Below are 70,440 nucleotides of genomic sequence, written 5' to 3'. Positions count from 1 at the left end.
CAGGGAAGTAGATAGTAATTAGTTAGTACCAGAAATTAGGATTGGCATGTGCATCTCCCCAGTGGCTGCTGTGCACTTTGGATTCCAGAGAATTCTTCAGTAAAGCATCACTTCCCTGCTGCTGATACTGCATAGTTGAATTAGGGAATCAAGCAGAGCAGGAAGGCATAAATAAGCAGCACAAAGCAGATAGATTAGATTGGTTACAATTGATAGGAAACTTGAAGACCAAATGTAATAAGATGATGAGGAGATGGAGAAATTACATCTATTTATCCTTATTCTTGCAGTGAAAAAACAAAGGTGGCGATAGAACTACCTTGTCCAAAGTCCTGAGGATGAGCCTTCGTAGTGGCACTTTGAATGATTTAAAACTCATATTCATATCCTTTTCTAGTTCCTTCACAACCATCCCAAATTCTTGAGAAAATGTCTTAGTGAAACCCTTTTGTTTTGGAACATCACCGAGCGACCTCACAAGCGAATTGATAAGGCGCCTTACTCTAGCTTCATTGTGCTTGGCATACACCTCATTCCAGATCAATTCTTCAAGCAGTGCTTCCTGACATCGCTGAATGGAATGAAGAAGAAAAGTTAGTTACTCCATCACTGCAGAAATGAATGATTTCTTATTAGCAGAACTAGAGAAGCGCTATTATTGGCATAAATCATTATAGGTTAAGCTTGAAGTGAGCACCTTGACCATCCAATGTTCGAATATATTCTCTAAACGCTTCTTGCTACTGTCTCAAAACCAGTTATGATATTTCTACTCAATTCCTTTAACAAATAACAGCAATCCAGTAGAAACCCGTAATCAATAGAATTGTCACTTAATCGGTGTTAGCTTGTACACATAAATTAGTACTTTAACCATAAAGTTAGGAACACAAGAAAAATGAAGAAACTGATTGGTTGTACGCTGGTGCTCTGCTAATCTATCGTCAGACCATCTTAGCCGCGTGCCCGCTATCCGGAGATCCCCAAACTAGCAACTGCTCTGCGCCAGCTACGTCAAATGACAATTTTACAGCAGAGCTCGATCGATCGCTTGCTCCTTGCCTCTGTCATCACTCGCCACCATGACAACCTACGAAACATTCAGCATCGTTGTTTAGCAGGGGCTGTTCACACCAGAAGCTAGGTATGGCAGCTGCCACACCTTGCCACAAGGGAGGGTCCGCCCATGGCTGTCATGCCGTCAGCCTCGAGCTTTATTCGCTTTTTCTCCTGAGTTTTTTTTTTTTCATCACACATGCAGTTCCCTAATTCTAGATGTGAGCATGTAAGGTTAGGAGTTCTATTTCTAAGCAGCATGCACATGTGAACAGGTACTTCGGTTGAACTAATGGCCTGATGCCCAACAAAATAACTAGGCTATCTATTTAATTAAATGTCCTATGCAGTTCCAAATACCAAAATGAAAAGCAACATCTGAACTCAAGCAAAATAGTTTGCTGAATTAGCAGAGGGAGAAGCAACAGAGGTCGAAGAAAATTCAAGGCTGATAGCAAGATGGCAGTCAGCAAGTTGACCTATTTTACTCACTCTCGTAATGGTTCATCAATCATCCTTGATCACTAGGTAGTTTGACTAACAGTGGCAGTTGGGCTATACATCGATTTACCGGTGCATATTAGTTTGTTGGATTAAGAGTTCGATGGAACAATCAGTGCACCCGTGAGCATCATGCCTACAGATTTAACTGCTGGATTTGTGTGCTCACATCTAGAATTAGAGTGTTGCATGCGTTTAGATGAAAAAAAATCGGCCTTTTCTCTGTCCTAATCCACCAAAAAGTATTGTTTGACTTAGAGAAATGGGAAGTGCGGCGACCAGTTGAAATGTATACCATCTGCTTGGATCGTCAAGATCATAATATGGAGTAGCAATCTTGATTTGTTTCACATAAAAGCGGCATCAGCAAGGAGAGGAAAAAAAAATAACAGGGTCAGGGTGATGTAATTGTAATACTAGCGATATCTGTTAATGGATCATTTGCTTTGTACTATTGTATACCTACTAGTTTGACTAGAAACAGAATTCAGGACACTGAGTAGGTGCTCATATTTGGAGTTATGGGGGTTGGATGTGCTTGGATGAAAAAAAAATAATGGGTAGAAGAAGTGAAATGGGAAGTCCATCAATCATTACTCTTGCTACAAAATGCAAGCTGTTCTTGTTGCCATCTTCTCAAACAAATGAAACAATCAAAGACCTGACAAGTAAATGCTGTTGATGCTTTGACAAAAGAAAAAAAAAAGAACTACTCCAGATGGAAGAGGTGCACAAGTGTTGTCTCACCTGAATGAAGTGGCCGGCGTTGGAGGAAGAGAAGTGGCCGGCGTTGGGGGCGGAGAAGGAGCGCGCGGCGGCGCCTTGGGGCAGGCGGGGGAGGGCGCGGGCGCGGCGGAGGAGAGCTCCGAGAGCCATCTTGCCCTAGCCTTCCTTCTTCCTCGCCTCTCTCTTTCTCTGGTGATGGTGATGGATTTGGGAGGAGAAGCCGAGGAGGGGGAGTATCTCGCTTCTCGCCATCCATCTCCGTTCCGTTGTGTTGCTCCCGTTCTCCGTTCCGTTCTACTACCCCTCTCTCTCTCTCTACAATGAAGCCTGGAGGCGCACGAGAAATCTCACATCTGCCCTCCCACCTCAACTCTCAACCATTCTTCCTCTACCGTTGGATGCACACGTGAGAGAGACGGTGCCGATCACCAGAGAATGGGATTGAGATCCTCTGACTTTGAGTTACTGACATATGGATCTTCTTTGCTATGGACCCACATGTCAGTAACTCTAAAGTCACCTGACTTAAGGTAGAGAATCTCAATCACCGGAGGATGATGCGGCGTCGGACATGTGTCGCGAGCCCTCGTCGAGTGGGATCTTGCGCTATTTGCTGCCACCTACATCTCCTCCGCATGCCTTTGCCGCCACCTCCCGCTCCTCTCCTATCGACCGAAGCGGGGCGGAGCGGCGGGTGAGGAGGATGTCGCACCCTGCTTCCGGCTCTCCTTCTTGCGGTCCCTCCTCCCTTGTGCTCGCTGCCGCGAGGGATGGTGGGAAGTCCCGTTGGCACCGCAGCACACCGCCGAGTGTAGAGTGTTTGGGGAAAAAGACAGAGAGGGGAGAAAGGGGCTGACAAGTGGGCCCCTTTTTTAAACAAAAAATCTAATCACTTGCATGTCAAAGTAGGGCCCACTTTTCATCCTCCTTACTACCATCTCTCACCCTCTCTCAACCTTTCTTCTTATCGATGGGGAGCGGCGGTGACAGGGCTCTCTTCTCTCTCTTACCCCGGCCCCTTTCGGCCCGACGATGGTGACGGAGTGGCCAATCGAACCAGGATGTGGGGCGACGGTGGAGAAGACGGCTTAGAGGAAGAAGTGGAGAAGCAAACAAGCCTGCCGTTCGGGAGCACGTCATTGGCGAGGGCCTCCTTGGAGTTGGCTTACATGTGGGCCTCACTTGTATTTTATGGCTGGGTTGCCACATCAGTAAAAAAAAGTTTGACCAAGTCAAAGAGCCACGTTAGCGAAACTGTCCTCCAAAACCGTGGAGGAATCAAATTACATTGATTTTAATAGTTAGGGGGTCAAGATATTCATTATTATGGTTCAGGATTCGAATTAGATTTGACCACTAGTTAAGAGAGTCAAAATGGACTTACTACAATTTTTAATAAGAATGAAGGAGAGATGGACTGGCTGGCCCAAATACAAAACTAGTCTGGTTGTGTCGCCGGCATGATAAAAAAAATTCGGTCCGGAGATTCCAATTCCAACACATATGAAAAAGGAAAAAAAAGTTCAAATATCCAGTAGCGCTAATCCACGCGCTACGCGCGGAATAATAGTTCGAGCACCGCACAACGCTCCCTCATTCCGGTTTTCCCAAAGCTTCTGCTGCTCCTAGAAGTCCTTCGCCTCCACTTCCATGTCCCTCCCGAACCTGCACACTAGCATGTCGGAGCTGCTCTAGGAATATGTCTCTGTATGGCTCCACCTCTACTTGATTTCCTTGTAGATGAAAAAGATCGGCTAAACTCGATTCGACTGTTGAAAATAGCTAGTGGCTTGGTTATTTGGTTGGCTTTGTTTGGACCTACTATAATAGGCATACAGCTCCATCATCTGGCGATGGCGGCATTGGAGCTCATGCCCTGCTAGTGGCGACACGAAAAGGTGCGAGCGAAGGCAGTGAAGTTACGAGTGGCCTGAACTAGTATAACGCTTGTCTTCTTGTGTGTTTGATGTCGTATCGTATATATACTCATATCGATGTACCCCAATACCCTCAGAATATGTTTATCATAGCTAAATATTTTATTAAGACAATTACTATATAATTTAAGTAGGCAAATTTGTTCCTTCCATGTTGAAAAACAAATACAAATTTATAGTTACTGGACTAAATAGTTCATTATTATTATTATTATTATTATTATTTATAATTTAAGTTCTCAGTTTGATCAAACTAAAATAAATTTAAACAGACCGTGTGATATTTTGGAAAAAGAATAATAGAACGAGTAGAGGTCAAGGGAGGATAAATAGAAAACACCTAAAAATAAAAAAAATAGAAAAATTATTGAACCATCGTGCTAGGCTGCTAGCATCACTTTGTTTACTTTAGGAGCCTGCATAAAATATTTTGGACGAGCTCTCGTGATGTGACAATTTCATTGGGGACGTTGTATCTCAATGCCCACTTTGATGTCATTTTATTTTAAGAAAAACAGTTTTTGATATTTATTTTTGAAATAAGTTGTATAAAATGATTAGATTGTCAAAAATTCAAGAAGGGGACAATCGATCAACGCCTGAATTGTATCATGTTTCCTTTTATCGTCGTTTTGTTTATTTGAAACTACGAGCACTATACATGTAGGGATCCCATACATATACCACCGGCGGTTATTTGTGCAGAGGTGCAGCCATATCATGAGAATGAGAGTTTGCAGAGCTTCTTTATTTAAACCGCATGTGTTTCTATAAAAATATGTAGTACATCTTGGAAAACGTACTTTAACTTTAAAATTAACTTTTGAAATTTAAATTATAACCGCCGTTTGTAAGCTGGAGGAGGGCAAATGACGGGGAGTCCCCTAAAAAGATCAACAACCCTACTTGTACAGTCACCGTCAGGTGGGCCACTTCACTCGCTCGGATCCAGGGCCCCACCTGTCATTAGCACTGGCCAATATCCCCAACTTTTCTTCTTCTTTTTTTCTTTTCCCTTTCCCTCTCAAAAAAAATTTCTTTTCCCTTTCCCTCTCAGAAAAAAGAAAGAAAAAGGAAAAAAGATTCATCCCTTCCTCCTCGTCTTGTCCCCTTCCCTCGTCGAAACCCTAGCTAGGCTCGCCGCCGGCGACGCCCGCCTCGCCGATGCGCTCCCCCGCCTGACCGCTCCGCCTCGCTCTCCCGGGTCGTCGTTGCCTCACCGCTGTGCCCGCCCACCCCCACCTGGGCAGCGGGCGGGATCCAGTCCCAGATCGGCGCCATGTCCAAGGCCAGGGTCTACACCGACGTCAACGTGCTGCGCCCCAAGGAGTACTGGGACTACGAGGCCCTCACCGTCCAATGGGGGTGAGTGCCTCCCACTCCTACCTCGCTACCTCGCTCTTGCTTCCACCCTGTGTTGTCGCCTCTGCATCTGCGTGGGTCAGTTTAGATTCAGTGTCGGATGTTGCGTGCTGATACGTATGATAAAGCTTTTTAGTTACACGTTTCATGACTTTGCAATCGCCGGTGTTATCATCAAGTTATTAGGATTGTAAATAGAATTGTTTGTGAATCAACTGCTGCTCTTGTTGTTATTGGAGTTTCATTGTTTCAGGTTACATGTTAGATTAGTGATCTTGTGCGGAGAGCTGTCAAATTGTTTAGTTTAGATAGAACTCGGTCTTATTTATTGTTACAGTCGATTTCAATTAATTATTTGTTATACTCCAACAATACAAGCCAAGGATTATGCAATATACAGAGCTAAATTGAAGAATACGACTTAGTGTACACTGGTAAACCATGTCAATGAAATGACCGTGTAGATTATAATAAACTTCTCCTACATCAAATAATCATAAATTGGATCTATGCTAATATGTATTCTATCACTGGATCAAGGAAACCGCCTGATTAGCTTGGAATGGTTTTATTGGTACTGTATTCTTGTATTGGTGAAAGATGATATAATTAAGTGTAACAACCTGATATGAGCTGGGCTCCATGGCCTTTGTCTAGTATATGACTAACAGCTATCCTGATTGATTGTGATGCAATATGCTGTATGTCTAGAGTGCAACAGTATATTACCCTCTCAAGTGTTTGTTATGGTACTAGTGTTTACTTCTTGTTCTTCATCTTCCTAAGAAACGACAGGAAGATCATGTTCTGTAAAAGCGGCCAAACAAGGTCCTGGGACTACGAGGCCCTCACCATCCGATGGGGGTGAGTGTGTCCTACGTCGCAATTGCTTCGCGCCCACCCACCCACCCATGTGGGCAGCAGGCCCTCCCGCATTTGTTGCTGCCTGTGTATCTGCATGCGGTGAATTCATCCATTCAGTTAGATTCAGGGTTGGATGCTGCATCTGGAGTGTGTGCTGTTGGAATTCTAGACGTCGGTGATCCAGGGAAGGTATTGTTGGGTGCGAGCTTGATTGAGTCGTGCGATTTTTTTTATTCGCATATATTATATTGGGAAAATGGATATACTCCCTGAGATCATTGGGACAATTGATTACTTACTAATAATTTCTGTTCACTAGTGGCTACTTAAATTACCCATTTTTTGACTTGCGATTACAGTGTCATCTACAAGTTTGCATCGTAAATACATTTCTCTAAACCACGTACATGGAGGCAACAATAACACATAAACTGCTGTCGTTCTCATTGAACTCCCATTGTTTCAGATTGCATGTTAGATTAGCGATGTTGCGCAGAGGGCATGTTTTTTAGTTAGTTTCAATCTGTCGAATGATTTAGTTTAGATAGAATTGGGCTCATCATTTGGTGTTACAATTTAATTTACTTTGTAATAGGAATCCAGGGCATGCGTCAATTGCTCTATAAGTTTAGAGTCCACGGGTCATACTGATCCTGTGGTCTTAAAACAGCTATTTTGGGCAGCAACCATGTGCAGCATTAAGGCTTGTGCTGAAGGATTGTTCTTCAACAGTTCAACCTAAGGATTAGAGTAACCATGTTATTTTTTTAGTAAATATTCTTAATCAAGTCCATTGAAATGACTATATATATTATAATAAACTTATTTTATTTAATTAACCATGACAATGGACCTTTGTCAATATGTATTTTATCACTGAATGAAGGCAATCATGTGATTAGCTTGAAGTGTTTTTATTGCTACTGTATTCTTGTATGGATTAAAGATGGTATGAATTAAGTGTAATAACCTGATAGTACTTTGGTTCTTTGGCCTTTGTATAGCTTGAAAAATAGATATCAGGATTGATTGTAGTGCATTATGCCTAGAGGTTATAGCTCAACAGCACATTACCCTCAAGTGCCCAGTCTGGCACTGGTGTTTTCTGCTTGTTCTTCATTTTCTAAAGACAGAACAGGAAGATCATGTACTCTAAAAGCAACCCAAAATAACTTTAGTTGTATATGATTACTTTAGCGTGACGCATGTCTGCTCCCCACAAATATACCAGTGTTCATCACTTACTGTTTTGAATAGTGTACTTGTATCTCCAGTCAATTAGGAATTCATGCTGTGAGTGAGCTCACAAAAAATGTCCAACTGGGCACTTATATTTTCCCAGCCTATCCTGTTAACAGTATCTGAATTTATGATATCTTTGAGCAGTGAGCAGGATGATTATGAAGTTGTAAGGAAAGTTGGGAGAGGAAAATACAGCGAGGTCTTTGAGGGTATTAATGTCAACAACAATGAAAAATGCATTATCAAAATTCTCAAGCCTGTGAAGAAAAAGAAGGTAGTTCATGATTCATGAATCCTGTTGTCCATCCTTTTTTTCCTTTTCCCCTGAACATGCTCTTTTACTGGTAACATGGTACTGTTTCCATCTTACACCTAGCTTTGTGTCAATGGCATTAGTGTTTATTATTTTAACCATAGTTTTCTTTTGTATGCAGATCAAAAGAGAGATAAAAATACTTCAGAATCTTTGTGGAGGTCCAAATATCGTGAAACTGCTTGATATTGTTAGAGATCAGCACTCAAAAACACCAAGCTTGATATTTGAATATGTCAACAACACAGATTTCAAAGTGCTATACCCAACCCTGACAGATTATGACATCCGTTATTATATCTACGAGCTACTGAAGGTTTTATTCTTTCTCAATTTTTTGTTACTGTAACATTGCCAACAAGAAACTACTAATTCAGCACTTTTCCAGAGTATCGTTCTTGTTGAAATGAAATCTTTGAAATTTGCAACTATATGCATAATATCTAACTTCTAGTTCCAACTTATGCTTAATACTATTTTTCTTCCCTGAGGGCTTCTCTGTGTGCATGAAGGCTTTTTCTATGCTAGTAACGAGATGAAGAAATCTTTGCCCGTAATAAAAGCAATGATATCATGTTCTTTTTCTTCTATAGGAAAATCCAAGTCATACATCGTTTGGTTTGAGCAATTTTTGGCTGATCCAATTATGATATAACACCCTTTTCTGTTGATGGGTGCAGGCTTTAGATTACTGCCATTCACAAGGCATCATGCACCGCGATGTGAAGCCTCACAATGTTATGATAGATCACGAACTTCGAAAACTCCGATTAATAGACTGGGGCCTTGCTGAATTCTACCACCCTGGCAAGGAATATAATGTCCGTGTTGCTTCAAGGTAGAGGCACATACTGCTCTGTTAATGGGTTTATCATTTGATTTTCTTATAGAGTAATTAACAACATGTATTAATCTTAGTATGTTTGGTGAACTATTTAAGTTAGAATAAACTGGCGTGCAGTTTATTTGATGATTGTTTTGATGATTTACTGAGGCAATAGGCAAATCTAATTCTTGCGGATATTGGATTGTTTGCGTTAATGATGTTTAAAGTACTATGAAGAACAGGAAAATGCCAGCAGCATGAGCATATAATCACGTTTAAAGAATGTTTTCTGTAGCTACTATGTTTGCTGTGCCTGTACTACTCTCATTCCATATTTTCCCTGTTGCATCCCTTTTTTTTTTTTTGGTTGACATGTTCTGTTTCACTGGAATTCAGGTACTTCAAGGGACCTGAGCTTCTTGTTGACTTGCAAGATTATGACTACTCTTTGGACATGTGGAGTCTTGGTTGCATGTTTGCTGGAATGGTATTACCATGACATTTATACATTACTTTTTCTCATTTCATCAATTTTGTAATGCAACTGCCTTTTTCTATAAAAGAATTAACTGGTGCTGATTGCTAATAATGTGTTGTTGAGTGCAGATCTTCCGCAAGGAGCCATTTTTCTATGGTCATGACAACCATGATCAACTTGTTAAGATTGCAAAGGTGATTTCTCAGCTTGTTTATGTTAAAAGATGATGTTCATACAAGAATGAAATGCATTTCATGTTTAGCTTATCATTCATACTGTACACTATGGTTTATCTTATTTCATTTGCAGCTCAAGTTATCCATGTTTGATGTTAGGAATTGTTTCATTTGTTGTTATGATGCGATTAGTTCTGATAGTAATCAGGAGCAACAGTTGTAACGCTCTCCTGCGTGTTCGAGAAAAAAAAGTAACAGTTACAACTATTTTTCTCCGCTGAACTTTATTCTGGTCAAACTTAGTCACTAACATTTTATTCATACTTACACGTTAACTATGGACACCCTTCCTTTCTGTTGAGTACCGCTTCAGTAAAAGTCTTATTGAACTTGAGCTAGATATGTGATAAATCATCTTTAGTTATTTGTGTTGTTTCCTTGACTCCCTGCATTCACAGGTACTTGGGACAGACAGCCTGAATTCATACTTGAACAAGTACCGTATTGAGCTTGACCCACAGCTTGAAGCCCTCGTTGGAAGGTATATGAATTACAATTATATGTGATGCAATGCAAGACCTCTAGTTTTAATATGAATTAAAATTTTGACATTTTTTTTTCATATGCAGGCACAGCAGGAAACCTTGGTCAAAGTTTATTAATGCTGACAACCAACATCTAGTATCCCCAGAGGTATTTCCAGTGCCCCTTCTTCAGAGGTTATCACAAATGTACCGTCATTAAAGTATTAATGGTTTTCAACATGATTTCTTTTCTATGTTAGGCCATCGATTTCCTTGACAAGCTTCTTCGCTATGATCACCAGGATAGACTTACTGCACGTGAAGCTATGGTAAGTAACTTGTTCTGCACTTCCTTTGATTTCCTTTTTTCTATGCAAAATATGCGTTTTACTAGTGTACAACATCATGATATTTTTTTTGCGATTGTTCCTGGGCATTATTGGTCTCTGACCTTTGATTTGGTGTACCATTGCCATGCACTTATATAACATTGGATGATTGCAGGCACACCCATACTTTCTCCAAGTGAGGGCTGCGGAGAACAGTAGGCCTCGTGCACAATAGACAAAACAACGGGACTAGTGCTGACCGTCGATTAGCAGCAGTCATGGAGCTGCACAGTATTAGTGACTTGGTCCAGTCACTTGTATTGGGAGTTTGAGATTCGGTAATGGTTGAATCACCCTGGCAAGAGGATTCTGGGAGAGCATGTAACAGCTCATGTGTGCTTAACCGCAAACGTGGATTGTGATTTACTCGTGTGTTGTTTGTATCTTTGTTTCTGACGATTGATTGAAACACATTGTTCGTGTAACTCGTTGAGTATAAATGTTTTTTTTTTAATTTGCGAGTTGGTCCGTTTTAAGACTGATTGTAATGATCAATTAGCTGTACCTTAATGGATTTATGCACCTTGACCTCGGACATCATCGCTGAACCAGTTCAATTCCCTATATTAAAGTTATCAGCTATCCATGCTAACTGAAACGCCATTTATGCTAACTTAACTGGTGTACCAAACATGATTTAGCCTAGTAAATCTGAAGAAAATTACACTTGCTCTCACCTATATATCAGAGGTTACAGGTCGATCCTGGCTTATAGTAAATGATAAATGGGATCTATACTGTAAAAGTTACTGGGCCAATCCTGTATTTCAGATGCATACAAATATACTTTGAGTATGTTAGATGCATACAGATATACAGTAGGAGCTCGTAGAAGATCAAGCACAGAACTATATATCTACTACTACCTCCATGCATGTATGTATGACGTTGGCTAGTATAAATTTGAACTAGCCAACGTCATATAAAAAAAACTGAAGGGAGTACTAAGTATAAACAAGGTGCTCCATGGAAAAAAACACGATGGCATAACTGTTAAAGAAACTCTGGGTTGAACCAATGACTTGTACCACAGGAGACACCGGAAATTAGTGAAGAGTGATGTTGCAACATAACATATTGACTGAACACAGGCAGCAAATCCACACAAGATTAATATCGTTGCACAAGAGGTTGATAGAGTATTACATATTTAGATGAGGCACACAACCAAAGAAGCAGCAGCAGCTGACCAAAGTTTAGACCCATACATAGGGCAACCAGTCATTGCATACAAGATGATACTAGTGGATTATGGCAGCTTCTCTTTTTCTCTTCTGATTGAGCAGAGAGATGCCACCGCCATTATTTCTTGAGGTGAGGGAAGCACGCGGTGAGGTCGCTCTTCGGATGCTTCGCCTCAGCATGCTCTTTGCACTTGGTCTCAGAGGTGGTGCAGATGAAAGTCTGCATGCATATCTTGCACTGCATTGAGATGGAACCGTTGTTGAGTACACCAGATTAAGAAAAAAGATTACCACAAAATCGTATAACGTGATGGCTACATCGGAAAAAATTACCAAGAGAATGCACTAGATATCAATACGACTACAGATTTTAGAAACAACAACACTAGGAGCACAAGTTCATGCTTTACAGGGTGGTGCATCTTAACCAGTTAAGCCATCGGCAAACTTCAGCTTAATACATAGTGGACTGATGATAGATACTTAACAATCAGTTCATTAATTTGTTGAGGACATAACTTCCATCATACATATTCTAACGATTACACAACAGGATAATACCTCACAAGGATTGTCGATGCTATTACTACCTGAAGGTTCAGATAAATCATCACACTGGCGTATACAGAACTATAAGAGTACATGGATCTCAACTAACAAAACCTGGAATTAGATCCAGGCAAGCATAAAGCTAACCTGGAACCATTAACAGCAGCCCATCTTGTGAAAAATAAACGATTGTTTTACATCAGCAGTTCTTTTTTTTTTCTTTACAAAAGCTAAAATTTAACAGAACTTTGAGAATATAGGCTGTCGATATATGTCTGAACAGAGCCGAAGGAATTGAACCCGATTGATTTTCCTGCGTGTCTACACGCGCGTAATCAAGAAATCCTCCCTAAATCCCAACATATATCGTGGTCCCAAAACACAAGAAATTGGGGAAAAAAGAAGAAGAGGAAAAATAGAATAGGGTTAGGTGGGGGAGCGAATCGGGAGGGGGGAGGAGATGGATCGGATGCTCACCTGGATGTTCATGGCCTTCTTGTTGGCCTCAAGCTGGCTCCCTGCGAAAAATCAACAACAACAACAACACACGAGGATGACGAGATCAAGAAGCAAGAAACACATGAACAAGGACCAAATCAAGGGCCAAATCGAGGAGGAGAAGGGGTTAGGTTAGTATACCCTTGGCGCCCTTGTTCTTCTCCATGTTCCTCTCCCTCGCCATCTTCGACTTCTGCCCATTGCCGCCGCCCATCTCGTCGACCTCGACCTTCCTCTCCCCCTTCGCCGCAACAAGAGAAGAGAAGAGAAGAAAAGAAAACGAGTTTTTTTTTTCTTTTTTGGAAGTGATGAAGGGAAGCGAAGGCAAAGGCACGGAATCATCGGGTTTTAATAGGAGGAGGTCGGCGAGCGTGTGGGGCCCACACGGGCTGATCTGGGCCGTTCGTTTTGGGCGTCCCGTGGGCCTCACGGGAGAGCCGGTCCGATCCAGCCAACCGTCTACTGTAACGAGGAGTAATGGGCGTGCCTAACCTACTACTCTTTGCTTTGTTGACTGCCAAATTGGTCAAAAAAAAAAAACCAAGTAATGATACCAAAAATAAAAATACAATATACCCAATCCCATGATTATTACCAGGTAAAAACTACCATCATATTTAACAAAAGATAATAATACTTATGTGTGGACTAGTATTTTTTTATGAGCTTAATAGAGAGCCAGAATAGCAAACCCCTCGACTACAGGAGTAATGGGCATGGCTAAGCTAACGTTTTGTTTGTTGTTGATGGATTTGCCATATTGGTCATAAACCATCAAACCCAATAATAATAATAATAATAATAATAATAATAATAATGCCGCCACAATGATGTATCTTTCGGTGCTGTAAAAAAAGTGAACTTTCGATGCTATATAACCAAATTTACCTGATGATTATTAGTCCTACCAAAGTAAAAAAAATCATCCTACAATGTCGTGTAAAACTTAAGCCATGTTTAATTCCAAAAAAAAAAAATTTCACGTTGTCACATCGAATATTTGGACACATGCATGGAGTACTAAATGTAGGAAAAAAAACCAATTACACGGATTACGTGTAAATTGCAAGATGGATCTTTTAAACCTAATTACGCTATGATTTAACAATGTGGTGCTACAGTAAACATTTGCTAATGGTGGATTAATTAGGCTTAATAAATTCATCTCGCAGTTTTCTGGCGAAATCTGTAATTTATTTTGTTATTAGACTACGTTTAATACTTTAAATGTATCCGTATATCCGATGTGATAACCAAACCTAAAAATTTTCCCTAACTAAATAAGGCCTTATTGAGCTGAAATCTACTGTTAGAAGTAATTATATGGTCCAACACCGCATATGATGGTTATATATAGGGTTTTATAGGTATGACTCCTTTAACATTTATGGCACTTATAATCTTACCATCGGGCATAGTATAAAAATGAAGTTGACTAGGCTATGTTCTTTTCCACAGCTCCAAATTACAACTTGCTCATTTTTAATTAGCATGCTTTTCAAACAGTTCAATTGTGTGATTCGTGCAAAAAAAAAAGAAACTATGAAGAAATTTCTTAAAAACTCAAATAAATATGTTTTTTTAATTTTTATAGCTATCCCGTTCTACGTTGCCGCTAATTTGCTCATTTATATTGTTCAAATGGTCACTACCACCAGCTTCCACTCCCTAAGGATAATACAGAGGGTATATTTAACCTAGGATTAACAGTGTAAAGTAGCACTACCCTTCCCTCTTTATTTTCTCACTGGGACGTGGGACCCACATCAGGTAAACCGTTGGAACAATCCACGTTCTGTTACCGTGGCAGTGAACCAGTGAGAGTGGCCAGCAGCGGAGAAAAATGTCAACGCCAAGATTGTGATCGAGTCGAGTGCCCCCCATCTTTGACTAGCCACTAGCTTAGCTGGAGGAGCGAAGAGTAATTAAGGGTATGTTTAGATTGTAGCTAAAGTAAATCTTACCAAATTTTAACAATTTGACAATATTACTAAAATTTAGCAGGATTTCTTATGTGTTTTACTAGAGTTTGGTAAAAAACTAAATGGATGTACATATTTGACAACTTTACCTAAAAAAATTTGGTACAGTTTAATATGACATCAATCTAAACGAACCATAAATTAACAGGTGTCTTGGGATTGCTAACTAAATTTTAGCCTTAGCTATAGCCAGTGTTCTAAAAATCGGCCCTAGGCGCCGCCTAGGCGCCTATTAGGCGCTAGGCGCCGGGTAGCCGCCGCGATTAGGCATTCAATGGTGCATTAGACGGTTAAATTACTTGGGTAGTGTTTTATTGCTATTTTAGTGTTATATAGTCTAATTTCTGTGCAATATGCCTACTAATTTCTTGAATTTAACTATTTGACCCGACCTAGGCGCCCGCTAGGCGCCGCCTAGGCGGGGCCTAGGCGCCAATTAGGCGCTAGGCGCCCCCTATCCGCCCAACTAGCGCCTAGCGCCTTCTTGAACCATGGCTATAGCTACAGAAGAATTGAGGCGTCTTTATTTTCATTGCCGAAAGAAAAAAAAAAGATTCTAGTTGTAGTACAAAAATAATTCATTTCTTTTCAACTGAACAAGAATATGGTGCTTGGGACCAATGAAATGAAATAGCTAAACTTAGAGCACCCGTAATGGTAAAGTAAGGTGCTCTCTATAAAACATGTACATCTCAGTAATAGACTAGATTAATAGTAAACCACATTAATAGTATGTCTAATGCATTGCCTCGTTTTTCTCTATAAACTATCTCCACGTTAGTAGATAGCTTTGCTCACTCTCTTCATTTAATCTCTTTCAAGTAGGAAAATATGCTGACATAGATATCTTGTAGAGAGCCTATAGATAACCATTACGGGTGCCCTTAGCCATTGTGAGAAATGAAATAGTTTAAGGACCCATGCTCATCGTCCCACCTATAATAATTAGTTGAGTAATATATATTGCTTATGCCCTTAAGATTATACATGTATTTTTTTATTGAAAATATAATAATCTAGTATTATAGGAGTCACATTTAATAGTTAACGTACTTTTTGGACAAAAAATAATCTTATGTAGTAGTAGGACGGTTCGTTGGCAGACGAGGTGAGGTGAGATGAGAGGCGGCTTTGACACAAGTGGAGTGAAGAGAGGCAATCTCAGCTTGTGGCTGGAGATTGACGACGATGCGCTGGCATGGCCCACGCAGCCACCCGGTGGGCCCCACCACCCATATGTGATCATCATTATCTAAAGAGTATTTTATTTTATTAATTTATAATTTTTTTTTTACTTTTTTACGGAACACACTACTACGTTTAAATATGAAGTAAATAAGAATTTGGGCATTAGAGGGAGTGTAGCACCGTACTTCCTCCGATTCTTATAATTATTATGTTTTGACTAATGCTATGGTCAAATTTTTTAATTTAGAACTCTGTATCAATAATTCTAAAAATATTAAGTTTAAATGTGCTAATAAATAAATAAATAAATAAATAAATAAATATCATTATAGAAAATATAGTATATCGTCATTTAAAACATCACAAAAATTCATGGAATCATTTAAAGGCAGATCGAGCGCGTGCACCGACGCGGAACGGCGTTGACGTTGACAGAATCATCAGCGCACTTATTACTACCAGATGGACCCCACCAATGGTAAATTAGGCTTGAGAGAAGAAGCTTCTGGATCTTGTCCGAACCTAGCTGTACACACCTGTACTCCATCAACCAGGAGAAACTATACCTCGTCAAACCTAGGTGTGGGCATTCGGTTTTTTCTGTTAAATCGGTTCGGTTTTATCGGTTTTCTAAAATGTCGGTTTTCGTATAATGGCAAACAGAAAACATACAAAAAAGTTAAAAACCGAGGAAAAAAGAGAAATATGTTTTACATTTTTTTGATGGATTCAGTAAATTTGGTCAGAATTTTAAAATTTTGACTAGACGTTGTCCTAAACACCACCGATTTATAACCGGATGGAGCAGGATTTCCAGAAAAGCGTGGTTATTAAGATATTTCAGTGTTTGAATGAAAATAAAGAAAACAAGTTAAAGTAGAAAAATAAATGAGAAAATATCCTAATAAAGAAGGGATGATTTTCGTCAAAAAGAAAAGTATTTCCACATATGCCGCTAACTCACTGCTCCTAAATGGGGAGTAGTGTATTTTCCATGATCAAATTGTTTCAACAGGCCCCCTATTCAGTATAGGTCTCTCTCCCTGATAGCTGGGCCTAGGCCCATGATGGAGAAAACTGAATCTGTCGTGGGCCACGAATTTTGTCTGGGGTTGGCCTTCAGGCCCATTAGAAGGTGTAGCACTGATGCTAGGGCCTGTTTGGGGGAGCTTCTAGCAACTGCAGCTTATCCTAGAATCTCCAGCTGCCAGAAGCTCCTCCAAATTGTCCAGCTTTTTACCTAGATTCTGAGAATCTATAGTTGTAGAATCTAGAAAATAAACTAGAAGTTAGAAGCTGGGAAATCTAGCTTCTCCAGTTTCTCACTATCTAGTTTCTCAGCAGCTGCTTCTCAGAATCTTGGCTTACTCGGTTCTTGGCAATCCTCACAAGTCACAACAAACACTGAGCTCAAAACTGTCACGCCATTTGATTGCTATTATGCTATATAGCATACATGTTTGACAGCATATATAACAAATGATCCATCATCATATTGCGAGCTCCAAGTGAAACAAATTTTCAGCAGCCAAAATAGGAATTTGCATAGCCGTTGGGCTCGTGATCAGAAGTCAGCTAATTTAAACAACAGTAACCTCTTCCAAACAATAAACCTCATGATTGATTATTGATGCCGTTTTACTCGATGAAGTTGTAGTGCTCAATGCTTGGAACAGTTTAATAAATAAATTTATGTACGTATTGCGACGTACCCGTCGACAGCGAGACGTCTGTGGTGACTTCGTCAATCTCTTTATAATTTACCGGCCCAGTCTTCGAAAATGCTCATAGGGATAGGGTTTACGTGCGTGTGTTCGTAGGGGTGAGTGCGTGTACGTTGTGAGTATCTGCGTTGTACTGTGTAATTTAAAAAAAAATTTACTTACGTATTAATATATTACTCTTGCATCTGCACTCACCAATCCAAGATATGGCTACATGCAACATTTTTTTTTTACTTTGACAGGACTTTGTCGAATAGTTTTTATGAATACAGTAGGCTTTGTCAAATATGATGCCACCTTCGGCTAGCATAGCATCTCAGAGAATGAGAAACGCACCATGGTAGTAGCCATGAACGAACGAAAACAAGAGCAATAATTAATCATCAATTATGAAAAAAAAGAATACTCCCTATATCTTGGTCGTCAAATTAACATTTGCGAAAGGAGGCAGTAGTAGCTATTTCTTCCTAGCTAGTTGTATATATGTGCTTGCTTGCTTTCTTGCAGCTCCACTTTTGTTCTTCAGCTTATTAGTCCAAGCTAAAATTTACTCTTAAAACTTAATTTTAGAGATGATTTTATAGTTTCTTCATCATGGTTTTTTCAGCATTGGATTTTACAAGTAACTAAGAAGATGTATATAAAAGTTTTTTTATCAATAAATTATTTTTTGTAATTAATACAACATGTACTCCCTACAATAAGTTATATATAGACGAAACGATGAGCAATTAGTCCCTACTTAATATAATTAGCATGATGGCAACCCTTAATTTGTGATGATAAGCGCATTCATTATCCATTTCAAGCCTCCATGGCCAACACGTACTTGTGAAAAGTTCACAAGACTTGCAGATTCATAGTACCACGTACACTTACTTTTGTGTCTATTGTGCATGTGTTTTCCTGTTCAGTTGCGTTCTGCTTATATTAGTCCAAACAATTAATAGCGTTTAAGTAGTACAACAATGAACTACTCGCTCCGTACCTTAAGGCCTGTTTAGATTAATTTGCTGTGCAAATTTTTTTTATAAAAGTTTCGGTGGTAAAAGATTTAGCATCTAAATTTTGTCAGTTGGTGTTTACATGCATGGTAAAGTTTTGCCATTTTACTAGTAAAGACAGAGAGAGCACAACTCCCAACACACTTTTTATAAATTTTGCTACTCTAAACTCCCAAATGGCAAATGCCAAATTGCCAACTTTTGCTACTAGTGTTTAGATCCATTTTAGCAAAAAGTGCTTTCAAACAGTAAACTTTTGCTAATTTGGAGGAACTAACCGGGGCCTTATTAGAGGGCGTATATTTTTTTTTTAATGATGTGACAAAAGGGGTGGGTGTAGGTGGTGGTGGTGGTTTCTTTGACTGCATGTGCATGCTCAAGTATTACTGTAATTGGGTGGATCTGTATACCAAAGCGTTACACGCATGTATGAAGACCTAACATAGAAAGGCACATTTGGAAGATTCACTGCTGGGGAACCCATCTTTAACGTCAGTTAGGAACCTTCTGTTGTCCCGGTTATGTAATCGGGACGGTGAATCCAGGACTAAAGATACCTATCTTTAAGTCCCGGTTGAAATAACCGGGACAAAAGAAACATCTTTAGTCCCTAAAGATGACGCAGCCACGTGTCGTCCACCGCCATCTTTAGTCCCCATAAATTATTCATGTTTTCATTCCCCATCATTTTAAAGTTGTAAACAAATATTAAATTTGTTTTACTTAATTTAATTTAAATTAACTAAGTTTTCTAATCTTTTTCATATAATTTTCTATCTTTTTCTTTCTCATCTCTTTTATCACAAGTTTTTTTTTCCAAATTCTAAATAATCAAATTTGATAAAATAATACGACAAATTATTCATGTTTTCATTCCCCGTCATTTTAAAGTTGTAAACAAATATTTAATTTGTTTTACTTAATTTAATTTAAATTAACGAAGTTTTCTAATCTTTTTCATATAATTTTCTATCTTTTTCTTTCTCATCTCTTTTATCACAAGTTTTTTTTCCCAAATTCTACCTAAACAAAATTTCTATATTATTTCATCCCTACACAAACTTTCTCTCTCATCATCTCCCATTCCCAAATTTCTAGAGGCAGAATAGTATACAAAACATATCTCTAAATACAAATGCTTATCACAAAATAGAGGAGGATGAAGTTGCTAACATTTAGACTCCTTCAAATTGTATATTTTCACCAAAACAAAATCACCAAAAATTTTGGCAGCACCTCCCCTTAAACTCAACAAATTTATGAAGCCTTCTCGGGCTAGCTGGAGGAAGAAGATGACTTTATATGGATGGACTTTTAGTCCCGGTTTGAGTTGCCAACCGGGCTTAAAAATCGCCATGATCTTTAGTCCCGGTTAGTAACACAAACCGGGACTAAAACTGCCATATTTAGTCCCGGTTGGTAACACCAACCGGAACTAAAGATCACCGGAGGCTTGACACACCCTAACAAACAGCGAACCGGGACTAAAGACGGGACTAAATCTTTAGTACCAACCGGGATTAAAGATCAAATCTTCCCGTTGAACTTATAAACAGGGACTAAAAATTGTTTTTAGTCCTGGTTTTTTGGTGAACCGGGACAATTGTGGTTTTTCCCCTATCCTACAAAGATCACTTCTCGACCAGTGATTTATGCCTAACACAGAACGGCAGAAAAAATTTACGCCCTCTAATATGGGACGGGGGGAGTAGTATAGTAGGCTAGTAGCTGTAATTAAGCTCCAACAGTGTGTGCAAGTGCAAGCCTTGTCAAAGTCATAGCCATTAGCTTAGCTTTCACTAGTCAAGATGTATATTCATATATAACACGTGAATCCCATACGTACACAACTAGTGCATAGGCTCCTGCTTCATATATGTACGTGTATATTGGTTCATCAGAACATATATTTATTTATCTTTGGCAGGATGATGGCCCTATGTGATCAAGCACATAGCAAGCTGATAACAGCCCATCCCCTGCTTGCCTCCGTTTTCGCAATTGTTTTTGTTCCTTTAAGAGATTTACACGTGTTGGGCTGTTTTGCAGAAAGCTCCTCATTTTTGTACGATATATCGCATAGGTCGTTAAACCGACTAACATCCCGGTTGTTTTTTTATCTGGAAAAGCTCTCGTGTTTTAGAGAAATACAATGCGAAGTAGTGACAATCTCGGTTTTAGGGAGTAGCGCTGTAAACATGGGAAATAGAGAAGTGTTCTTCAAAGATACGTGCTTTTATCACTGACAGATAGATCTACCTGTCGGTGACAAAGATATGGTGTCTTTGAAGACAGAGGATCTAAATCCCTTCCATCCATGGGCCGCTGCTCCCCGTTCCCTTCTTCCATCCCATTCATTTGAGGACTCCATCACATACCAACATGCAATGTATGTGTGTCACAAAGACTTGCAGACTTCATTACTCCCTCCATCCCTTAATATAAGAGATTTTGACTTATTACTTGCACTGTTTGACCATTCGTTTTATTAAAAAAATTTATGCAAATATAAAAAATAAAAAGTTATGCTTAAAGTACATTGGATAATAAAGTAAGTCACAAATAAAATAAATAATAATTTAAAAAATATTTTTAATAAGATGAATGGACAAATTACAGTGCAAGAAAAAGTCAAAATCCATTATATTATGAGACGGAGGGAGTACATAGTTTTGCACTGGCGGTCCCCGGACCACCCAAAATAATCGCTACCGATCCCTCTAGCATATAGAATTTCAGAGAAATAAAAAAGGAAAAAAGAAATCGATGCGACGCACCGGAGCCATAGCATAGGGTTTAGGAAATCGCGGCTGACTCGCACCGCAGCGCGCGCGTTAGACTTGGAAGCCTCGTCTTCCGCCGCCCGCGATTCAGCAATTCCATCTCGCTGTTGCCGATTTGATTTCACGCAGATCGCGGACGCAGGCCAGCAAGCGGCAGGCAGCGAGCAGCGTCTCCGCGAGATAGTGATGGCGGCGTGTAGGCGTGGCCGGCGTCGGGCTGCATGTGCAGTACTGGCAACAACAGCATCCAAGCTGCGCGCAACGAATCAAGGCAAGAGCAGGTGCATTAATGTTGATTATATATTTTTCAGTTTCGATCCCTCACATCTTACTGTACTGTTGACTGTTGTATTAATATAGATGGTTGAAATATGAAGATAGATAATGATTAATGGACACATTTTATTGGCATTAGAAAGCCTAGACCCAACAAGAAATACTATAGCAATCTAGCCATATATGTGTCTTTTAAAATAAATTATTACTTCGTTGATAATTTTAAAATGTTTATAAGATGACTTATTAATATATCATTGCACTTTTGGCCAATTGTATTATCTATATTAGTATTGTACATATTCGCATTATTGTTTTTGCGGTGCTCAAACATATTTTTTAGTCGGACCACCCATACACTAGATGCTAGATACACCACTGTAGTTTTGTGTTATTGTGCACGTGTTCGAGGAAATTAAAGTTCGGTTGTCGGTTTCATGGAAACCGTAGAGCTGAAATCTTCAGTCCAAAGAATTAATAGTATTTTTTTAATAATGTCCAATTAAGCGTTGTCAAAGTCGTCGCCATATATAGCATGGCACTACTCAAGAACCAAGTCAACATCTCACTCGTGAGTCCCACACAACTAGTCAAAACACGGATATGTTTAATCAGTTATGCTTAATTAACACATGGATTAATTAAATATATATTATACATAAAAATGTTAGTATTAATATCTTAATGTTATTAGCAATATTGACGGAGAAAGTTTTTTATAATTAATGTGAATAATTATAAATCTACTTTTGAAGCATGATATAAATAGTTAATGTGAATAATTCACTCCACTATTAACTAGTAGAAAGAAGGCGGCTTTAGCCCCTATTTTTTCTTCCATATGCATGCTGATAATACACGTATGACATATTAGAAAAGAAAGGTGAAATGTTTATATATATGTTCTTTAGTAATTCAAAAACCAATAATAAAACAATAAACTATGTTGAATTTTTTTAAAAAAATAAAGTTCTAAAATTTAAATTCTGGCAGCGATAATTCTATATATATGGGGCAATCAGTGGGAGCCTTAGTCCAACTAATTTGACAACTAGATGGTAGCTCGTGTCATTTTTCTTCACGAAAAATGTATATAAACCACCACAAAAAGCATAAGTCGTAGAGATCTCCAATGCAAAGTATTGTCAAAGTCGTCGCCATTATATATATTAGCTCAAGATATTGCATGCCCTATAGTCAAGACCTGTCATGGACACCACACAAGTAGTTAATATTGAGTTAATTAGTCAAGAGCCGCCGTCAGCTCCAGAGCTTAATTTTTGACATAATTCCATCCAGTAATCACGATAGCACCGTGGCCAACATGAACAATCTTTCTCTTCGCTCCAGACTAACAAGCAGGCACTAGTAAAAGTCACCGCCATCTAGCAGTGATCCAGAAAATCGATTCGTTGGTGCTATAACGTATTTATTGATGTCATAATATGCTAATTATACTAAAATCATGATGTTATAATATATGGATAAGCAATTTCGCTATAGCTAGGTTTTACCAAAAGTTGTTGGTGTCGTCTAACACCAGCCATTACACTGTAGATCCGCCCCTGCCACTAGCGGTCGCCGGTTAGGCGGCTAGCTGGCACTACTAGAAAACTAATTTTCCCAAGCGGCCAAACCTAATTTTCGTAGGCGGGAGGGAGGTCCGCCTGCGCCACAACGACTGCGAAAACCAGTCGGGGCAACGGCCTCGCCTGCGAAAATGCAAAAAAACGAACAAAAAAAAATCGCCGCATGCCGCCGCCATGCCGTCGCCCCCCTCCCCGGCCGGATCTGAGAGGGGAGGGGAGGGGAGCCGCCGTCGTCGTCGCCGCCGCCGCTGCTGCCGTCGTCGTCGCCGCCGCCGCCGCTCCACGCCGTCGTCCCCACCACCGGCCTCCCCCTCCCTCCTCCGGCCAGATCTGGGAGGGAGGGGGGAGGGGAGACACCGCCGGCCGCCCCGCGCCGCCCCGCGCGCGTCATCGCCGCCGCTGCCGTCCCGCACCGCCGTCGCTCCCGCCGGCCTCCCCCCTCCCTCCTCCGGCCAGATCTGGGAGGGAGGGGGCGAGGGGAGCCGCCGCCAGCCGCCCCGCGCGCGTCGTCGCCGCCGCCGGCCGCCCCGCCCGCGTCGTCTTCGCCGCCGCCGCCGCCGTCGCCCCGCTGGCCTCCCCTCGCTCCTCCGGCCAGATCTGGGAGGGAGGGGGCGAGGGGAGCCGCCGCCGCCTTCCCCGCCGCGCCGCTGCATGGAGTCGCCGTCCCTGCCGCGCCGCCGTTCCCACCGCACCGCTGGAGAGGAGAGGAGAGTCAGTGAGGGAGAGGGATCTAAGGGAGAGAGAGAGGTGAGGGAGAGAATGTGACTTAGAAAAAATCTGCTCATAATGGGTCTATTTATATTGCTCCTCATTTTCGCAGGCGGACCATATAAGGTGTGCCTGTGAAAATAATTTTCGCAGGCGCCGCTTAAGTAGTCCGCCTGCGAAACAGCAAACATCATCCCAATTTATATTTTTGTAGGCGGTCATTTGGTTCCAAAAGTCATGTCCGACTGCGAAAATAAGACCCCAACGTTGGGGAAAATGCTTTTTCTAGTAGTGTGGAGCAGGACTGTCAGAAATTTAGAATATCTGTATCGTGTATATAAATTTGTAATCTTATTTTCAAAAGATTTTCTAAATAATTTATACAAGAAAAAACAGGGAGATATATGTTCTCGAAGGTGTAAATTGTTTTATTTCTCCCCGTTGTGATTTGTGAATATTATTAGGGGTTATTATGAATTTGGATCCTATGTATTGGAGGTACTGACGAAGAGGATGAACAGCTGGGCACATTAGAATTTGGATCCCTTGCTTAGAAGGGATTCCAAACTACACGGTCACGGTCTAATAGTCTACTTCATCCGTTTCACAATGTAAGACTTTCTAGCGTTCCCCACATTTATATAGATGTTAATGAATCTAGACACTCTATATGTCTAGATTCATTAACATCTATATAAATATGGAAAATACTGGAAAGTCTTATAATATAAAACAGAGGGAGTAGATCATACTGCCAAGCGATACAGTAAACCCAATCCATGTTACTACAGGATTTTCGGCACATTACCGTGCGGTGGTTACTGTAGCATACGGAGGTCACTGTTATCACAGGAACTCTATGTTGTATGATCCGGATCCGGTTATTACACACATATATAATATATATCTCATCATCTAGGAAACCCACTCGCAAGAGCATTGGTGGAGATTTGAATAAAAATAATTACACATCTATTAAAGTATAAAATTAATCCTTCTTAATCTTTTCTAATCCCTATCTAATGAGGATTAATCGAACAAGCCTTTACCTTGTGATAAGTTATGTTGTCTGCTTCGTGGAGAAACCTTGCTTAGTTATGAGATGGTATTGCTCCAAATCTTGATCAGTCTGAAACGAACTAACCCAGCCTGCACAAAAAAGGTCCATAATAAATCAAGACTTGCACCAAGAGTCGCCGTCATATCCGGAGCTTTAATTTGGACATAAGATCACAAATCCAGTGAACCAAAAAACATCAATTTTCTTTGCTTCGAACTGGATTTACAAACGACGAATTGTACCAGCAACAACTAACAGTAGTCACTACCTAACCTCGAACAACTAACAGTAGTCAGAAACTCGAACACACTTTTCGTCGAAAAGTGATTAAACACTCGAAAGTACGTTGTGTTGCTTGAGATTTATATGGTGTGTGCGTACATATGTTGTGAAATCCAGCTTAAGCGGTAGTTTGCTATGAGCACGTTTTCTAAATTGCCGAACGGTATCTTTGGTGTATAAAAGAAAAATCAATGTTGAAGGTTTTTTTAAAAAAAACTAAATAAATCTAATTTCCATGTGTTTCAATAGTTAATGGACACGGGAGAATCTTTATTTGTTTTATTACAATTAGATCATGTTAGCATATGTAAATAAAGCAAATTTGTAGGCAGAAATTACCGGAATAATTTTTTTCTAGATTCACAAATAAAATACTAATTGATTTGTAGGTAGAGAACATCCGATAATTTTTATTCTGGATTCATCCCCTAAGGACTCGTCTTGTTCCCGTGTTAGAATAAGTCAAGCTCATACAACACTGTCGAATGAATACTTAGTCAAACCGATTTAACAGCCAGCTGGAAATAAACGAATCTAGCCGAATGAGTGTCTGTTTATAGTCTAATTTTGTTCCATTTTTTCCCTTATGTAAATCAAACTTGATATTTCAAATTTGTGTAAAAAAATATAATATTCCATAATCTCGTATTACTCCATAATTTTGTCATAACTTATAAACAATAAACTGGTACTCTCGATTGAGGGGACAGGCGCATATGCTCTCGATTGAGGGGGTTAAAATTAATTTATTTCTCACTTTGTTTAGATGTCATGGTTTGACAAGTCCTGTCTGCTTCATGGAAACAATCATGCTTATGAGTTGCTATTGATTAATTGCTCCAAATATTCAGTCTAAAATGGACTAGCCCACCTTAAGAAAAACATTAATCGATCGGGACTTGTAGCAAAAGTCTTGATTTTTCTTCGTTAATCGCAGTCCAGAGCTTTTTGACGTAATTGCATCAAGTAATCACGATCACCACCGAACCCGTGAATCCAAAACAAGTACAGCCAACACGAACAATTAATCTTGGGTATTTTTCTTCGCTTCAGACCAGACCAACAAGCGACGACTTCTCACCCTACTAGTAGTAGTCACTACTACATATAGCTGGAGCAGAATGGTCAGAGAGATTTGGACATTTTTCCGTGTGAAAAAAATAACCAAATTACTACCTACATTTTTTATAAAGAAAAAAAAACTATGTTGTTGATTTCTAGACATGATTTTCAACATCAAACTTACTGAAAAACTATACAAGTATCATTTACTTTGTTATGACTTATTTTAGTATTAAAGTTTTATTTTCAAAACATGACTTATAATTTTGTTATATTTGCGCTAAATATTTATTAATAAAAACTGTCTTCAAACGTTATATTTAAAAAATCTACAGCATGATATATTATAAAATAGATGAAAAAGGCAAACAGCCGAGAGCTAGCTATGCAGCAAAATATATATAGATCCGGCCAAAAAGAAAAAAAAAACGATACCATTAAGATAAGGCCGAGGAACACCGTGTTGGAATTATTGGCAACAAGTCCACAAAGTCAACAGTCAAAGCTCATCCTCCCCATGCTGTTGCAGTCTTTGCCACATATATGAAGCCAAGCAGGTCAGTCACGAGCTTCACGTCGCCTCGCCGGAGAAGAAGAAGACATCGCCAACATATACCCCCCCTCCCTACCTAGACTCAGATCAGATCACCTGCTCATCGACGAGCACAAGAGCGATCCATTCCTGGTTTGAATCGAGCTTGGTTTGTTTGGTTGGTTGGTTTCTTGGAGTGGATGATGGCGAGGTGGTGCGTGGGGTGGCCGGCGGCGGCGAGGGGTGGTCGGGATGAGCTGACGTGGCAGGCGGAGCTGACGGCGCACGCGGCGGGGGAGTTCTCCATGGCGGCGGCGCAGGCCAACGCGGTGATGGAGGACCAGGCGCAGGTCATGGCGTCGCCCGGCGCCACGCTCGTCGGCGTCTATGATGGCCATGGCGGCCCCGACGCCTCCCGCTTCCTCCGCTCCCGCCTATTCCCTCTCATCCATGGTGCGTGCGCTCGCCGGCGCGCGGCGGAGCTCGATCTTGTGGTTTGATTTGAATACGTTGGCAAGAATCTTTAGCTGATTTTGTTGGCGCCAAAAATTGATGAGCAGAGTTCGCGGCGGAGCGCGGGGGCGCGGTGGACGCCGACGTGATCCGGAAGGCGTTCCTGGCGGCCGACGAGGAGTACCTCCAGCTGCTGCGGTGGTCGCTGCCGAACATGTCCCGCGCGGCCGCCTCGGGCTCCTGCTGCCTCCTTGGCGCCATCTCCGGCGACACGCTCTACGTCGCCAACGCCGGCGACTCCCGCGCTGTCCTCGGCCGCCGCGCGGCGGCCGGCCAGACCGTCGCCGAGCGGCTCTCCACCGAGCACAACGTGGCCTCGGAGGAGGTCCGGAGAGAGCTCGCCGCGCTCCACCCCGACGACGGCGAGGTCGTGGTCCACGCCCGCGGCGCGTGGAGGGTGAAGGGGATCATCCAGGTGGCGCGCGCCATCGGCGACGTGTACCTCAAGACGCCGGAGTTCAAGCGCGACCCGGCGGTGCAGCGGCTATGCAGCGCCGCCGCCGCCGTCGAGCTGGCGCGGCCGGTGGTCACCGCCGAGCCGTCCATCCACGCCCGGAAGCTCAAGGCGGGCGTCGACCTGTTCGTCGTGTTCGCCTCCGACGGCCTATGGGAGCACCTCTCCGACGAGGCGGCGGTGCAGCTGGTGTCCAAGAGCTCGACGAGGAGAGGCGTGGCGGCGAGGCTGGTGCAGGCAGCGCTCGGGGAGGCGGCGAGGAAGCGGGAGGTGAGGCGCGGCGACCTGCGGCGGATCGAGCGAGGGGTGAGGCGCCACTTCCACGACGACATCACCGCCGTCGTCGTCTTCCTCGACCTCGACGACGACGGCGGCCGCCGCGCGCGCCGCCGTGGCAGGGTCGTCGACTCCAGCAGCAGCAGCTGCAGCAACACGCCGCTCGACGTCTACAGCTTGTACAACTCCACCGCTTGAACAACAATATATTTAATATTTGGGATTTCCCATGTCATGTTGCTTACAACTACATTTTTTTTTTACATTTTTACAAATAGGATGTCGAGTTAGGTTAACACTTAGGATCTGTTTGTCATAGTTCAACTCTATCTTTACTAAAGTTGGAGTTCAGGCAAACAGTTTTAGGTATACGTAAAATGAGAGTAGAACTGGGTTGAGCGTTCTTATAAAATGAACTAAAGAGGTGGAGCTGCATTGAAGCAGCTCCATAACTTTACTCCAAACTTAACTTCTAAAACTAAATTTAAGAGTCTGAGCTCTAACAAACATACCCTTAACAACACGGCTCTCACGTCGAATTCATCAGGCAAGCTAAAATCGAACAGGAAACTAGCAAGGATCCTCTGCGCTGAGAACGAACAGGCAGTTGGCTCTTCCGCCTCCGCCGGTCGCCGAAGCTTTGGGTGTGGCGGCGGCGTTGAGTCGATCGCGAGTCTTTTTGTGATTTTTTTTGTGGGATTTGGGCGGGTGGGGGGGGGGGGGGGGGGGGGGGGTTGGGCTGGGTTGATAAACACATTTACGGCCCACCACGGCCCTTTTGACCCTACAATTATTACTCCCAAATGATTACACATCGCAGCTCCCAAATGATTAGATAAGAGGTGTATACGCGCTAGTACAGGATGCAAGCGGGGATTTCACATTTGTTACTCAAAGGATATTATTACATTTCTTCAGTTCAAGCAGGAAAACCCAATGTGTAAAAAAATACCTGAACCATTAGGTTTAAATCCAAGTGTCTTTCTTTTGACCAACACTGAACTCAATCCTCAACATGCAGTAAACAGGCATAGGAGGACCAAGGGATTGATGATGCAGCTGAAGTTAGCATAAACAACGTAATTACAGTTCAGTTCATCATGCATATGATGCATCCATCATTATTGCTATCTCCAGATACAGATCGATCTCTCTATATATACACATCATGCACGTATGGCTGTACATTTTGCGGATCGAGCATGATCAGGTATCAGCTAGCGTTATTCTCAGATACTTGAGACACAATTAAAAGAACTACTACTACTACTCTCCAATCTGAATCTTGGTTGTAGCTGCTTGTTTTTGAAATTCAGATATATTCGACCCGGCGAAAATTCAGACAAGCTTCAGACTTTCAGTATTTTCAGTTCAGGTTCATCACTTGAAATGCTGAAAATACCAGTTCAACAAATTACACGTGTATTTCTCAGCAAAAGAAAGTCAAATATACAAAGACCGAGTTATAAACGTCAACGCCAACAGGTTATGACTTGCAGCATGCATTGATCTGATAAACCACTCCGCAAGCGATCAAATATATATAACTGAACCTATTATTCATAAGAAGATGGTTTTCCACTTTCTACCATATAGTGCAGTTGATAGTGTTAATTTGTGCTACTCAGAAGTCATAACACAACATACATAACATTACAAAGGTTCCTCTAGATTCCGGTTTATTCCTTAATTTTATACAGAAACTAACTTAAAAGTGCAACAAATAGTAAGTGCACACTGATCATCATATTACTCTCAAACTAACTTAAGTTCGTACCACTGATAATACACCAAACTAAATCATGTCAACATCCTCAATCATAATAAGCAGGGGTAAGCATTCCTCCAGCATTGTACTTTTCAATCAACTCGACATTGGCCTTGAATATCTCAAAGCGATGAGCCTTCTCCACTTCAATTTTCTATGTATGTTTGCTCCACTCCATCCACTGTTCGTGGCTCACCTTCATGGCCACTTACTTTATAGCCTCCTCGTCAGTCTGCTTAGAGCTCTTGAGCCTCTCATCGTAGCTCGTTTTCATGGTCTCCTCGCTAATGAGCTTAAAAAACTGTATGAGTCTTCTAGTATTATCAGGTATAACGAGCAGATTCAGATTAAATATCGGGTATTATGTAAACCATAAACAAGCATGACTTATATAACAGAAACATAGCGAGCCCCCGGTACTAGACCGTAGTTAGTCTAATACAGGAAACACTCGTGCAATACACATCGTATAAAAAACATGCTTTAGGTAAACATAACAAATTATGGATCTGACAATATCGTATAGAACTAAAAAATAGGTACGGTAAATTGCATATAAAATATTGCGTACCTTGTAGATACATGCCGGATATATCTACAGAACTAGTAGATTAATTAAAAAACCTATCTACCAATTACCTTGATGCGTACTCGTTTGAAATCATATATATTTGAAATCTTCTGGTATGCCACATGCCCTAAAGCTTGGGTGATCTCGATAGATCAAATTGTTAGCGACGATGATTCAATCTAGTCAAGGGACGTACTCTGGTCGGGTCAGATCTCCCAGGGCCAAAGTCGTTTAAGTATCCTCGTCGAAAAAAATCCTCGGCGACGAAGCTTAAGATGATGAGGATCCCGATCCATCGGAGAACGCACTTCGGTTGGGTCGAATCCCCCTATAGCCAAATTGTTTGTTGTCGGACAATCCGTCTTCTTGAACCCATCTCATCGAAACCTTGAAGCATCAAAATCCCCTACTAGGCGCGCCATTGTCGATGTTTTAGATCATGACTATGGTGTTTGCATAGTATGGAGATCATTGGTACCAGGGTATATGCGAGATTGAGATAAAAGAGACGAAGACAAGGATTTTTATACAGGTTCGAACCCCTTCACCAGAAGGTAATAACCCTACTCCTATTGGCCGAAGCTGGTGTTGCTCTTATTCATTAGAATCATATAAGTACAATATTTGAGATAACCTTTCTAGTCATCGTCAACTTGGCGGCATGGAACACCAACACGTAGTTGACGACGGGGTAGTCTTCCTCCTCAAATATGTACTCGGCGAGATCAGATATAGCGCTAGATCCCTCTTGTCGGCCTCTAATGGCACCAGATTGGATCTGTCTGGCTTATCTCTGATATCGGTGTCTGGTGGCATGTATTGGTGCCTATTCTGACTGAGCGTGTTAATTTGTATTGGCTTGTCTTTTTCTCTCCCCCTAGGAGGTTTTGTATTTATACCCATAGATATCCTCTTGTCCTTGTCCAAATAGAACTTGGAAAACAAATATGGATCCTGAACTCCTTTTATATACGAGGTATGATTCCGTATAAGACTTGTTATACAGTGGGTCCTACCGAGTTTAGTCGACTATTGGGTATGTGTTATCCATAACCCTATACATTGTTCTATTGTTACTATATATATGATAACTGTTACTCAAATATTGAATGATATTAAAATAGAAAAATAGTATGAGGAATCCAACCCAACTTCAAAACTGAGCAAAGCTTACCTTTAGGATGCAGGCAGGTCACTCATGCAAGAATATAAGCCGGACGCTACATAATACCACATGTTCCTTTGGGTCATCGATACCTCTCTCCAAATAACCAAATCCTCATATCCCTCATCTTGCTCATCTTATCCAGGAGTTCCCCCATCTCCCCTTATCTCAGGAGTTCTTAATGCTCCAGTACTTGGTTCCCTCTCCAGCTGTATCGTATCCAATAAGTAGCACAATATTGTCAATTGTTCTTTGGAATATCTGATTATGTCTCCATAATTTCTCACGAAGCCCAAGCCACTAGCATCACATCTTGCTCATCTTATCCAGGAGTTCCCCCATCTCCCCTTATCTCAGGAGTTCTTAATGCTCCAGTACTTGGTTCCCTCTCCAGCTGTATCGTATCCAATAAGTAGCACAATATTGTCAATTGTTCTTTGCAATATCTGATTATGTCTCCATAATTTCTCACGAAGCCCAAGCCACTAGCATCAATATACACTACAACCGGTTGAAGATTGACTGCATTAGCCCCTTCTCCCCTACCTCTGCGCGAGTAAAATCAGATATGCGGGCAACTTTTGCCTTGTACTTGCACCAGCATTTTTTGCACAGTATGGATAGCGCAAAGTTGTAGTGAGGCCATTCATCTGTATATACATGAGCACCTGGCATGCACTGCCACCACATACACAATTTCCATCCCAATGATTGCAATCCAATATTTATTATTCAGACAAAGATTGTAATGTTCTAGTTTACATGAAGTGCACAGACTCAACACTACCGACAACAGCAAACAGACCGCAAGTAGCTGCAAATTCAGAAAGTTCGTGGCAAGACTGTTATTTAGTGCACATAATATTGTCATATTAAAACGGGTATTAAATTAAGAAGTAGTAGTATGTATGGTTTGTTCACAATTTTTTCCACTTTTCATTTTTAACTCTAAGTAAACTCACTTTCATTTTTAACTCTAAGTGAACTCTCATATTGCTATGCACATTAATCCACAAACACATTAAAACAAACAGTGATATGGCATGTTTTTCTATGGACAACTTCAATGTTGTAAAGTTTTCAACTAATCTTGATTTTCATGAAATAAAATTATAATTCTTATAGAAGTATTGCGACCTTAGTTATTTGTGGATCAAACATGTTGTATGTTTTTAACTAATCTATATCTCCTATGGAGATGCTGATATCTTGTGTTGTTGAACAACAAACTTCTCTTAGTGAGTGGAACATGTAAATGGTAATTATATACTAATTTCTCAAAAAAATATGATCCCCTAGAAAGCACCCTCTTAGTGAGTGGAACATGAAAATGGTAATTATATATATTAATTTCCCAAAAAATATGAACCCCTATAAAGCACCCCTTGGGGGTTATTTATAGGTTTACAATCCGAGTTTCCAACCCTAGGATTGGTGGCCTTTTACCTTCTTTTTTTTTTTTTTACCTTTGATGAGATATTTACAGAGATATTTTTTTCTTTAGCCCTCTTAATTGGCCCATCGGCCTTAATGTATTACCCTTTAGTAGCTTAACTAACAATAATATCTAAAATGCATGCAACATTTACTCAAGCATAACTCAATGCCCTTTGCTACTAGACAATCCAATAGACAGATGCAAATGGGCATTTATATGAACTTGTACTACTATATGCAATATAGCTAATATGTGATTCTTGCATCACAGGAGGGAACTGTTTTTTATGATAAACAATCAACTTCATCCATCTCCCAAATAGACAAATCGGCAATAGTAATATTAACTGACCTGTTTGCTTGCACGATTTCTACTTGGTCTCCCTGCCATTGAATCAAACTTTGATGCATTGTTGATGGAATGCAACAATTAGCATGAATCCAATACCTTCCAAGCAACAAGCTATATGATCACTTTCCATCAATGACAGAAAATTGTAGGAATAGTCTTGCTCTCCACTGTTAACTCCACATTTAATACTCCCTTGGCATCTGATCAATTCCCACCAAAATCCTTGAGTACTATGTTGGTCTTGCTCAAATCTTCTGGTGTCTTCTCAAGCTTCCGATAAGTGGTATATGGCATCAAATTTACTGGAACTCTTCCATCAACCAACATCTTTGACAACGGCTTCCCATTGACAAAGCCCTTAATATATAAAGGCCTAAGATGTTGATGCTTAGTTTCTTCAGGCTTGTCAAATATTGCTTGTTGAGGTGACAACACTAACTACGCCATTGATACTTCAACAACCTCCTCATCGGATGTGGAAACTTTATATTCTGCAGGCAAAATAAAAACCATGTTTATAGAGGACGAAGTTCCTGCATTATCAATCTTGACAATTGTAATCTTCACGCGCCACTCCTTCCTTGGACTATTCAGTTGATGACTAATTTCTTCCTCCACTTCTTGCATCTGCTACCTATTCCTCAATCTTTGAACTCTTCTTTTTTGATTTTTAGTAGAAGTTTCACTAGGACACCATTGAGGTTACTGCCCTTTCTCTTCATGTTCTTCCTCTTCATATTCAAAATAATCTTCATGGATCGGATCCAATTGCTAATGAACTGGAAGCTTCTTTTGAATCAGTTGATGTGAACTTTTCATCTCATATCGGTCAGAAGAATTCTCCTGGTCATAAGCTATCTCTCCACCACTGCAACCCGAAAAATCTTCGGTAACCTCATCCCCTTATTCCAACAAAACCTGAAGAACTCACAATCCCAATGTGGGTCAAAACAATATCTATCATCTTCATAGTAGTTCTTTTCTTGCCTCTTCTGATATTTGTTGATCAAACTTGTTGAGTTAACCTTGGTCCGATGAATTACCCTGTTATTTTTTCCTTCAGATCTTCAGGGATGAACCATATTTAATGGAAAAAGATGTCCATCGATCTTCATCGACTTTTTACTATCATCAAATTTGACTTTCCTTTGTTCTATAGCTGATTGTATCTGTTGTCTGAAGACTTTGCACTCATTAGTATGATGAGATCCTGTATTGTGCCACTTGCAATATTTTCTCCTTTTCAACTCCTCGACTGATGGATTCATGTGATTCTGAGGCAACACGATCTGTTTCTCTTGCAATAGAAGATCAAATATCCTATTGGCTTTGTTGATGTCAAAATCAAATATTTACTCATTTCCAATATCTTTAACCCATTGACCAACAACTGTCATTTTTATCCTCGCCCATTCTATCAAGCTAATATCTGGATCTTCATCTTGATCTGAGTCAGAAGCCTAATTCCATACATTGTTAACATTGTTGGCCTTTTTAGTAAATTTTTCTGTCAAAGACTTCTGGAAGCGTTGTTTAAGAGCCGATACTTTTTGTACTAAATGAGCCAAGCTTTCAAAAGCAAATGAAGAAAATTTGTCTTTAATCGGCCCCCAACAATTCCTCAAATCAGCCAACTGTGAATCAATTAAACTCGGAGTATAACATCTACTCCTTATATCTCTGAATCTATGAATAAAATCTGGCACTGATTCATCAGATCTTTGCTTGATCGAAGTCAAATATGATAGCTTCATCTCCTGGATTCCAGCAAAGAAATACTCCCCCTATTCACTTTTGATCATCATATTTTCAAAAAAAATCATATTTGATCGTCATATTAGGTGGGGCTATGGCAGAAATGCTTCGTACGATGCATCGCATGTGTGCCTTGCTGCTTCATTGATAGAAATTTTGTTTAAGCATTTAATGCAGTCACAACCAAATATGATGATAAAAAATTAACCCCCCGAGGGGGGGTACTTGTGAAACTGCTTTTCCAAATCGACCCAACCTCTGATAGAATTAGGTGGTAACGACGAAAACCATGTAAATGGCGATCTAGATAAAGACAATGGAAAGAAATGGTGTGAGATCAGTTAAGACAACAAAAGAAAAAAATGTAAGAAAAAATATTGGAAACTCAAGACAGGCCATGACAAACCTAGAGTATATGCATTATGAGTTTGCAATCCTCTACATAAGATAAATCTGGTTGGCAAGCATTCAGTTTCCTCCCATAACTGAAGCTATAAAACAACACCCAAATACTCAAGGTTAATTAACTAATATGGCAATAAAGCAGCAAAAGTAAAATAATAGGAACAGTAGTGAACAAAGAAGCTGCACAGCAGCAATAGTTGTCACATGGTTTGCACAGCAAAATAGGGGGCATTGCAGGGGACAAAGGAGAGAGAAGTTGACAAGAAAACTTGTTGGACAACAAATATTAGCCAGTCAATCTAGCAACAATCATGTTCTAACTCGTCTTCCCTTCAATGAGAATGAATCTTCAAAAAAAAAAAAGCTTGCTCCATATCCCTATCCCTTAAAATCATCGTATGGCTCTATCGGACAGCAAAAGCATATCAACGATACAGAGCAGAACACAAAGGATGAGGGGACACGAAGAAAATATGCAGAGAGAGGTAAAGAACATTCCTCGTTAGGTGGAGGAAGCAGTAACGTGGTGGGCACTGATAACCTTAGCAAAGTCAACCCGTCGACCCTCGCTGCCATTAGCCAGGCAGAAGCGACCAACTACCGCCACGAGAACCTCGCAGCGAAGATAGAACTCCATGGCACCAGATTAAGTCTCAACTCTGATCTCTGGTAGCACACCACCAGATCGAAGAGTTGTACATTGGATTGGCCATTGAGCTCTGCTCCAACGGATCGACCCCCTCGTTGTCGTGTTGGAGCACCTCGAAAGGCAGGAGGCGGCGATGTTTGGGTGGCAAGAGGGAGATTGAGAGGAGATGAGGGTGGGAAGAAAGACGGTGACCATCGTTAGGTGCCGTGGGAAGGCAGGTTTGTCGATTTCTCTCCTCAACTGGAATGAGCAAGCCTAGCCTATTACTATAAAACAAAGTGTAAATTGCAGCACATAGATTTTTTTATTTTTTGGAACGGATTGAGTACCTCAGAAGCCTAGTGGTGAACTGGTGATGGATGTTCCATCATGATTAGCAAGGCCCTGATGAAAATTTCAATCGCACAATAAAATCAATCAGTGCCTTTGCATTGGGAATTTGGGGGTGACATGACACTATAGGAGAAGGCGGCTTACTCCTTCACGCAGGATCTTCATGGCGAATGAGCTGAGCAATTGAAGTGGCATTGCTTCTCCCCTCTGACTGATCAATGGAAGATGAGATTGATTTAGAGACCGAGTTTGGTTAACGACACGACCACGCCGAATTCATCAGGCAAGCAAATCATATATGCAACTGAGGGATACCGAAATCCAACAGGAGACTAGGGAAACTCTTTTAAACACTCCATCCATTTCTTACATGTGAATTAAATAGTTATAAAAAATTTTAAAAAATAATAAGATAAAATATGTGACTCCACGAACATTCAAGTTAAAATTCAAACTCTATCCCAAGAGACTTGCGAGGATAACCTACCTGCGTCGGTGGAGCCACCGTTGGGGACAGGCAGTTGGCTGCTCCGCCGGCCGCCGACGGCAAAGCTTTGGGCGCGGCAGCGCCGCGTCGGCGTCGAGTCGATCGCGACGGGACACGGGAGATCGATCGGTTTCTTTTGTGATTTTCCCTTTTGGTGGAATTGGGCTGGGTTTGACGTCGACTCGATCGCGACGACACACGGCCACACGGGAGATCGGTTCTTTTGTGTAGGGATAGAATTGGGCCGGATTGATCGGTGGGCTGATGATTGGCCCTTTTGAAATTCTATCTTAAGGACAGTTGCGGCCCACCCTGGCACCCTGCCTCTTTTGACCGTAGAATTTCTCTCCTTTTATTTTTTTGTGGGGGATGGGCACAATTTACTTTGCCTCTCATGTTTGGTTCAGCTAGATTGTGGCTGTACAGTCGTAGTGCTGCAGCTGTTCTAGTAGGACGCTTACTAGGTTCTGCTGATTGTGCAATGCTGTCACAACTAGTTATTTCGAACATATTCATACACAAGTATCATATCTGTCGATGACGAGATATCAATGTTGATTTTATTAATCTTAAAATATACCAGTCTAATTTTTCGAATGTGGTTATAAGAATAAGGTGTGTATGTGTGTTTATAGGGGTATGTGTGTACGTGTTGTGAGCGTCTACATGGGTTATCATAGTTTCTAAGAGAAAAAACAACATGCACCATAATTGAGCCTGTAGAATTTCTTGCAAAATTTCTGTCACTGTTCTCTTTTCCACTACAAGGTGTTAGTCTCGCTTGCATTGCCGGGCAACCTTGTCGGGCCATGCATCGACCGATCCTTGCAGCTCACGCAATACGCACGATTCCATCCATGTTTCTCTTAATTATATTAATCTCTCCAACTAATAATTAATTAATTGTTCATGCATGTGAAACTCAAAGCCAGAAAGCGACCATGTGTGTATATGTGCATGTGAATAGTGAACACATCATTCGTTTGGCATTATTATTAGTAAGTTAATTACGTTTCTCGATTCGATCACGGATGTAAACTAAAAGTCGATCGATCGATCGATCGTGCTCTTTATGAAAGCAGCACATATGTTGATGCATGGACGAAGTTGCATGCAACTAGCTATGGCCTATGGTGAAATAAGGCTGGATAATGTTTCAGACAAAGAAATGCCCTTCTTCAAAGCTGATCGAGAAAAACACCCGGGGGGTCTTCCGGCTAGCTCCACAAGGTGGTGGGCTAGACGATCCGGGTTCGAAGCCTCACCCCTTCTAATCATTTAATATTATTTGATATTAGATTCTTTCCTAATATTCGCGAATCAAAGCTGATCGAAAGGATGGGATTATTCTTGCCTTGATGGCAACGAAACTGTCTTTCTTAGTTTCTTTTCTCCATGAAAGAAAGCACATCAAGCATGCATGCAGAATGTAATTAATTAATTAATTAAGGAGGCCATCAATCATACAACCTCAGATATAAGACGGATGATCGAGATCATATACATCACACATGTACGGCTGCGACGATTACAGTTGCAGAGAATGATCTGGCTGAAACCGATACTTCGGAGACACACAACAAACTACTCCTTTGTAAGTTAAACAATTCTAACTTAACCATCATGTTCTAAAAACTGATTATGCTTATACATCCATCATTAGAAATTCTTTTATGATATATAGTTCACATGTTATTAAATTTTTAAAATTTGATTATTAAAGTTAGAAATGTTTAACTAAAAACATAAACTAATTTAAGACGAAAGGAGGGAGTACACTAATCTCCAAAGTTATCATGGATTAATTCTAGCTCTACTGCTTGTAATTTTTTTTTGAGGTAACGGGAAGGAGCTCTGCCATCTGATTGGTAATAGATGCAGCAAAAGCAACTTAATTAGCGGTTTACATAGTACTGTTTGTTGCTCGATGACAAAGAGATGAGACTGACACTGACTCTGTGTTTAACTGCCATGTGTGTTTTAACCTTTGTGTTAATTACTTCATCGTACCAAAAGTCAATAGATTAGTTGGATGAGTGCAACCTACCCCCACTGAAAGCCAAAGTGTGGTACGGCTAGACAGCAGACAGTTGGACACCAGATGAAAATATATGACGATGGCACCTTTATTTTCCCTATCTACTTCTGTAAAAATGTAAATTAGTCTCAGAGCTCTGGAAACTAACCAAATAATTAACCTACCACTAGTTAACGTTTAAACTCTACTAAGTCACAAAGCCGCTGCTAGACGGAGCATATTACTACCTCCGGTTTTCAGTAGGTAACAATGCTAACTTTTTAACACGTGTTTTATTATTCGGCTTATTGAAATATTACACTATTATTCTTATTTGTCAGAGAATGAACTCCTCCACTGGGGAACCGTGAGGCCCCCCTTTGTGAGTTCGGCCGGGGGCAGCGGGTGAGATTCGAGGGCTTGGTGAGCGAAGCTGTGCCATCTTGAGGGAGTTATCCCCTCCAAGATGATGAGACAAAATGAGTTTATACAGGTTCGGGCCGCAGAGAAGCGTAATACCCTACTCCTGTGCTTAGCTGATCTTGTGAGAAATTACAAGATCTCTTTGTTGGGGTAGAAGGTGTTGATCATCAGGGGCTCCAGCCCCCCCTCCTACTAGGCTTGGACCTCCTTTTATATCTCAAGGGGTTACCAATGGACCAAAAGACATAACTTAGGGGAGAAGGATTACAATCTTTCCATTAAATGCATGTCTTGTCTCTTGACTTGGGAAGCAAGCGCACGTCATCTTGATGACGAGGCCTGTCAAATCTTGCCGCCTGACACGGGGGGTGCCCCTGTCAGTCACCATTTAATGGGTGAGGACTTCTGGGCCCCTATTACACCGGGAAACGGGAGTCTTGCTTTGACCAGAGCGGGAGGACCGACTCCGGCTGGGATAAGAGGATGAGAACCTCTCACCATCATTATTTGATGGGACATGTCAGGCTGCACGTCGCCTGACACACGAGCAGCGCACAGGCGCACTACCCCAGTCCCATCGGTCATTCTACCGGTCACAGACCGGTTGAGTGCATGGCACACCGCATTAAATGCGGCGTGGCGTGACTACTCGGGCCGCCATAAATGCGGGTAGGTGGGCACCTGGACGCGGACACTTAACCCACCGTACATGGTGACCTAGAGAGGGGGTCAGGGGAGATCGACCCCTAGTCACGGGAGGGGACGGCCGCCGCCCGACCTCGGGCCCGATCCCCCCTCGGGGGAGGGCCACGTGGCGCCTGGAGCAGCCTTCTCCCTCTAGTCTCGGCCAGGGAGTGGCCGCCCCACCTCGGGCCTGACTCCCCTCGGGGGAGGGCCGCGTGGCATCGGGGGGTAGCCTCCTCCATCCAGTCTCTAGGAAGGAGTGGCCGCCACCCCACCTCGGGCCTGATTCCCCCCCTGGGGGAGGGCCACGTGGCCTCGGAGGGCAGCCTCTTCCGACTAGTCTTTGGGAAGGAGTGGCCGCCACCCCACCTCGGGCCTAACTCCCCTCCGGGGAGGGCCACGTGGCATCGGGGGGCAGCCTCCTCCGACTAGTCTTTGGGAAGGAGTGGCCGCCACCCCACCTCGGGCCTGACTCCCCTCTAGGGAGGGTCACGTGGCATCGGGGGGCGGCCTCCTCCCTCTAGAACTAATACCCTCGGGCCCATATCACCGACAGTAGCCCTCGGCGTTAGCCCTGACCAAAACTTTTCCCAGGTGGTCAAGGTTAACGCCACTCTCCTAGTCTGATGATATGTGGGCCCGGTCTCTTCTTCTTTCTTTGCTGGCAGTAGGACCCATGCGCCTTTTTCGCCCCAGCCTGAGGGCGACTCGCCAGCTCGTACCTTAGGCTGTGAACTTATTTTCTGTATATATTCAGCAAACGTTGTTAGATTCTCTCAGGCCCGCGACCTCACGTCGCGTACCTCGCTTGCCCCTGCCTCTTGTTAACCTCTGTTCGTGTTTTACTTCATCTATTCAACCGATTATTTTCGCGTGAGTGTGAGGACTGAACTTTCCATAGCCAGCAATCTTCACCCGCGATCAAGCTAAGCTGGGCGCCGTAGCCAGCCGACGGGGCCAAAGCCAGCCGCTACGGAAGAGTTAGCACAGGGGGCCCCAGGCGTCGACGGTACCCAAAGCTCGATGCAGGGCTAGGATAGAGCTAGGAATCGTAGCCACCACACTTTTAGCAAAAAATCGTTTGGATGGATAAAGCGAATACAAACTTTTTGTTACCTAGGGAGGCAAGCCAGCGCTTGACACGTGGGTACCGCGGGACCGCGAGGAAGAGATGAGAGATAAATATAAGCAATAATAATTCTATGCAAACGATTATCTTCGCACGAGTGCGAGGACTAAATTTTCCATAGCCAACAATCTTCACCCACGATCAAGCCAAGCTAGGCGTTGTAGCCAGCCGGCGGGGCCAAAGCCAGCCGCTACGGAAGAGCCAGCACAGGGGGCCCTAGACGTGGACGGCGCCCAGAGCTCGTCGCAGGGCTAGGATGGAGCTAGGAATCGTAGCCCCCCACACTTATAGCAAAGAATCGCTTGTACGAATGAAGCAAACACAAACCTTGGTTGCATGTCGTGACCTTTCAAACCGTTAGCTCAAAGAGGGCCTCCCACCATGGGTTCCTAACCATTTGGGAAGCTTGCGACCACTTAGCAAACGCTGCGACCACTTAGCAAACGAGGTCAGGTTCCCATGAGCCTGCATCCCCACGCTACACATTCTGTTCGCTCTTTCCTTTCGGTGGCCTCCTTCCAATCTCTTTTCCTCCCACATGGACGATTACTTCCGCACGAGTGTGAGAGCCGAAAAACTCCAGAGCCAACAATCCCCGTCCACAGTTGAGCCGAGCCAGGCACCGTGGCCAGCCGGTGGGACCAAAGCCAGCTGCTACGAAAGAGCCAGCACAGGGGTCCCTGGCTTCGACGGCACCCAGGGCTCAACTTAAGGCTAGGATAAGGCTAGAAAACTTAGCCCCTACACTTAGTGATGAATCGTTCATGTAGATGGGAGAGGGGTTGGGCTCTTACCACCGAGGGAGCAAACAAATGCGTAACACGCGAGCGTCGCAGGGCCATGAGAATAGAATGGGGGGAAATCAAATATAAGATTTCAAGCTGATGAATTGAAAAATTGAAAATACTTGAAACTTGACAGGACGATTAGTTGAGCCGGGCCGGGCACCGTAGCCAGCCGGCGGGACCAAAGCTAGCCGCTGCGGAAGAGCCAGCACAGGGGGTCCCGGGCTTCGACGGCACCCGGAGCTCAACTGCAAGAGTCCTCCTAGGAGTAGACCGAGGCAAGCAGCAGGTTCATGAGCCAACCCCACGCTTGGCCCCTAAGAGCCATGGGGAAGAAGCTCGCCATGACCTGATCATCACCCCCCGCCGCCTCTATGATCGTCGTGCAGATCTGGAGGGACTCGGAGGGGTTGACGCCGCCGTTGTACTTCTCAGTGAGGCTGGGCCGGAACTTTGGGGACCATCGGACATTCCGAAGACTCGCCATAAAAGCCTGGCCGCTGGCCTTTTCTGATGAGGATGTGGGGGGGCCTAGCCCCCTGCCTAGGGTGGCGCGACACTCCTGAGGAGGCTACGCCTTCCCCCGCATTGGCGCCGTGACGCTCGTCATGCCGGCGCTCAAAACAACCTCAAAAATCACAAACGCGCCCCCTACCTGGCGCGCCAGATGTCGGAGATTGAACTCCTCCACCAGGGAACCGTGAGGCCCCCCTTTGTGAGTTCGGCTGGGGGCAGCGGGTGAGATTCGAGGGCTTGGTGAGCGAAGCTGTGTCATCTTGAGGGAGTTATCCCCCTCCAAGATGATGAGACAAAAGGAGTTTATATAGGTTCGGGCCGCTGAGAAGCGTAATACCCTACTCCTGTGCTTAGCTGATCTTGTGAGAAATTACAAGATCTTCTTGTTGGGGTAGAAGGTGTTGATCATCAGGGGCTCCAGCCCCCCCTCCTACTAGGCCTGGACCTCCTTTTATATCTTAAGGGGTTACCACATGGGCCAAAAAACATAACTTAGTGGAGAAGGATTACAATCTTTGCATTAAATGCATGTCTTGTCTCTTGACTTGGGAAGCAAGCGCACGTCATCTTGATGACGAGGCCTGTCAAATCTTGCCGCCTGACACGGGGGGTGCCCGTGTCAGTCACCATTTAATGGGTGAGGACTTCTGGGCTCCTATTACACCGGGAAACGGGAGCCTTGCTTTGACCAGAGCGGGAGAACCGACTCCGGCTGGGATAAGAGGATGAGAACCTCTCACCATCATTATTTGATGGGACATGTCAGGCTGCACGTCGCCTGACACACGAGCAGCGCACAGGCGCACTACCCCAGTCCCATCGGTCATTCGACCGGTCACAGACCGGTTGAGTGCATTGCACACCGCATTAAATGCGGCGTGGCGCGACTACTCGGGCCGCCATCAATACGGGTAGGTGGGCACCTGGAGGCGGACACTTAACCCACCGTACATGGTGACCTAGAGGGGGTCGTGGGAGCCCGACCCCTAGTCATGGGAGGGGGCGGCCGCCGCCCGATCTCGGGCCCGATCCCCCCTTGGGGGAGGGCCACGTGGCGCCTGGGGCAGCCTTCTCCCTCTAGTCTCAGCCAGGGAGTGGCCGCCGCCCCACCTCGGGCCTGACTCCCCTCGGGGGAGGGCCACGTGGCATCGGGGGGCAGCCTCCTCCATCCAGTCTCTAGGAAGGAGTGGCCGCCACCTCACCTCGGGCTTGATTCCCCCCCTCGGGGGAGGACCATGTGGCCTCGGAGGGCAGCCTCCTTTGACTAGTCTTTGGGAAGGAGTGGCCGCCACCCCACCTCGGGCCTGACTCCCCTCCGGGGAGGGCCACGTGGCATCGGGGGGCAGCCTCCTCCGACTAGTCTTTGGGAAGGAGTGGCCGCCACCCCACCTCGGGCCTGACTCCCCTCCGGGGAGGGCCACGTGGCATCGGGGGGCAGCCTCCTCCGACTAGTCTTTGGGAAGGAGTGGCCGCCACCCCACCTCGGGCCTGACTCCCCTCCAGGGAGGGCCACGTGGTATCGGGGGGCGGCCTCCTCCCTCTAGAACTGATACCCCCGGGCCCACATCACCGACATTATTATTTGTTTTGTTATAACTCGATTTATCATTAAAGGTAATTTAAATATAACTTACATTTTCACATATTTTAAAAAATGAATAAGGCAAATGGTTAAATATGAGTAAAAACTAACAGTGTTATATATTAAAAGTTGGATGGAGATGCAGCTGACAGTTTGCAGTTGACCACTGGTGTGAACTTTGTAGTAGTACTACTATTACTACTAATAATAATATGTGCTTAATACATTGCTTTTTGATGTATGGAAACTGCAAGTTTAACATGCAGAAGATTGCCGGCCGTGTCATAATTTATATAATCAAATATAATCTACTAATTAAGCATGGGTCATGATGGGTATGGGTGTGTCTACCATCATTCATTTTCAGGTGGTCCATGTGTGACTGTGATTCTGTGGACATTGTCACATGTGTTAGCGAGTTGTAATTTTCTTTCTAAAAAATGTTAGTCTCACGTTTCGCTTTCACTATAAACAGGGCTAATGACATTCGATCTTAAGAAAATGTTAGTCTCAAATTGCTACGTCCATGAGGCTTTACTCAAGCCAGTACTATACAATACTTAGCTTATACTGTACATAGTTTCGGAGGATAATTCCTAAGCTCCAAATGTTAAGCAACCTCTTCCAAGAGAAAATTTACAGTGCGATATAATTTCTTAGAGAAAAGATAGAGGAGTGCGATATAATTTCTTAGGGAAAAGATAGAGGGGAGTTTGCATATTAATTAGAGGTCCTAGAAAGCAAGATCCTAGATGTATACGTTTTCGGACGGAAAAAAGAAAAAAGGATAAAGTTGATTCCCATATGAAACATCAAAGTTGTTTCATGTACAATTCTTACATCAGAAGTTACTAAGGGCATGTTTCGAGGAACTTCTAGCAGCTACAAATTCTCTTTAAATCAAACATTTGAGATTTTTGCTCAGATTATAAGAAGTCAAAAGCTAGGTTTTCTAGCTTTTCAAATTCTCACCAGCTGCTTCTCAGAATTTTAGACTCACCCTAAAACAGACCTAACTATATATGTCTGGCTTTGTATCCTTTATATCTTTGTGTTATCACATACATCAAACTTTCATTACAAAATGAATGATGCAAGTGATTTTTTTTCTAGAGGATGATTCATGTTCCAAATCCAATGGTGCATATTTAGATGTCATATTGTTTCCCCTATAACCGATTATAAACGGTTACACTTATTAGCGACAAAAAAAAAAGGAAAACAAAGTGATAAAAACCTTCAATCCATTTCACATTGGAGTCTGAACAACTGAACCTGCATCTGAGGACCTAGGATCATTCTGTAATCCATTATGATATCAGGGGCTTTAGGGGAAAAAATAACTAATCTATCCAAACGCACCAAAGCGCCCTGCTTCCTTCCCCCACACACAAAAAAAAATCCGCAACAGAAAAAAAGAGGAAAAAGAGAGGGGCCCATGTGTCAAAGTTACACCCTAATAAGTATAAAAAAAAAGAGGAAAAAAAAACAAACCGCAACAGAAAAAACCGAAAAAGAGAGGGGCCCATGTGCTAAAGTTACCACACAACACAAGTGAGAGAGAGAAAACGAGTAACTAATCCCTCCCTCCTCTCACAAATTCACAAATCCATCCTCGCCTCGCCTCCCACCTCTCGTTCCCCTCCCCTTCCCCGGCGACCGGCCGCCGCCGCCGCGCGCCGCCGTCATGGGGTCGGAGCGCGCGGAGCTGGCGAGGGTATGCGGGGGGCGCAACTGGTCCAAGGCCATCCGCATCCTCGACGCGCACCTCGCCCGCTCCCCGTCCTCCATCCACGACCTCTGGTTAGTCCTAATGTCTCTAGTAATCTCTCGCTCGCCGATCCGCGGGATCTCTGATCTGGTCTAGGGTTTGTGACGCGGATTCGTGCCTCTCTCTCGCAGCAACCGGGCCTTCTGCTACTCCCAGCTCGAGCTCCACAAGCACGTCGTCAAGGATTGCGACCGCGCGCTGGAGCTGGACCCGGCGCTGCTCCAGGCCTACGTGCTCAAAGGTTTCCTTCCTCCTCTGCTTCCCTTGCGGTTTCCTCCTTCTTCATTGTGGATTGCCGCTACTACAACTCATCATATTCGTTAGCTGGTTCGTATTGGATTCATAGCATTGATTTGTTCTGTTACTAGTGTAGTGTTTAATCAAAAAAAATATTTTCTGGTTTCTTGATTGAAGAACTTATTACTTAGTTATTTTTGGGATGGATGGAGTAGGTCATAAGCTCAAGTATCTTGGATGAATGTTCTTTGCTTCTTGAATGGAACAAAGACACGCCTTTGGTTAGCAGTACAAGGTTAAGTTGGACTGCTGAATTGAAGTTGATCTCTGACCAAAAATATCTTCTTTCAACCAAATGATATGAGTGGAAAAATCTGTCTCTCTCTAGCCAGCTTGAGTATCTTTGTGTCTTCTGGTCTCTCTGGATCAACTTTTCAGTGATGAGAAAGACCGCATCTTTACTGACAAATCCATTAAGGCCTTAACTTATTATGAACAAAGTAATGAAAGCGTGCCATCCTAAACAAGTAATAGCTATAATGTTCCAGGAAACCAGGGTGTTGAGAACTTGAGCTTATCTGAACTTTTGATTCATGAGCGAGCTAGCATTGAATGTCCTTTTATCTACTTCTAATATAGAAAGTTTAACCCTCCTTGCAAATGCTAATGTTCATGTTGAAGTGACAATAATTTCTGGTGTAGTGCAAGCTAGCTTTGAAATGCCATTTTACCATTCTGCGGTAGTTCTTTTCTTTTACTTTAGAATGGGCAAGTGAAGTTTCTTTGTAAACCTTGTTGTAGACTCCTGCAAGGGTATCATAGCTAACTTTTGAAGATAAAATCTAGTCTTTAGGAGTATATCAAGATTTCATTTGGTTCATATATATGCCCTTAATTTCACAGTACAAGTATCTGCAGATAGCTAACAAGACTTATTTGACATATGCTGATAGTTTTATGTTTTGTTTAAGTGCATTTTACTGTAAAGAACATTTATTTTTAATAGATGAGCATGAAGCATGCCCCTGATAACTGCTTGTTGTGCCTGTCTGGTAGGGCTCATGGACCCATGAATATTGGAGTTCAGTGTTCTCATCAGCGCATGCAACTGATAGAAAAATGTAGTGTGAGTGTGTGACTATATTGTTATTAGGTATAGTTCAATGATTATTATTTATTCTATCAAGTACCTCGGGAGTGAATAATGATGACCAGGCAGGGCCCGTGGATTTGATATGAGTCTGCATTATATATGCTTTCTTTCATTTCTGAATTTTTCTTTTCTTCATGCTAGTATCTTTACGTGTGATCCAAGAACACCTGAATGAAAAAAAAAATCTGCAATGAGACTTACCTAGACAGTGACCCATCTTTTCTATAACCAGATACTCCTTTATTGAGGCAAATGCCTCTAGCAAACTTTGTATGATGATATATATTTTTGGTTCAGGCAAGGCCTTGTCTGCATTAGGGAAAAGAGAGGAAGCTTTGGCTGTTTGGGAGCAAGGACATGAGGTTGCTGTTCGTGATACAATGGACCTGAAACAATTGCTTGAGTTGGAAGAATTGGTTTCCTCTGTTAAAATCTGTGAGACGATCGAGTGTGAAGACCGTGTCGTGGATGCATCGCCATGTGATACCAAAGTTGTTATATCCGAAGATCGTGTTGTTGACATATCATGCACTGCAACTACAATGGCTGATACAAAAACTGTTGTTTGTGAAGAAAACATCGGGAACTCTGGAGTTATATCGAATGGTGCTGTGATATTGGCTAATGATAATAAAGCGGACAACAATAAAGAATGCAGCAGTCCAACAAAAGATACAACAGGGACACATCATACTCCCAAGAAAACAACAAAGCCAGATAAGAAAAGCAAAGCAAAAGGTAGAAAAGAAATAAACAGCCAAATCGAAGATGTGGCAGATAGCATAAGTTCCGGTGAAACTGTAGCAGTAGATCAAACACTATTTGCTTCAAAAATATCAAAATCATCAAAATCCATAAGCTTGGATTTCCGCCTTTCCAGAGGCATTGCACAGGTACATTCCATTTGTTATAATTCTGACTATCGGTTTATCAAATAGTATGGCTTCGGTTAGTATGTACTACTCTCAGTAAACATTTGAATAACCATGTTCAGATGGCACATTTTGCATTTAAAACAATTGCATTTTTTTACCCTAGAAACAATCGTTAGAGTTTGACAGCCTGATGTTCAAGGTTCTAAAAGTATCTAGGAGGATATGTTATACTCAATAGTCTGACTATTATCTCTGCACAATACATATTCAGGTGAATGAAGGAAGGTATGACCAAGCAATATCCATTTTTGATCAGGTATTTGTCTAATATCAGTTTTTTTTGGGCGTATTTGTTGTAATTGGAAAGGGAGCTGAAATTTTGCTTGTGATCTCTTTAGATACTGCGAGAAACTCCAACATATCCAGAGGCACTGATTGGAAGAGGAACAGCTTATGCATTTCAAAGAGAATTGGATTCTGCTATTTCTGACTTCACCAAGGTTGAACTTTTATATGCTTAACTCTTTCCTTTCAAGTTGTGTAAAAATGACCTTGTGGCCTTTTCTTGATGGCAGGCTATACAATCAAACCCATCAGCTGGTGAGGCATGGAAGCGGCGGGGACAAGCTCGTGCTGCTTTAGGAGAGTTCACCGAGGCAAGCTCGCTGTAGTTGTCACAATATCAACACTAGCATGGATTCAATATTGAGAAAAGCAGTAGGGGTTATCTAAACTCATTAATTCTGTTCTTTTCAGGCTGTTGAAGACTTGACTAAAGCATTGGAATTTGAACCAAATTCTCCTGATATTTTACATGAAAGAGGTTAGTTTCTTTACCGATGGTTGAATCTCACTTCGCATTTACGCTTGATTCGTGCACCCTAGTAATATGTCTAGACTGCAAGAGCATACTGCCTACTCTTGTATTCTGATAGCATATCCTTGTGGTAGGAATTGTGAACTTCAAATTCAAGGACTACAATGCGGCAGTGGAAGATCTCTCAACATGCGTGAAGCGTGACAAGAAAAACAGTTCTGCACACACCTACTTAGTAAGTAAATGGGTTTCCACTGAAAAATCTGTTTTCTCCTGCTAGGTTTGGTTACCCACAAACTTCAAGTTCTCTCATCCAATAACCATATGGAAATATTTTCCTTATGCACCAAAACAGCACTTTATTCCACTTTTCCACCATTTTTGATACAATAATTTTGGGATTATCCATTGGATTTCTTCTGTAGGGACTCCTGCCACTTAAGTAAGTAACACAGGATTTGTAATTTGACTAAGTTAACTTGCATGCTAAAAATATGTTAAGGTTGGAATTAACCATCTTAAATGACATACAACATTTAGGAAATTTGCCATGTATCTGCAGAGTATTAATCTTCTTATTGCTTCAGGGACTAACTCTTTCGGCACTTGGGGAGTACAAACGTGCTGAAGATGAGCATCTCCTTGGCATAAAATATGATGAGAACTTCCTTGACAGTTGGGCTCACCTATCTCAGGTGAGTTCTGTTGTCTTATGGACGTGCAATTCCATGTCTTATAGTTTCTTCTGTCAAGTTATCTTTTGTACACATTTTCATTCATGTTAATATTTCTATACACATACTTGTGTCAAGTAACTGATATTTGGCTACTTGGGTGTCTTGTGTGGTAGCTTTACCTTGATATAGGTTGTCCAGAGAAGATGTTGAATAATGTTGAGAAAGTTCTTCAAATTGATGTCAGGTAAATTTCATGTATTAGGTATTCCTTCTTTCATCTACGTGATTGGCTTATTTATTTCTTTGCCCATTTATGTATTTTTCTTGATTGCTTCTAGCTTTGGAAAAGCATACCATCTACGTGGAATTCTCTACCATGGAATGGGTAAACATAGGTAACCCTTTCTGCTGTTGCTTATTTCCCATGGTATAATAACATGAATTCTGTACCATGGAATGAGTAGACATATGCTACCTCTCTACATCTACATTTTTATGTCCACACTTATTTTCATTTACTTCTTTTTCCTGTCTAAGTCATACATCTATGACATATTTTCATCATTTATTCATAATTGTTAGGTCTCTTTAGTTTAGTGGGCATACTGTTTTATGTCGATGTGATTACTGATAATGAATTTCCAAGTGTAGTTACTCTCCTGTTAGTGCCATAGTATTTGGTGTCTAGTTTATTAGTTAATGGCCCCAAGATTAATGGGGCATACAGACCATAAATGTGATCTAGTTACGTAGAAGCTGCCATATTTAATACTTGTAAACTTTTACATGATCTTGAGTTCTGGGTTTCCTGTTTTATTACCAACTTAAGCTAGAACCAGAAAATGTCTTGGTTCATATTCTACTTTAGCCTATTTCTATGCGTCTTCTGTAAATTTTACGATATGCATCTGGAAATTTGGTTCTCAACTCAAATGTAACATATATTTACTTGTTTGCCCTCCCACATTGATTGCTTTCATTGGCTTGGGCAAGTGCTGTCTGTCCTAGTTCCTGTCTCAAACTTGTATCTTCTAAGCTCCCCTTAAAGCTAATTTTGGTTTTGCAGGAGTGCTATCAAAGATCTGTCGGTTGCTTTAAAACATGAGAGTTCAAATATAGAGTGCCTATACTTGCGTGCCTCTTGTCATCATGCGATTGGAGAGTACAAGGCCGCGGTATGTTACTGTTTAATTTAGTGAACCGGCAAATGCTAATTTAAACTTTATTAGGGATGATAATGATTGTGACTGCTCTAAAGCTATCATTCTGCCATCAGTTGCATGACTGCATCTATGTCTATTTTGTCATCTATACTAGTATATACTACTACATTTTGTGCTTTTTTAACAAAAAAAATCCTTTTTCCTTTGAAGATCAAAGATTATGATGATGTCCTCGACTTGGAGCTTGACTCCATGGATAAATTTGTGCTACAATGTTTGGCCTTCTATCAGGTACATAATTTATTCCCTTTCAATTGCTTTTTCCATGGAGCTTGTTCCTTATGCCAATACCATGAATTCCCTGGTCTAAAGATCTGAAATCCATTCGAGGAGATGAAAAGGAATATAGGCATTGCATCCCACTACGACTAGAGTATCAACCCTTTCTTTCGCCTTAGAAATCCACAGAAAGTTTTTAAAGCTACAGGCTATCCATAATTAACGAGCTTATAACTACAGTATTAGATACCTATATTTCATTAGGAATGCAAATCTCACATCGAGTCCAAAACTTACTGTGATTGTTAAGTTATCTTATAATTTTGCAAACGGGGCCAAAGTTTTCTTTACATAACTATTGTTGTTCTCTCGCAACAACTAGCACTAGCATGATGCATAATCAAAACTTTTGTCTGTTTGCCTCAGATCAAGCAGCTTTATTTGAACGCAAGCACTTCTTTATCTTGGAGTCTTGGACTCCCGGGTTCTCTACTAACTAACATTATCTTCTGTTCTATATCTGGGGTCATGTCATTGTTTCTTTTGCTACTAACCCTGGTTTTCTTGCCTGATATTCCTTGCAGAAGGAAATCGCTCTGTATACTGCTTCAAAGGCCAATTTAGAGTTCTCTCAGTTTAACATTGATGATGATGTTGACCCACTGTTCAAGGTTGAGTTTTCTCTAAAATCTATTGCAGAACCTTGATCTTTGTGATGCACTAACTAAAGGTTTATGTGAAATATAGGAATATTGGTGCAAACGACTGCATCCTAAAAATGTGGCTGAAAAGGTCTATCGGCAACCACCGTTACGGATCTCACTGAGAAGTGGACGCCTTAACAAGCAAGACTTCAAATTCACAAAGCATCAGACAACTCTTATCCTAGCTGCAGATTCAATTGGGAAGAAGATACAATATAATTGTCGTGGCTTCTTGCCGAATCAACGCCAGGTATCACTCACCGAGCTTTCCAGATTATGTATTTCTTTTTCATCATCTGAGTTACCTTGTTAAAATGATCAACATCACTGGTGTGATGTTTCATAACAATTAAGGGGGACGTAAGTGTGAATGGGATCAAACATTTGATGAAGGCAAAACATGTTGGTCCTTATATTTGTATCCACTTTGTTCATCTCTACTTCTGTAGAATGATCTCATTTTTCTATCACCGTCTGATTGCATTACACTCTTGTGGAGAATATCACCAAAAGAGTAAATAAGGCTTATATGTTACTATGTTCTTTTTATCAATTTCTTATTTTGGTGCCTAAAGGTTGGTTTGAAAGATAAAATATATTGTGTTAAAGCTATGTAGAAGATCCTTTTGAACTTGAACAAATCGCAATATGCCAATATTTTTTAATAGTCCAACTAATGCTCCTAAGTTTGGTGGTTCTTTCCTTTTGAGGAATAAAATTGTTTTGATGAATGGTCATTTCCTTTTTGCCTTTCTGTACATGCTAGTGAGAAATCCTGTCTTGATGTTGGGTAGGTATGCAGTTCAGTTCTCCTTGTTTGTGCCTTGTTATGTCATAATTTGTCCCTTCTCCAGTTTAAGTCGAAGCGTCGTGCCTCATTTTTTAATTCATGATTCAGCTGATTAATCTGGTCATATAGTTTCTAAACGCATTTCATGAATCATGAATAACAAAATGATCCCGATTCCGATAATTTTGCTTTATAAGTACATTTTACTGATTAGTGATCTAATGCTAGTATATTTTTTCTTGTAGTACCGAATGGCTGGGTTGGCTGCTATTGAGATTGCCCAGAAAGTTTCCAAAGCATGGCGCTTTCTGAGAAATCCAAAGAACAATGCAAAGTTAGTTAGGAGAAGGGATAAGCTTAACGCGTGCCAGAACAGGGGAGGGTATTGCAGCACAAGTACTTTGTCTGGATCACCAACATCCAGTCCAAATGAAGACAGGATTTCCTCTGGAATTTCTCTCTCCTGGCATGATGTCTATAATATTGCTGTTAAATGGAGACAAATTTCTGAACCTTGTGACCCAGTTGTTTGGATCAATAAGCTAAGGTGAGTTAATTTCTGGTGAAAAGAATTAATTATTGAATCATTCTTATTTTTTCAATCATTCTCATGCGTACAAATTTTATTTTGTCAATCATTCTCTTGCTTAAATTTTTCTGGTACCAGTGAAGAGTTCAATTCTGGATTTGGTTCTCATACCCCGATGCTTCTAGGCCAAGCAAAAATAATTCGTTACTATCCATATTACCAAAGGTTAGGAAATGACCACTATCTTTTTACTTTGACGTGTGGCAATTTGCAGTGGGTCAGTAATGGTCTGGGTCAGTAATGGTCTTAACTTGTTTTGTATAACATGGCAGTGTTTTGGAAGCTGCAAAGAATATCATGCTTGACTTGAAATATGTCAATAATGCGGAGGATCGTGCAATCTTCCTTACAGATATTGAAAAGTTGAAGAAGGTAAGTTATACAATAGGCTGTTGAATGTCATAGCTCATGCATGAGTCATGACATATCAATGTTTCTTTTGCACCTAGAGTAAGTTTATACAATACAATTCCAAGCCCTAAGAGGAACAAAGGGAAAGTTCTAGCATTCCACATTGGAGTTGAGGAAAGTTTCCAAAAGGGCATTCAGGGTGATGTAGCATTTGTATAATATGCTATATTAGTATTTCTCATTACATATATCTAATATAAGTTACATAAGCAGTGGTATCAAGCAGATGTGAAGGATGGGCTTCATTTTGATGAATTTCTGTGTTCAACAGCACTTTGATTGATTCTAGCATATTTTCTTTGTTGCATCATTTTCCTTCTTCCAATAGATAGCATGAAGCTTAATGTGTTATTTTCTCATGATAATTAAACCTGCAGATAGAAGTTGCGTCGTCGTGCTCGGAGTTGTACCATATAGTTGGTGAGACCTACTGGGTCTCTACTAGATGCGACAGCATTGCATTTCAGGGGTAAATACCTTTTACTTGCTCGGATATTTACTAGGATGTGTTTGTTGTTCTCCCATGTGAAACTGCAGCAAAGTACTTACAAACAGTGTTGCACTACCCTTGTGCTTATTTAATAACAAAGTTTGGGCTCTTTCAGGAGGCGTCTTGAAGGGACAAGAATTACCACTCAAAACATGTAAGTTGCTTAATCAGTTCTCTTTGTTTTGCTACACCCTCCTGCTTTCCTGCTTACTTGTATCATGATGGCATCGCAGGGGCAAGACAGGATTCGACTTTGCAATACGAACACCTTGTACACCATCAAGGTGGGAGGAATATGATGAAGAAATGTCTGCAGCTTGGGAGGTACAGTTAGATTTATTGTACTGTAACTTTGTTGGTTATGGTCTCTTGAGTTTACACGGTATCGGGGAAGGTTCTCTAAGGAAGAGCTTAGAAACCATGACATGCTTTTAAATTTATTGTTGTACACTGTTGAATTACATTATGGGGAGCCTTGGAACTTCACATGAGTTGCAATAGAAAGAGTTGATGCTGCAGCAGACAACTTGTGTTTAGGTTTCTGTAATATTTACAGTTTCAGACAAACTAATAGCTCTGTGATCTGCAGGCCATTTGCGAGGCATATTGTAGTGACACGAACCCGACGCGTGACCCTGATACGCTTGATGCTGTGAAGGCAGCAATATTGCGTATGACATATTACTGGTACTTACTGCAACCTCTTCTCTTTCCCTCTCTCTCTCTCTCTCCTCCCGTAAAAGATACGACAATTGCTTTTGTGGGGTGCTGCAGGTACAACTTCATGCCGCTTTCAAGAGGTTCAGCTGTCGTTGGTTACGTGGTGTTGCTTGGCTTATTTCTGGCAGCAAACATGGATGTCACTGCTAGCATCCCTCAGGGGGTTCAGGTAGATTGGGAGGCCATTCTGTCTCAAGATCCTGACACATTTGTTGATAAAATCAAGCCCTGGCTGTATCCATCAATAAAAACAAGCAGGAACCTGAAAGACTATGCAGATGTCAGCGTGGCATTCAGCACCACAGGATCGGTTGTAGCGGCCTTAACTTGTGTTGACACATGAGTTTGATAGTGATTTCAGCGGATACTATAGGTTGGCTGAATTGTTAGCGTCTTTGTTTCACCATAATACCCCCATGAACTGTTAAAACAGCTTTGTCTAGATTGTCGAACATTTTTCAGTTTGCTACAGTTTTTCAGTTGCTTCATAGAGCTGTATACCTGTATGTTGTAATGCTGTTTGTTTGACACAATAATGTCATTCTTTTTCCCTTGAACGATGGCTTTGTAATAATAATTACCAATAATTCATGAAAACGTTTGACAAACGGAGCTTGTTTCTTATGCTATGGGTGGTTCAGATTTAGCCTTGTTTCTTCATGGATTCGCAATTTTGGTTTGAGATTTCGGCCTATCTGTCAGTCCTGATAGTATTATCCCCTTGCCAAGAAGGTGGAATTTGTTTTTGTCAAAAGAACTGTTCAGATTCAGTGAAGGATTGTTCGACTCCTGGGCATATTAGTTCAAATTGAAAAATATTACGTTCGAAAGTTCAGTCTCCCTGCTTTTAACTATTTGCCACTTTTAGATTTGGCAATTAACTATTTGCCACACCTATCTCAATGACATGTGGGTCCACATGTGTCTATGACATATGGGTCCAGTGGCAAATAATTAATTGCCACATCTAAAAGTGGCATATAGTTCAATATGATTCAAACGTGGCCTGGTACGGCCCAGTTTGGATAGGCCCGTTATGATTCAAACGTGGGCCTCTGTGCGGCCCAATGTTGTGAGCCTATAGGCCCATTGGGTTTCGACCTACTTTCTTTAAATGGCGACACGAACACCGATAAATTTCGCAAACCCCCCTTCCGCCGAGCCGAAACCCAAAATGCCGCCGCCTCCGCCTCCTCCTCCTCCGATGGGCGACGGCGAGGTCGAGAGAGCCGGCATGGAAACAGACGGCGGAGGAGAGGATCGCATCAGCGCGCTCCCAGACGATCTCCTCTGCTCCATCCTCCTCCGCCTCGGCTCCACCCCCGCCGCCGGCCAGACCATCCTCCTCTCCCGCCGCTGGCGCCGCCTCCCCTCCAAGCTCCCCAGGCTGCTCTTCCCCTTCCCCTCCACCCCGCCCTGCGTCGGCCCCGGGATCGCCGCCAACACCGCTCCGGTCCTCCGCCACGTCGACGTCGTCTGCTGCGACTCCCCCGCCGGAGCCACCGCCACCTGGCTCCACCTCCTCGCGCCCCGCCTCGCCCACGACGGCGTCGTCTACTTCAGGAACACCATGTCCCGGAGGCGCCTCATGGCCCCTCACCGCGGCCTTGGCCTCGCCTCCCCCTCCCCGACCTTCGAGCTCCCCTGCTTCGCCACCGCCGCCAAGCTGTGGCTCCGCCTCGAGTTCCTCAACCTGGAGCTCCCCCGATCCGGCGTCTTCGCCCGCCTCACCGAGATGTTCCTGGAGCACGTCGACTTCAACCACAGGGGCAGGGGCGACTTCGGCCACACCTTCTCCACGCCGCGCTGCCCGCTGCTGCGCCGCCTGCGCATCGCCATGTGCACCGGGATTGACACCATGGGCATCTACTCCGACTCCCTCCACCATTTCGAGCTCGAGTTCGTCCCCGGATTGATGGAGCTCACGCTCATGGCGCCCGGCCTCAGGACGCTCGAACTGCTATCCTGCTTCTACTACATCCAGGAGTGGAATTGCTCGATCCATGCCCCGGATCTGGAGTCTCTTCGATGGGGCGATCGGTTTAATATAGGTTCTGTGCTGTTCGTCGGCTTCGCGCGCCTCCAGCAGCTCGCCGCCTTCACCATTCCTGTCTTTGGTCGGCCGGACAACACAATCATTCAGGAATTCGCGTTGCTCTTGGGGCGCTTCTCGGCTGTCTACCGTCTAGACCTCCTGCTCAGCTATGAAAGAGTGAGTACTTATCACCTGCTCTCTCTATTGTGGAAATAGGTTAGCAAGTAGTTCCCGCGAAAATGCTTTAAACGGTTCTTACTCTCTTTGCGACATCGAACCATTAAGCATTAAGATTAGTTAAGGGGGAAGCACGGGAGGATTAAGCATATGTAGTTACATGAATGACATATTTTTGTTATGTTCTTGTTTTGGTACCATCGTTGCATGTTCGCAATGTTTACGAGACGTAAATGCGAGTATCGGACATCGGCATGCATCGAATTTGGCAAGTGGAATGGGGAGAGTATTTGAGACGCGTAGCTAAAGCTAAAAAAAAACTAAAACTATCATTAACACACATAGTTCAAACGTGGAAAATTAAGAAATTATTATGTTAGAACTCGAGAGTTGAGAAATATAACCTATCTTTATGGAGTATTTGTTTATTTGGTCAAATTGTATTACATTACCACATAGAGGTTTCCTTATTCATGATCAAGCATCATGTGCCTAGAATTCAAGTATAGGTTTCCTTATTGTTGGCCAAACAGATAAAAAAAGAAGTGTAGAGCATAGCACTAAACGCTGAATTCGAAAGTCCCATGTTTTGTATTCCACCCTCCCCCTCCGCGTCATATCAATCTTCAGTGTTGATACTCATGCTCAGAGTTTGTTTATAGAGAATTAGCAATGCAACTGTTTGTTTGTGACCATGGAATATCCAAATAGATAACACCCCTTTCACCTTTCCGTCAATTTAATGCTCATATTAAATTATAAAGCATTCCTTATGACAGATGAATAAAACTATATATTTCTGCATTTCTTGTACTATCTTATATGACCCTTCTTATTTTTGACTGTTTTTTAATTTAGTGCAGGATTTAGATAAATATGAATATTTGATGGAATACATAACCAAGCTTCCCAACATGAATACCATGTCTTTATGGTTGTACGCAAGAGGACATTCAGTTGGAACTTCAGTATTCTATTTGCTCTCGCTATGCCCCAGTGTTAAAAGATTACAACTGACATTACTTGATGGAACAGTGGTAAACTACTAAGGCTTTATTTCCTAATAGCACATACCATGTTGGTTTGAATATGATACTTAGCTCTGATGTTTATGGTGGTTCGTTGGGAACCTTAAACTGTGCCTATTTTCATATGTATGCTAGCTTGTAAACTATAACAAAACTTGATGTATGCGCAAAGGCACAAGAAACTCCAAATTAGAAGTTCTTTTTGCTGACTCAGGGGGTGTAGCATTACCTGTTCTATAATGTTCTGTCGTTTAGATTGGCTTTATGTTCACATCCATTTTGGTAGTTGTTCCTGAACATGTGATTTCATAGGTATTATCCTTGGTAGTTGCGCCATGCACCTGTGATTTCATAGGTGACTACCGGTGTGATACAAACCATTTCATCTCTATCACTGTCATGTTGAGATAGAAAATATATTTGAATTCGTGGTAATTGGGCTGATATGTTACTCGGTACGTCAACATTGAAAGCGTTGTTAGGATATAATTCTAAGATTGGTTATGTTTGTCATATGATTGGTGTATTTGAGAAGGCCTACTTTTATACTATGAGGCATGAACATTAAGATATTCCATTGTAAAGATTATTAAATGCGCAAACTTGCAACTATGGGCACAATACTCTAGGCTTAAATGTTACACTACATTGTTTTTAGTGCTATTTCCTGTCACACCTCATTTTGTTTATATACCAATCAATCAGCCATGAGTATATTGTCTACTGATTTCAGGCGAATAGTCCTTGCCATTCGAATTGCGAGTGTGATGAGCACCCAGACTGGAATGAATGGGAAGCCATCGTGCATGGTCTCGAGGAAGCAGAAATTCGCAGCTTCAGAGGAACAGAGCATGATTTTAACTTTGTGGCGCTACTGTTCCTGGTGTCACCAGCGCTTAAAAAAATGACGATAACTTTAGATTGTATGGCTGATGCAAGTGAGGAATCATGCCAGAAGCTACGCGAGATTGTAGCAGTCCACCCTGGGGCTTGCCTTGAAATACACCAGAATACGAGTGGGGTGTTCTATGAATTTCGGCAAAGCAATTTCACCAAGACACCTGATGATCATTATTATGGTTAGTAAGTATGTTGCTTGATCTTTGGTATCTGATACTTTTTGGTGGTGTGATACCTTGTGGTGGTAAAACTGCAATTAAAACTTAAAACGGTTGTTGTTGCTGGTACTTTTAGTGTCACCTTTACCTAGTTGCAGTACTATGTACACTTTTAGTGTCACCTTTACCTGGTTGCAGTACTATGTATACAGAGCTTTGGTACTCTGATTTTACCTTGCTATGATCGTTTACCATGATTTGTGTTCTTCTGCATAGTTATTATGTTATTGATTCAAAATATGTGTGTGGTGGTCAAAAATTTTTATGGACAATTTTTTGGTGTTAATAGCTTTTTTAGTGTTTAGATTCGAGGGTAAAATGGAGTTGAACGTGGGATGTTATACAGTAGTGACGTTGGGGTCATTTTGGAGGCACACCAAGCAGCTTCTGCTTCAGTTTTTCTCGCTTCAGTCTCAGTTACTTCCGGAAGCAAAGACTGACTTAGGTTTCCAAGGCAACTGTCAGGAAAACCGGAAGCAAAGACTGACTTTAAGTTTGGGAATGGGAACTTTTTTCCATCTCTATATTTGCTCTCTTTTTAAAGCAAAGACAAACCTCATTTTTCTGTTTCTACTCAAATTGTGAATGGTAAACTTGACGTAGAAGAAAAATCCCAGTATAGGTTAGTCGGCTCATATCTCAATGTAATGGGTTTTGAATAGGCCATAATGGATGGAGCGGCGTAGAAAGCCGAATATTGGAGGATGTAACATTTGTTTTGCTATTATTTATTTATTTATTTTTACTTTGATGAGCTGAAGGACCATTATTCGTCCAAATTTCAATGAATTTCTCAAGTGAATTTTATGTATGTGGTACTTGTACATAATAATGCTTGTTTGGTGGTTGGAACAGAGTGTGGATTTGTACAAATCTCACAAGAAATACAAATTGGATTCACAAGAAATACAAATTGGATTCTCTTGCAGTAATCTGGAAAGCTTCAATTGATCTGAGCGTCTTAGGATCTAAATGTCTTAGGCTTCTACCAGTTTCTAAACAAACGAAAACAACATATGCATGCCAGAGCCTGTACCTTTGGTATACCTATGATATCTTGTGATTATAAATGGCATCATGACGGAGAAACACTTTTTTCATACATAACTACTTCCAAAATCTCTTACACATCAATATGATGAATTCATAACAATTCGTGTGTCGTGTGCATATATATAGTCAATCTAAAATAGATGAAGATTGCTAGTGGTGTGCCAAATGTTAATGTTTAGAAACTAATACAACATATCGAGAGATTGGATGCCAAATCTATCAGAATAACTTACGTACTCCTTATTGTTGATATTCTTGTATAACTCAATGAATCTTTGAATAAACATATAACAGTTTATTTATACGTTTGATAGGTCAATGTTAAGAGAATTGTGCATAAGCAAACCGACAACTTCCTCACATGCACGGCTCAAATCTAAGACTCAAAATGATTTATTTGAGTAATGATTTAATGAGAGGCATTTAGGTTTTTTCCCTCCCAACTAATTCATGTTTTGAATGCTACAATTACCATGTTTTGAATGCTACAATTACTCTTTTTTTTACGAATAGAGTATATTCCAACTAATTGCCCTTCAATAAAGTCTTAACAAGCTTCCTTATCACTAAACCTCATTACCTATACTTCAATTTTTTAAAAGAGAAAAAATATTGTTTAATAGGTTTTCGGTGTTTAGATTATAGAGTAAAATTAGAAAGTAACACTATGACTTAGTTCTGGACATATATATGTGATATGATGGTAATGACATCGTTTGCATAATGATAGCTAATATTTTAGAACATGTTGCGACACTTCCTCTAGCATTACGACAAGGCTGACTTGTTCTTGTTCTCGTTCCCTTGCATTTGTTTTTCTTTTAACAAAAAGATGCCTGTGGTTTTTCCGTGGCTATGTGATGTATATGCGGTCCTTTCTTTTTGACTAATCGAAACTTTGCTGCAACAGAACCTTGATGACAAGCAATACATGATGGACTACATAACTATACTTCCACATGCAGAGAAACTGTTCCTGCGGTTATCATCAGGACCCCATGCTTATGGAGCTTGTGTATTTCATGTGCTACGGATGTACTGATAGTGGACTTACAGCCTTGGAAGGTAAAATTGCATCCTCCTTATTTAGTATTATGCATGGTTATTACTAGGTGACTGATGGGTAAAGTATTTGTGGTCAGCCAGATGACTGGAAAACTAAGCACATCTCCTTGGATTTTCAAGAAGTGGAAGTACATGGTATTGAAGGAGTGAAACATGAAGTTGTTTTTCTGAGGTAACTATTTCGATGGGCAACTGATCTCAGGATGATAGCAATAACCTTTGATCCGTTGGCCAAGGTGCACACTTCCTTGTGTAAGATTTGTAATTAGCTTCTCTCACCCAAGAAGCCATGTGAAATTACGACAATAATGATGTGATGATGGGAGCATGATGATATATGAGCCAGCAGACCAGCTTACTAGACGGAAGCACAAGCATCACACAATAATCCATTGATTAGAAGCAAGGGCGGAGCCACCGCCCAGCTAGCCCGGGCAGCCTCCCGGGCTCGCCGACGAAAACTCCATTAAATTGTAACTATTTTTAGTTATTCTTGAATGAGTAGCTTGTAACTATTTAGTTACCAATTCGGGTGTTGAATGTGTCCACTGATCCTTGGCATGGGACAGGTTGTGCCACTGTCGACTGGTGTTTTGTTTCAAGTTATTTCACATATATGTTTTTATATTAGTTTTTTGGCACATGGTGCATGAAATTGTATAAAGATGCTTACTTAGAATTATTCTTTGAACGATACAGCTTGATTTTCTTACTTATAGTAGTACATATATATATGCCTTCAATGCACATAGATTACTGCAGACGCGGTCAGGAAAAATCTGAAACAGGCTCCCTGAGTTCCAAACAGTAAAGCAAGTTTGTCTAAAGGACAGACTGTAGATGGTGACTTGTTTCCTTCTCTATAGAGTCACCATCTACATTTAACACTATAGAGTGGATTTGTACTTAAGTACAAATAGAATTATCTCGTGGTAATCTGGAAAGCTTTCATTGATCCGGAACATCTTAGGCTCTTAGCCCTTTCTAAACAAACAAAAACAACATATGCATGCCGGAGCCAGAACCTAATAGCCCTAATAACTTTGCATGCCGGAGCCAGAACCTAATAATAACTTGTGATTGTGGATGGTACCATGATGGAGAAATGCTTGTTTCATGCTTAACTACTCCCAAAACCTCTTGCACATCAATTTGATGAATTCATAACAACGGGTGTGTGTATATATATATCATAACAATGGGTATATATATATAGAGAGTTAATCAAAAATATGTGAAGCCTGCTAGTGGTGCCAATGTCAATGTTTAGAAACTTATACAACATATTGAGAGATTGGATGAAAATAATCTGTGTTTATCAAGTTTTGCGGTTACAATGCCGTTAGTGTTAAAACAACTCTATCGAGTTATCTGTTATTGACATGACATCAAACCACTATATCCTATGCTCTGCTTTGAAGACTAAGATCTTCTGCACTTTGGTGCCAATGTCAATGTTTAGAAACTTATACAACATATTGAGAGATTGGATGAAAATGATTTGTGTTTATCAAGTTTTGCGGTTACAACGCCGTTAGTGTTTAAACAACTCTGTCGAGTTATCTGTTATTGACATGACATCAAACCACTATATCCTATACTCTGCTTTGAAGACTCAGATCTTTTGCACTTTATGTTAACTAGATTAAATTTATGTTATAATAGTTTGGCACCCAAAAGTCAATTTTTAGTTGTCATCTGTCGTATTTAAGTTATGAAACCTATTATAATGTACCTTCGTTTCTTGATCTGTTTATAATCTTATCACACATGGAGACACTTATTGTGCCAAATCTCTCAAGATAAACTTATGCAGTGCAATACATATTAGTCTTGAGCTTTGCAGGTGAGGAGATTGCTTGGTTTATTTATGCACAGTTCTCCTAACATCAACCTATCAAATATACTAAGAAATAATCATACAAAAAATAAAAGTAAACTCAAATACACACAAAACTGTACGATGAAATTCTCACGATGGCGTGAAAAAGATGATGGGGAAGGCAGACCACATAATGTTAGAAGCTGCGAAAGCCTCGGTACTCTCCGTCCTGAAATATAAGGGATGGACTGATGGAGGGAGTATGTAATTGTGGAGTCTTGTGTTAGAATAAAACTCCTTTGGTTCTTTGTGAGTATCCTGTTACTAACTTTTAATTATTATGGAATGAATACCCTCAGGTCAGGTGTGAATGTGCCAACTGATCCTTGCCATGGAACAGGTTGTGCTAGCTGCTGTGGACTGGTAGATGTTTTGATGCTAGTTTGTTGGCTCCTTGGCGCATGAAATTGTAGAATGATGCTTAGAATTACACTTTGAATGGTACAACTTGATTTTGTTTTCTATAATAAGATGTCCCAACATCGCTGCAAATTAACATGATCAGGAAAGCCGGAAGCAGACTGTAAAATGTAACCTATACTAACTCGATTTTTAGCAAAGCCAAACATCAACACTCCATTCTATTCTACCAAAATCTAGTAGCAATACCAAAACCAAATCAATCCTATGAGCTGTGAGACGCCATGGCAGCATCACCAGTAATCCCCGCAAGTGCATGACCCATCAACGAAATGGTGAAACCTGTTCCTGTCCCTGAACACGATCTTCCTCCCAGTGATCTTCGATATCAGCTTCAACACGGCATGGCAATCGGCGCACGCCCTCAGGTTCTTGACGATCTTGATCGTCTCCCCGGGCGCCGTGCTTATGAGCCCAAACGCAACGGCGAGCTTCTCGCTGTGAACTGCCAATGCCTTCTCCTTGGTCGTCTCATCCAGATCATGCAGCACCAGCTCGGTCTGTGGAACATGTCCCTGCTCTTTCACAATCCCGTTCATCTTCTCCACCATGGCGTATATCTCGTCGGTGCGAGGATGGCTCATGTCGCCGGCGACGAACTCGTAGACCTTGCGGCCGACCTCGATGGCGCTGCACCCGGGCTCCTTCTGGATGCCACTGGCCTTCATCATGGACCTTACTCTTGCAACTTCTTCCCAGTTACCAACAGCCGCGTAGATGTTCGACAGGAGGATGTACATACCGGAGTTGGCAAGTCCACCGGCGACGAGATAGTCGGCGATCTGCTGGCCTAACGCCATGTTCTTGTGAAGCCGGCACGCGGCGAGCAGTGACACCCACATGACGGTGTCAGGGGCGATCGTCATGCTCTGGACAAGGTGGAATGCTTCTTCTATGAGCCCGGCACGGCCGAGGAGATCGACCATGCAACCGTAGTGCTCGATCTTGGGGACAATGGCGTACTCCTCCTCCATTGATTGGAAGAATTGGCGGCCTTCGTCGACAAGCCCAGAATGGCTGCAGGCATTGAGCAAGCCGATGAAGGTGATGTCAGTTGGCCAGAGGCCTTGTGACCGCAGCTGCGGAAACATCTCCAGTGCCTTCCTGCTATCTCCGTGCATCGCGTACCCGTTGATCATGGCGTTCCAGACGACGATGTCTTTGTCGCCGATGCTGTTGAACACTGACACGGCGTCCTCCAGGCTGCCACACTTGCAGTACATGTCAATGAGCGCCGTGCCAACCCTGGCATTGAGCTGAACTCGCCGGCTGTTCTTGACATAGGAATGAAGCCACCTCCCGGACTCTGCCGTGCTGAGCTGCGCGACTGCAGAGAGCGCAAGAATGATGGCCACCTCATCGGGATCGACACCTGACCGCAGCATCCGCCGGAACAACCGGAGCGCCTCGTTCGGCCTCCCGTGCTGCGTGTAGCCGTCGATCATTGCGTTCCAGCAGATGAAGTCCTTGCTGGGCATCCCGTCGAACAGCTCGCGCGCGTCGTCGAGCGCCCCCATCTTGGCGTAGCAGGTGAGCATCGCCGTGACGGACACGACGTGCGGGTCGGGCATTTCGTCGAACAGCGCGCGCGCGGCGTCGGCGTCGCCCCCGCGCGCGTACATGCCGAGCAGCGCGGTGGCGACGTAGGAGTCGCCGGCGAGAGCCAGCTTGAAGGCGTAGGCGTGCAGGGCGCGGCCAAGGGCGAGGCCGTGGCAGGCGGGGAGGGAGGAGGAGAGGGTGTGGGAGGTGGGGAGGAGCCCCCTACCCAGCATCTCGGAGAGCAGCGCGAGCGCGGCGAGGTGGAGGCCGCGGGAGGAGTGGGCATGGATGGCGGAGGTGTAGAACACGGTGGTGGGGTCGGGCGTGAGGCGGAGGAGCGTGACGGCGAGGTCGAGGCGGCCGGATGCAGCGTAGGCGCGCTGGAGGCGGAAGCCCACCGCCCGGTCGCCGTCGACGCCGGCGCGGACCGCCGCGGCGTGGAGCTCGCCGGTTCGGCGGAGGGTCGCGCAGCCGGTGAGCAGCCCCGCCACGCGGTCAGCCGTGAGTACACCATGATGCTGCTGGCCTCCGGTTGAGGCGGAGGAGGAGGGGAGCACGGGCTGCACGGCGGCGGCGGCGGACATGGGAGGCGGCGGAGTGGCCCGCGCGGCTTCGCGAGCTCCTTATCCTCCTCGTCGCGCGCAAAAAATATAAAAAGAAAAAAAAGGAACACTTGTGGGCTATTAGTCCCATCTGTGGACGCAATAGGGCTTTGAACGGGGATAAAGTCCAATTGGACACCCTCAAATAGTATCTATAATGTCTTAAGAAAAGTCAAATTTACTCCCTCGAACTATTGCGATGGATCACTTAACTTTGTAAACTATTTATTTTCTCATAAACTATTATAAACGATTCATTTTACTCGTTTATTTTCTTGTTTCTATTTATATGAGTCGTATTTTAAGCTTTAGATTTTGTAGAGCCATAAATAACACCAATATTAAAATTCTAAAATAATTTTAAATTTTTTTCATGACTATTTGCTTGATATTTAAAACCTCTATGTTTAAATTTAGCTTTATTGCTTTCAACCTATGTAAACAGCGAAAACAATTCCAAAAAATGTTGAGAGATAAGTTCATACGCATATATCAATACCACCAAATTTCATTGCATAATATGACCTATATAAAAAAAACGAAAAGGACAAATATCGTTAGGGAGTAAGATGAACTATTTTCAATAGTTCAGAGTGTAAAATGAGCTGAAAAAATATTTAGGGGGTCAAGCATTTCAGCGAAAAAGTTCATTGGGGGGAGGGGGCGGTAAATGGATTTTTTTTTTATTTGTCACTGAAAAAGTCCAACGAGCCGTGTGCTGGACTGCTGGAGGATGGACTCATGTTCATCAAAAATTGATTAATTTCTCAAAATGAATTTTATCTATGGGGTAGTGCTCTTCTCAGTACAGAACAATGCTTGTTTGGTGGTTGGAACTTGGAACAGGGTGGATTTGTACGAATCTCGGAAGAACAGCAAATTGTATTCTATGACGGTAATTCTGGAAACCTTCATTGATCCAAAACGTCCTAAACTCATGGCCTTTTCTAAACAAATGAAAATAACATATGCATGCCGGAGCCAAAATCTATTATGTGCCTATGATAACTTGTGAATGGCATCATGATGGAGAAATGCTTAGTTTCATGCTTAACTACTCCCTCTTGCATAGCAATTTGATGAATTCATGACAACCCACGCATTATAGCATAGTAATTTGATGAATTCATGACAACCCACACATTATATATAGTAGTTCAGAAATATGCTATGCCTGTTAGTGGTGTCAGTGTTTAGAAAACATATACATCATATTGAGAAATTGGATGTAATTAAATTGTATTGATGTAGTTTTCGCCACCGCCTCATTGCTCGTTTCCACATGCCACCTCCCCCTCACAATCCTTCGCGCCTTCTTCTCCACGACAACTTCCACCATTGCTCACTATCTTTACGCATTTGATCTCAAGCTCTCAACAACCAAATCAATGGAGATGAAGTAGAGGAGGAGGAGATACAAGGAGGAGGTAGTAGTTGCAGAGAAAGAAGAGGAAGGGAGAGAGGACAAAAATCAATGGAGATGAAGTAGAGGAGGAGGAGATACAAGGAGGTAGTAGTTGCAGTGAGAGAAAGAAGAGGGAGGGAGAGAGAGGACAAAGTTAGACAAAGAGATTTTTAAGGCTCAAGAATTGCAAGGAGGAATTTTTATAGGATCTGAATCGTAACTTGCAAAATCTTCAACCTCCTAATCACTCATGATTTATTCATTCATATATATACTATGTATATATATACTATATAGACTCTTATCTCTCTCATTGTTTTGACTGATTACCATCCATCCCTTATATCTTTTTTCACCAATTGTTTGGGTTTTATGCATTATATATAGTAGTTCAGAAATATACTATGACTATTAGTGGTGTCAATGTTTAGAAAACATACACAGCATATTGAGAAATTGGAGGTAAATAAATTGTATTGATGTAGTTTTCTGGTAACACTATTGTTTGAGAGAGGATACCGTCATTTGAGAGAGCAGATATAGACATAATACCGTAATTTAATTTTTTAATTTGGGAGAGAGAGGATACCGTCTTTTGAGAGAGCAGATATAGATATGATACTGTAGTTTGAGAGAGCTGATATGGAAGCTATACTAAGGACATAATACTATAATTTCACTATAGAAGCTATACTATGTGTAGCTTATATGATAGATAAATTGATTTTAATGCTAGCTATGAATTTGGTACTGATTTGAGGTGTGTAGGTAAAGAGATTACTCCAATATGCTTATGTATGGGTCTACCTTCATCACTCTTAGCATCATCCACTTCCACACCCTTAATACCCACCGCTATCAACATTTATCATAAACAATGGCGTTATGGTGGATATAATGGTTCTTTTAATAATTCCAGGTGGTGGTGTTGCGTGTGGTACGTAGAGTTAATAACACCATTTATGTTAAAGACAAATGGGAGAGATGATTCTCAAAACAGGTTTTCATTCAACTCTCTTAACATTGAGCTATCAAATGCTTAAATAAATTGTCTGATTCAAAATATACTAACAAATAATCATACAAACAAATAAAACTCAAATAAAGATAAAACTGGACAATAAAATTCTTATGACGCAGTGGCAAATATGTGAAGGTAGAGCATGTAATGAGAAGCCGCAAAAGTGTGAGATATAAGCTAGGCTCTCTTTGTTTAGGCTTATAAGCCATTTCATGAGCTAAAAAGTCTAAGCCTAAATAAATAATCTTTTTTGTTTCACTTTTTTTTAAAAAAAAATATGTAAGCCACTCTTACACTATTAAGCCAAATGCTAGGTCAAAGGAGTTCTTTTGGCTTATGTGAAATAGATGTATGGCTTCACTCTTAAACTTAAGACTTTAAATACACCGACTTATAAATCATATAAGTCCAAAAGCTTACTTTAAGGGGTTGTTCAAATTGATGCTATTTCAAACCATATATTTCTTTCTTTTTTTTTGGTAAAGTTGCTAAGATGTACATCCATTTATTTTTCACCAATCTTTGGTAAATATATAAGAAATCCTACCAAAACTTGGCAATATTATCAAAAGGTTTATTTTGACTATAATCTGAACAACTCTTAAAAGCCTAATCTAATAAGTTTAAGCCTAAACAAAGAGACCCTAGTATACACATCTTTTTTTTAAGCATAGACAGCTAGACTATCATAAATTCCTTTCAGTCCTTTACTCCTTTGTGAAATTGCACTCAAGTTGCAAGTTTTGCTAGACTATCAATCTATCATAAGCTCCCCTCTCCCTCTCTCTCCACGGCCAGAGACATTTTGGTCATAAAATGGTTAAAACTCCCCAAAGTAACATCTCAGCCGGTAGACAATGTACTTAGTGATATATTATTCGGTGCATTCTATTAAGTGATATTTTATTGACACCTCACATATAAAATGGCATATAGTCTGTTTTCTTTATCATATACTCCCTCCGTTTCAGGTTATAAGACGTTTTGACTTTTGTCAAAGTCTAACTGCTTTAAGTTTGACCAAATTTGTAGAAAATAATAATAATATTTTCAACTCATCACAAATTTATTATGAAAATATATTCAATTATTGATTTAATGAAACTAATTTGATATAATAAATATTACTATATTTGTGCATAAACTTAGTCAAATTTAAAGTAGTTTGACTTTGACCAAAGTTAAAACGTCTTATAACCTAAAATAGAGGGAGTACTAAGCAGTAATACTATATTTAAAAAGATTAAACCTAGCTACGAATCTGAATACATACGTGTTCAGGTTCTTAATACGGATTGTTTTTTTGAGAGGTAATGTTTTGGGACGGAGGTAGTTAGGCTATTTTAGTACTCCCTCCGTTTCTAAATGTTTAATACCGTTGACTTTTTAGCACATGTTTACCCGTTCGTCTTATTAAGAAAATTTTGTGAAATATGTAAAACTATATGTATACATGAAAGTATATTTAACAATGAATCAAATGATATGAAAAGAATTAATAATTACTTAATTTTTTTAATAAGATAAATGGTTAAACATATTTAAAAAAGCCAACGGCATTAAATATTTAGAAACGGTGGGAGTATTATTTAGCTCACAAGTAGTACTCCAGGGTAATTAACGAGGATTGAGTACTATTCTTACATTGGCATACAAATATTTATTTAGTCGTCTTCGTTATGATTACTACTCGTATCGATTAGAGTTGCATGGCTTGTCAAATCTTGTTTAGATGGCGCACTCCCCGTGGTTTTATTGAAGAGTTTTTTTACCGTACAGCAGGCCAAAGCGGTACCAAATCGTCACCGTTGAGTGGATAGGATCCAACGGCTGTCATCGCTGGGTACCGCGAGGTACCAACTCGTCCTTGTGGTGGCATTGTATTAGGATGTGGAGGTGGAAGGGTATTTCTGTATTTTCGCATGGCTGATTCGATCTTATCTACTTCGATCGTTTCGTCCGACGCCGCCTCTCTCTCCATCTCCATCTCCGCACCGGTGAATTTTTCCCCACGGCGACCGCCAGCGTGGAGAAGAGAAGCGTGCAGCTGACGGCCCCGGATGACCGCGTCGAGAACGACAAGCTCGGCGCCACCGAGGAGGAGCTCGTCTCCAAGGCGGAAGCGGCAGCGGCTGATGTCGGAGCGTCCATTGGAAAAGTCGGCGCCGCGTCCGCCGTTGAGAACACCTCCGGCGTCAAGGGTGCTGACGGCAAGGCCGTCAAGGCGAAGGGCTCACGGTGAACACACACACAAAACTCACGTCGCCGGCAAGAACACACACACAAAACTCCCGCGAACATAG

The 70,440-nt window shown here is 41.9% G+C and overlaps 7 protein-coding genes and 1 long non-coding RNA gene across 8 annotated transcripts in view; 4 read left to right on the top strand and 4 right to left on the bottom strand.

The window, feature by feature from the left end:
• Positions 1-2,562, bottom strand: part of LOC127778833 (uncharacterized) — a 2,922-nt gene extending 360 nt beyond the window's left edge. Inside the window, exons 1-3 of the mRNA XM_052305468.1 lie at positions 2,305-2,562; positions 320-571; positions 30-127 (exon numbers count right to left, since the gene is read on the bottom strand). Of these exons, the coding sequence (XP_052161428.1) occupies positions 30-127; positions 320-571; positions 2,305-2,433 (479 nt within the window). The 5' untranslated portion in view covers positions 2,434-2,562. The remainder of the gene's footprint in view (positions 1-29; positions 128-319; positions 572-2,304) is intronic.
• A 2,706-nt stretch (positions 2,563-5,268) lies between these two features.
• LOC127779112 (casein kinase II subunit alpha-2-like) lies at positions 5,269-10,922 on the top strand. Its single transcript, XM_052305805.1, has 10 exons — positions 5,269-5,585; positions 7,833-7,962; positions 8,123-8,317; positions 8,682-8,839; positions 9,224-9,314; positions 9,434-9,499; positions 9,940-10,022; positions 10,111-10,174; positions 10,266-10,334; positions 10,510-10,922. Exons 1-10 carry the CDS (start codon positions 5,500-5,502, stop codon positions 10,567-10,569), a joined length of 1,002 nt encoding a protein of 333 aa, XP_052161765.1. The 5' UTR covers positions 5,269-5,499; the 3' UTR covers positions 10,570-10,922.
• A 518-nt stretch (positions 10,923-11,440) lies between these two features.
• On the bottom strand, positions 11,441-12,946 carry LOC127779113 (uncharacterized protein At2g23090-like). Its single transcript, XM_052305806.1, has 3 exons — positions 12,767-12,946; positions 12,605-12,645; positions 11,441-11,816 (listed from the first exon to the last, which is right to left on the bottom strand). The coding sequence occupies exons 1-3, from the start codon at positions 12,837-12,839 to the stop codon at positions 11,697-11,699; spliced, it is 234 nt and encodes a 77-aa protein (XP_052161766.1). The 5' UTR covers positions 12,840-12,946; the 3' UTR covers positions 11,441-11,696.
• A 13,721-nt stretch (positions 12,947-26,667) lies between these two features.
• LOC127778810 (probable protein phosphatase 2C 61) lies at positions 26,668-28,305 on the top strand. Its single transcript, XM_052305439.1, has 2 exons — positions 26,668-27,268; positions 27,376-28,305. Exons 1-2 carry the CDS (start codon positions 27,016-27,018, stop codon positions 28,254-28,256), a joined length of 1,134 nt encoding a protein of 377 aa, XP_052161399.1. The 5' UTR covers positions 26,668-27,015; the 3' UTR covers positions 28,257-28,305.
• A 1,341-nt stretch (positions 28,306-29,646) lies between these two features.
• Positions 29,647-37,104, bottom strand: LOC127778811 (uncharacterized). Its single transcript, XR_008018573.1, has 4 exons — positions 36,981-37,104; positions 36,638-36,704; positions 36,490-36,544; positions 29,647-30,110 (listed from the first exon to the last, which is right to left on the bottom strand). It is a non-coding gene; the product is annotated as an uncharacterized LOC127778811 (long non-coding RNA).
• An 8,595-nt stretch (positions 37,105-45,699) lies between these two features.
• Positions 45,700-55,400, top strand: LOC127779328 (suppressor of RPS4-RLD 1). Its single transcript, XM_052306059.1, has 23 exons — positions 45,700-45,919; positions 46,019-46,128; positions 47,575-48,170; positions 48,424-48,468; positions 48,551-48,652; positions 48,728-48,808; positions 48,909-48,975; positions 49,104-49,204; positions 49,557-49,664; positions 49,820-49,890; positions 49,985-50,041; positions 50,713-50,821; positions 51,020-51,100; positions 51,673-51,759; positions 51,836-52,042; positions 52,828-53,129; positions 53,250-53,336; positions 53,444-53,543; positions 53,960-54,051; positions 54,188-54,226; positions 54,306-54,396; positions 54,662-54,759; positions 54,847-55,400. The coding sequence occupies exons 1-23, from the start codon at positions 45,804-45,806 to the stop codon at positions 55,133-55,135; spliced, it is 3,036 nt and encodes a 1,011-aa protein (XP_052162019.1). The 5' UTR covers positions 45,700-45,803; the 3' UTR covers positions 55,136-55,400.
• Positions 55,401-55,966: 566 nt separating this feature from the next.
• On the top strand, positions 55,967-59,116 carry LOC127778419 (uncharacterized). Its single transcript, XM_052305017.1, has 2 exons — positions 55,967-57,004; positions 58,766-59,116. Exons 1-2 carry the CDS (start codon positions 55,967-55,969, stop codon positions 59,114-59,116), a joined length of 1,389 nt encoding a protein of 462 aa, XP_052160977.1.
• A 4,418-nt stretch (positions 59,117-63,534) lies between these two features.
• LOC127778848 (pentatricopeptide repeat-containing protein ELI1, chloroplastic) lies at positions 63,535-65,741 on the bottom strand. Its single transcript, XM_052305488.1, has one exon. The coding sequence runs from the start codon at positions 65,691-65,693 to the stop codon at positions 63,804-63,806; it is 1,890 nt and encodes a 629-aa protein (XP_052161448.1). The 5' UTR covers positions 65,694-65,741; the 3' UTR covers positions 63,535-63,803.
• Positions 65,742-70,440: the final 4,699 nt, after the last annotated feature.

The sequence above is a fragment of the Oryza glaberrima genome, chromosome 7, assembly GCF_000147395.1.
Source record: "Oryza glaberrima chromosome 7, OglaRS2, whole genome shotgun sequence".
Classification (NCBI taxonomy): Eukaryota; Viridiplantae; Streptophyta; class Magnoliopsida; order Poales; family Poaceae; genus Oryza; species Oryza glaberrima.
The sequence above is the reverse complement of the archived record's forward strand: the minus strand, read 5'-3'. Positions and strand labels throughout refer to the sequence as shown.

Coding starts and splice junctions, on each gene's coding strand:
- LOC127779328 (XM_052306059.1), top strand. CDS start 45,804: ATGGGGTCGGAGCGCGCGGAGCTGGCGAGGGTATGCGGGGGGCGCAAC. Junction 46,129..47,574: donor CCAGGCCTACGTGCTCAAAG/GTTTCCTTCCTC, acceptor TTTTTGGTTCAG/GCAAGGCCTTGTCTGCATTA. Junction 49,205..49,556: donor GTTCTGCACACACCTACTTA/GTAAGTAAATGG, acceptor TTATTGCTTCAG/GGACTAACTCTTTCGGCACT.
- LOC127778848 (XM_052305488.1), bottom strand. CDS start 65,693: ATGTCCGCCGCCGCCGCCGTGCAGCCCGTGCTCCCCTCCTCCTCCGCC.
- LOC127779112 (XM_052305805.1), top strand. CDS start 5,500: ATGTCCAAGGCCAGGGTCTACACCGACGTCAACGTGCTGCGCCCCAAG. Junction 9,315..9,433: donor GTTGCATGTTTGCTGGAATG/GTATTACCATGA, acceptor TGTTGAGTGCAG/ATCTTCCGCAAGGAGCCATT. Junction 10,335..10,509: donor TTACTGCACGTGAAGCTATG/GTAAGTAACTTG, acceptor GGATGATTGCAG/GCACACCCATACTTTCTCCA.
- LOC127779113 (XM_052305806.1), bottom strand. CDS start 12,839: ATGGGCGGCGGCAATGGGCAGAAGTCGAAGATGGCGAGGGAGAGGAAC. Junction 12,646..12,766: donor GAAGAACAAGGGCGCCAAGG/GTATACTAACCT, acceptor GATTTTTCGCAG/GGAGCCAGCTTGAGGCCAAC. Junction 11,817..12,604: donor AGAAGGCCATGAACATCCAG/GTGAGCATCCGA, acceptor ATCTCAATGCAG/TGCAAGATATGCATGCAGAC.
- LOC127778419 (XM_052305017.1), top strand. CDS start 55,967: ATGCCGCCGCCTCCGCCTCCTCCTCCTCCGATGGGCGACGGCGAGGTC. Junction 57,005..58,765: donor TCCTGCTCAGCTATGAAAGA/GTGAGTACTTAT, acceptor TACTGATTTCAG/GCGAATAGTCCTTGCCATTC.
- LOC127778810 (XM_052305439.1), top strand. CDS start 27,016: ATGATGGCGAGGTGGTGCGTGGGGTGGCCGGCGGCGGCGAGGGGTGGT. Junction 27,269..27,375: donor CCTATTCCCTCTCATCCATG/GTGCGTGCGCTC, acceptor ATTGATGAGCAG/AGTTCGCGGCGGAGCGCGGG.